Below are 56,767 nucleotides of genomic sequence, written 5' to 3' on the forward strand. Positions count from 1 at the left end.
ATCGAAACCAAAATATGACCGCTGCAGACTGCATAACCAGCTACAGTGTCATGTAGATTATGACGAAGATCGGGGGGAATTCTTGGCAGATCTTTCCAAGTGTCAGAACCGAGATGATAACACTGAAAGGGGCTTGACAACTCCCCATGGACCCTTGGCTGTGCAAGGTAATAACGGTTGTCATAGGCAGAAATGAGAGCTCCACATGGTTCCAGTGAATCGGGGGCCTTGAATTTACCTGTTAACTTGTGATGAGGGTCAAAAGTACGTCCCATAGACAACCACTTGGTGGAGGTGCCTGTTCCCAAATCGCTTTCCCATACAGGCAACAACATATATAACTTCCCCTTGAACCAATGACTTAACAAGACACGACCTGAGGGGAAAATCCAATTGTATCTACCCTTGTCTTGATCACCATGCTTGCCACAATCACCACCGCCGTTGGGTTGTGATACTTGATATAACTCAGCTTCCCCATTTTTATTCGTGAAACACTCCACTAATACAAAAACAGATTTAGTATCCATGAACACGAAGATGGAACAGGTTTTTACACGAAGATGGAACATATTTAGTATCCTAATTTAGTTGGATTACATAATATCCACTAAAATGGAAAATGTTTTTACAGAATAATTCTTGAAAATCGAAAAAAAAAAAAACAGAGAGGAAGAAGAATTACATAATATCAATCCTAATTTAGCAACGGTTTAAGAATTTTGAGTACCTTTTTGTTGATTGATGAGGCTTCGATCGGAATCGGACTTGGAATTGGGGATTTTAGAGAGGGAAGAAGGTGAGCGGAGAGGGAGAGAGGGGGTGGACGGGAATTAGGTTGTCGAGTGTGAAAATAGATAGCAATTGGATCAATTTGTACGGGAGTACTTGGAGAAATTTGAAACGGAGGATCAGATGTATATCTATTACATACTTCTTTTGAATGGGCATAGTATGGAAACCACCTCCATGGGCGCAGTCGCGCAGAGCTTAGCAACGACATTCGTCAAACCTAACGTTGGAGCAAGACTGATGTTAGGGGGTAAAACCGGTAGTTCGATAAATTATTTTGTTTGGGCCAATCTTAATGGGCTGGTTTGATATTTAGGTTTTGTCCTAACCATTAAATAAAACTATTACCTGGTTTTTGGTTAAAATTCAAAATATTGAAGCCCTTTTCATTAGTTTTCCTTATGTTTTTATATAGTTCAATGGTTAAATGGTCTCATGTTTTTATGATTTTTTTGCAAAGATGATATTTACAAAGTGATTTATTATATGAACAGTTTTGATCATGAGTACAAAATTTCGTGAATCAGACACTAAATATCTTGAGGAGAAACTCCTCCACCTCACTCTTAAGGAACCAAGTTAGTTCATACGGCGTTGATCATTTGTTTACAAGAAGCTTTTATAATTTAATCTCGTATGTGAACAGTATCCATTCAAAGATTAACTTTACAAAAATTCACCCAAGTTGATAAGTCATTTGATTATTAAGGGTTCCACTCCTAGGGTTTTTATGAAAAACAAATGTAGATTTTATGGTTCTGGATAAATAGTAACGTCCATGACCATGTTCCACGTGCACATAATTATTACTCGTAAGTTTGAATTTCCATGAACTCCAAAGAAAAGAAAAAAACTTCGAATTAACTTGCCTCATGTAATTTCTAAGTGATTGCTTGTAATCAAACATCTGAAACCAAAGAAAATACAACTATTAATTTGAAGACTTCAACTGAAGACAAAACTTCCAACTCTAACCACAGAAAGAAGGAAGAACTAGCCTTGAGCGATATTAAAACCCTTTATATATATTACCAGTAGGCTGCCGGCAATGAGTGCAGTTGGTACCCAAACACCATGGGATGCATCAGTTTGCCAGAATTGACTTTAATTTCCATTCCTAATCCGCGACAGAGAGATACTTGTAATTCAATCAGCGCTTGGCTGGATTCCATACATATGTTTTCATTATTTAATTACTTAATCCACATGGCAATATACAATCTGACTTGTGAGACCAAGTTATATGCCAGATCAGCATATAACAGAATTTTTAACAGAATTTTGACGGAAATAACACATTTTGCAACATCCATATTTAGAATTTATATTAATCGATTTTTAATTTCATAAATCATCTTGATAAGGTGGGTCAATTTCATAAGCAATTTGTGATAAAAACTCGTATTTTTATTCTTTATGGGACTTCCTACTTCCTATATATGGTTTGTTGACGAATTCATTCACTGATTAAATTAATCGAAAACTTAAAAATTGAAAAATGAAACCTTGGATACAAAAATATAAAGAAATTAGTTAACACAAGTCAATGTTAGGTCGTATCTCTGATGAGTGTAATGTGTTAGGTAGCTGTAGTTCTTAACAAAGATACAAGCACATGACGGTCGCAGTCTAATTTTTCCTTAATAATTTGAAGTTTTTGACTATTGGTTGAGGACAAAAAAATCGAACTAAGTGCCTCATCATCGTCTTCATCTTGTTAAGGAGGAGCTGAATAAGTACAATTTGGTGTTCGTTCATTCTGACTCTATATATACAAAATTAATTATGTATTACGATGTAGTGGTATTTTTTTTTATCTGTAATTAAGAAATTTTATGTTTGATTTTCGTTAAAAATGAATTTGAATCACATTATTACTAACTCATTGTGAAGATAAATAAATCCTCTCTTCATTAGTATAGATTTATTGTATGTTAAAAAAATATAAAATTAATTAAAAAGTAAAAGTGAACATGTGTCGGTCGATCGTAACCTAATTTTTTTTTTTTATTACAACAGCATTACTGCCTACCCAACTAGCTTAATCTTCTCGACACAAGGGTATTTAACTAGGACTTGGATTGTCTGCCCTCTTAGTTATGGTGCCCTTCCATGCCCTCCTATTTTGTGCGGTCACGGTTAAGCCACGTCAATATTTTATATTAATTTTTTAATAAGATAATAAGACAAAAAATAATAAAAATATAAAATATTGACGTGGCTTAACCGTGACCGCACAAAATAGGAGGACATGGAAGGGCACCACAACTAGGAGGGCAGACAATCCAAGTCCATTTAACTATTGGTCGTGGGTGAAGTACAATTTGCTTGAAAAAAGAAATCAAAGTACAATTAAGTGGTTCTTTTATATATCGTTTGGTATGTAGATGGGATGAGACGGAACGGGACGGAACGGAGAGGGAGTAAAGATGCATTTGGATGGAAACAAGGAGGAAGAAGGAGACGGAGATATTATAATTTTGTGTTCCATGGATGTGGAACGAGTTGTTCCATGGGGATGAGGCGGAACGAAAATTCACCCAAAATTCGTCCCGTGAAATAGCGCATTCCTCCCGTTTTAGGAGCACCAAACGTGGGATGGAACGTCTCGTCCCACTTCGTTCCGTCTCGTCCCACGTACCAAACAGTACTTTATTAAGATTCATCTAATTACTGCGGCCCATGCATGCAAGCAAAATATTAGCAAAAAAAGGCATAATATTGTTCGCATCTCTATTGAGATATTCCACATTGCCGTCTCTATAAGAAAATAAGATTTTAAATACCTAACTCAGCTACATAGAACTACAATCTAATGATATCCCTATTTACTTATAAATGAGAGAAGGGAAATAAACACATTATCTATCTACTTGTAAGCCTGACTATTTTGGTTACCTCGACTCAATACAAAATACATTAGTTTTTCCGTGTTTCTGAATATTGTGAAATGATTTTCTAATTATAATTTTATCAAAATCTTACGTGTGAAAATAAATAATTTTTCTTATATGAAGTTAGGACCAACCCTAGTCGATCGTAATCTAATTTTGTTGTTTCTCTCATTTCAACAATATTACTAATTTGAGCTAGGTTAAGGAGAAAAGATAATTTGAACTTAAGACGTAGTGAATCAATGAGAAATGTCTTATTTAACCAGAGTAACCCCACTGTTTTCGTTTTCTTCTAATAACTAGCTATCTAACTCATTAATATTACATTTCTATTAAAAAAACAATCCTAGCATGTAAAGTAGATGATTATGTTTCCGTTGAAGAGATAAAAGATAATTTTATGTGGGTTATCTTGATTTGTCGACATCGTACAATTGAAGCATATCTCTATGACTTTTTATTTGAATTTGCATTAGGTTAGGGTGCAATTGAAGCATAGCTCTGTGACTTGATTTGTCGTCATCTCGATTATGTTTCATGGTTTCCTATAAGAATTCCTGGAATTTGTTTTCAATAGGTTAGGGTAATAATTCTAGTCTTGGTTGTCACAAATCATCCAACTTGATATGTTGTCTTTGAAACCTACACACAAATCCCTTCTTAATTAGCACTATTTTCAACTTGATTTAATGCCCATTTATTTACGTATGGTGGAATTCGTTTGCAGCTGGTAGATGAATCTAGTAATAATTCAACATCATATGGTGGACTGTACTAGTGAATTTACCACAGATAAGGTAAAATTTGCTTGAAGCAATTGATTTACTTATACTCTTGTATGTTTATTCATAATGTGCAATTTTGGTATGTAGTTATTCAAGAGTCGAGAAGAATTAATACAATGGGCTTAAGAAGTTGGGAAGGTGAATGGTTTTGTTATTGTGACGTTACGATCCGATCAAGGTGGAAAAGATAACAGGAGCCCTAGACTTACATTGGGTTGTGAAATGAATGGACAATATGTAAGTCAAATTCACAAAAAAGACATAAAGGATGAGGATAGAAGGAATTTTGGAACGAAAAAAATGCGGATGCCCATTTCAATTAAAATATAAAAAGCTAGTAACTGATGATGATTGGATATTGACAGTAGTTATTGGAGTGCATAGTCACATAGCAGCATGCCATTTGGAGGGTCATTCATTTGCTGGTAGATTATCGTCTGAAGAGACTTCGTTATTGACTGATCTGTCTAAAAGTTTGGTGCAACCAAAGGAGATTTTGACTACACTAAACCAAAGAGACAAACGAAATGTATCTACACTGAGGAAATTTTATAATGCATGTCAACATTTGAGGCTTTTGGAGAAAGGTGGGAGGTCCCAAATGCAACAATTGATGAGTAAGCTATTTTTTAGCATAGGTACACTGAGTGGCATAGGAATTGCCCAAAGACTAATACTATTTTGGATTTATTTTGGACACACCCGACTTGTTTGGAATTGTTACATGCATTTCCACATATTTTGATTATGGATTGTACGTACAAGAACAAAAGGTATCGTATGCCATTGTTAGAAATTGTTGGACCATTGTTAGAAATTGTTGGAGTTACGTCAACTAATATGACATTTTCTATTGGTTTTGTTTATCTTTCTACAGAATGAGAAGATAATTACGTTTGGGCCTTGAGTATATTGCGATAACTCATGAATGGTATTGTTATGCCTGATGTTATTGTGACAGATAGATAAAATGGCTTTGATGTGGGCCATTGAACTTATATGTGGTACAAGTAAGCATTTATCATGTAGATGGCACATCAATAAGAATGTGCTAGCAAAGTTTAAAAAATTATATACGTCCAAGGAAGATTGCGATAGATTTTTGGAGAAATGGAATACAATGGTTGCATCTTCTATTGAAGCCGATTTCATAAGGCAGACAAGACAACTATGCAGAGAGTTTAGTATGTATCAAAATATGCTTCAATATGTGATTGATACTTGGTTGAATCCTTATAAAGAAAGGTTTGTTGCAGCATGAATCGATAAATTTATGCACATTGGGAATACAACCTCAAATAGGTAAGCATTTATCACTAGTTACTTTATTTTCATTTTCATTTTCTAGTGAGATTGCTAAACCCTTGTTACTTTAACAGGGCCGAGTCTTCACATGCCAAACTAAAAAGACATCTTGGAAGTAGCCAAGGAACATTTGAGATATCATGGGAAAGTATACATGCTCTGCTTGGGTTGCAGCACACTGAAATCTAGGCTTATTTTGAGAAAAGTTTGATAATGGTGCATCATGATTTTAGACATTCAGATTTCATGGAACTTCGTGACTTTGTCTCAATTAGTGCACTATATATGGTCCTAAATGAGTACGAGTTGTCCAAAATGAACGGTATTGACTCCGAGGCATGTGGTTATGTTTTACAAGACATTCATGGATTACCATGTGTTCATGAGATTGTTAAATACATGAGAGATGGTCGACCTGTACCACTAAAGAGCATTGATTCTCATTGGAGGAAACTTGACATGAAGTGTACACCCATAAGAAATGCAGCAGAGTACGATTATGATGCAGAGATGGAGTTGTTTCATAGGCGTTAGATAAAATCTCATGCAATTGCAAGAATGGTCCTTAAAATGAAACTTATGGAGTTAGTATTACCACAAACTACTTCACTTGTTAAACTATCTGTGACAACCAAGACTAGAGGTAGGCCAAGTAAAAAGATGGATAAATCTACTCGTCGTGATTTTTCATTGTTTAAGATTGTGGAATCTGAGCAAGGAAGTTATTCACGTGGTGATCTTTATCCTGAAATGAGTTCAAAACAAAAGAGGCGACCAAAGGAAAAGGTGAATCGCGCTCATTCGGTTAAGCCAATTGAGTTAACTAATGCATTTCCAGTAGCATTGAGGCTATACATTATTCTTGTAAAAGATGTGGCAGCTAATGGACATTGCGGTTTCAAAGTAATTGCATCATTATTGGGTTATAATGAGGATGGATGGAAACAAGTGCGAAAAGATTTATTACAAGAGTTAGAGACTTACTCAAGGTGCTACTCCAAGCTATATGGGTCTGAAAATAGGGTCCATGAGTTGAAGCATGCATTGAGATATTTTGAAACTCATGCAAACATTAATCTGTGGATGACTATGCCTGACATGGGCCATATTATTGCATCATGTTATGGTGTGGTATTTATCCATCTATCAGATGTACAATGTCTTACATTTTTACCTCTTAGAACAGCACTTATACCACTAGCAACACGTAAGGAGATCACCATCGGATTCACCAATCATCATTTTGTGCAGGTATGGATATAAAGATTTATTGTTGGAAGTTTTTGCAGGTGATCTTATAAGGATTGAATGCATTTACTTTAAGTTTAAGTTATAAATTTCTTGTAGTCTAGTTTAATTAAGTTGTACTTTTATGCAAGTGTTCTTGAAATCAGGTCATCCAATTCCTCCCATAGCAAAAAATTGGGAAAGATATTGTGAACCATGATGTTTAGAATGGGCTACTCCGTGCACTACTCGTATACAACAGTTCAAATTCATTGTAGGGTCTACTGTTATAACTAGAGAGATCATGGAGCTCAACGAAAATTAAAGCTGGTAAGCAACGCCACCATGCTTATGCGTCGGACAATTCCAGATTCTATTCATAGTATTTTTTTTCCCCATAAACTCCGCGTTTCGATGCTTTTATGTATTTTTCTGACTAAATTGCTCTTGGTTTGTTCCTCAGGGAATATGAATTGAGATTTTTTTTTGTCTTGTTTTGCTTTAGAATTTGTGCTTTTTTTTTTTAAATCCACGTCTACGGTTTAGTGTTTTGTTTTTTTTTTTTTTGGAATAATTACTAAAATGTTTTTATCCCTAGGATTTTGGTTACCCAAATCAGAACCCACCTCTCTACAACTCCTATCTGCCTTCCTTTAATGAAAATTCAGAAAGCATTCTCCATCATCATCTAGCATAAAAAAAAAAAAAATCCCTAGGGGTTCAGGCTTGAGAGATGGTTTACTTGAGTTAGCTTCTCCATTTTCAATCCCAATCAAATGTGTACATCAGTCTGAAAATTCGAAGACCTCGGTTTTTTTTTTGGGGCTTTTAGAAGAGAGCAGTATTATTTGTTTATATTCTTTTTTTTTTTAAGAAAAGATTATCTCTAATTATATATAGGGTTATTTTAGGAATAATAGTGGGTGGGAAAATAACATTTTAATTTTTTAACTTTTTATAATAGGTGTAAATATAACGTGGGTTAAGAAATAAGACAACGATGTGGGTCTAGCAGCTCTCTTTTATACTATCTAGTGATTGACGCATGAGAATATAATACATAGTATTGACTTTGAGGCAAAAGAAAAGAACACTCTGGTGGTTTGCTCATTTTGATGCACAAACAGTCTCATCTTTATGGATTTGAGAGATGTGCCGAGTGCCCAAATCACCTCTCCCAATCTAGGGAAGGGCATAACTCATATGGGTTGGCATATTAGAAGGCCAATATGCACCGATCGAGTATATATATAAAGATATTATTTTGAATCTCAAATTCCCACTCAATTAATTAATCGATGGAGTTGGGATAACCTCAATTCAAAAAAACAATTAAGAAGAAACGATGTTGTGTTAAGAATAGGAGGATTACAAAATAAGTGAAGGGTTGATTATAACTTTAGGCGAGACAGTCTACACATGAAAATAAACAATTGAATTAACCAAACAATTTATCTTCCCAGCTCATAGCGATGTGAAGCAATTTCAATTCAACTTTTAAGTTTTTTATGAGCATGCTTAACTCAGCATAGTAGGATATGCAGTTATCGAAGAAAGTTGGTGTTCTACCATCAATAGGGGAACTCAATTACTTATAAACACATGTAACGTCTATTTTTTTGCCAATATAGGATTCATTCTCAATACGTCATTTCACGTATGACAAATATTCAAACCTAGCACGTGGACAACACAAATTAAGTGACGTGAAACAAGTGTGATCATGAGACATCTTGCTTTGATACTATGATGAAAATTAGAGTTTCACCGTAAAATCAATTGGCAACATAAAAAATAGTACAATTATATATAAGCACATCGAAAGACACGAAAATTCTTGTTAATTATCTTGTCAAAAGTAGGATATGAGTTAAGACTATGCTTTGTATAGTGTTCAGAGTTCCATTTCCTCCAATATAACCGAACAAAAAGAATCATGTTATGTCATGTACATGGAATACTAATCGATACAGCGTCATGAGCTTCAATGGCATCACCGATTCACCGTACGTGATGATGACTACAAAAGAACAAACCATGCCGATCTAGGTTTAGCATGCTTTGAAACTAAGTCATATCAAGTCTAATTTAACATACTAATTGAGGGAGTTGTCATTTAATTCGACCACTAACCATTTTTTATTAGAACAGATAATTTTTTTTATTGGATTAAATACCCAAAACCCTTCAACTTTTTAGTGTCCTTCTAAATTGGTCTCAACTTTTTTGAACATTTCAAACAAGTACCCAACTTATTGAAAATGTCACATCCATTAATCCATAGTTAATCTTTCAAACATAAATTATATTCAAAACTCAGGAACTAGTCAACATTAATATTAATGGCCGCAAAATCTAAATTTCAAACATAAATTTTAAAATATGAAACCCAATAAACCCAATTTAAAATTACATCAGGAGGTCAATCTTTTAACTAAGAAGAGGGTTAAGAATTCAGATAGGGTTTCAAGGAGCTTGTTTGTGCTCATGTGTTTTCCTCATTCATCGGTTATTAGCTCGTGAAATTTCTAATTCTTCTTTATGGGCGGTGAAGATGGTGGTGGCCGCATCATGGCAGTTCATACCATTTCAGCAACCTCCATGATCTTCTTCTCAATGTTGTTGGCTTGAGTTGTAGGGTGGAGTTGGTGGTTTCACATTGGGTTTGGGGGTGATGGCTTGATGTGGGTGGTGGTGACCGTTAGTTGGTGGAGGCAATGCTTCAATGAACTTCTATTAATTTTGGAGACAAAATAAGCTTTAGTTAATTTAACAGATTTTTAACTCGGGCTTAACGAATGTGATGTTTTTAATAGGTTGGGTACTTGTCTGGAATGATTAAAAAGGTTGAGACCAATTTGCAATGTCACTAAAAGGTTTGAGGATTTTAGGTACTTAATCATTTTTTAATTTTTAAGGTTTTACTTGCTTTTATCTAACTATAAAATAATTTGTCCTAAATTCATCTAATTCAACAGAAGTAAAAATTAAACTTCAATAAAAAAAAATAGAAATATACTGCTATAATCAACTTAAATAGTTAAGCTCATGTTGTCATTTTTCTAATAATATATTTAACACCCAATACAGATTATGAGTAGAGTGATTTATTAAATAAAGGGTTTTTATCATAAATAGTCCTAGAAATTGACCATTCCTATCAAGATGGTCCCTGAAATTAAAAATCAATTAATGTAGCCCCTGAAAATGGGTGTCGCAAATCAATATGGTCCTTTTGTTAGAATTTCATTAAAAATTCGGTTAAGTGCTAATGTGGCACATAAATAGGTCCTTAAAAAATATTTTAATAAAAAAGCCTTTTATTTAAAAAAAAAAAAGCAAAGAAAAAAAAAAGAGTGTTCACCATCTTCTTTCCCCTCCCACCGAGCAACCACTACAACCCCACACCACCCTGTCGACTGCACCTCTGGATCGAGTGACACTGGAAATGTTTCAGGTCGATTATCAGCATCGTAAACTGCTAGAACAAGAGTGCGACCAATTGGACTGGCTGGAGTTGACAGTGCCGATATGGTTGCTGTAACGCCCCACCCCAAAATATCTATTTTTGGGAAATAATTACCATAGTAGGCCCAATTAAACTCTTGTTTAGTTTACTACCATTAAAGACTATTCTTAATTTAACATTCCTTAATAAGTCACGTAATCTCAACCAAAAACATCTTATTAAACGCATAAGATTTAGTATCATCTTATTCATCAAATTTCTTTCCTTAAATAACTACTCAACCAAAATGGAATTCTCTGTTATTCAAGGCTGCATCTAACCCTGTTAGACTGCCTACGTACCCTTGAGAGGGATCAAGCCTTTCGTAGTTCACATTTTCACTTTCTAACTCATTTTCGAAAAACATTTAAGTAACTCACAATCATTAACTAAGTTCAAACAAGTGAATCACATCAAATGCATGTTAAATATGGACTCAAAACATCGTAATTAGAATAAAAATATGACATTGGCTTACTGGCCATGCGTCGTCACACGTGCCGCAGTGGGTGGCGGTCGGAGGCCCCGACTAGCCGAAAAATTCCACTATTTCTAAAAATTCTCAAATTTTACATAAATGTAGAGCAAGTTAAGGGGAACAATTTCTATACCTAGGCCGAAGTCCAATTAGGCCAGGAAAAGCCCCAATGTCACTCAATTCCTCCAAAACCCTAGAATTTGGTTGTCCTCGATTCGTCACCTTCGGTGCCCCGCCTCCCCAACCAAGGCTTGAGACATGTTCTTGGGTTCACTAGAAGTCCATTGAGGGTGGTGAGGGTGGAAGTTTGCTTTAGATATGGAATGGAAGTTTGCTTCAAATCCGATGCACTACCGTTTTGATTTGACTTGAATCGAGGCCTATCTCCCGTCAATTTTGAAAGTGGGAATGGAAGAGGGGGAGCCACTGAGTCGAATAGTAGCAGTGGCAACACTCAACTCGCCGGGAAAACGTTGGAATTGGCATCGGATGTGGGGTTATCTGGGTCGGGTCACGCGGGACAAAGAGAGAACCCGTTTTCCCCTTTTTTTTTCTTCTCCCTCCTTTCCCCTCCTTTCCTCTCTCCTTGATTGGTCGGTCCCATTCCTCCCTTTCATTCTTATCCCAACCGTCCATCTCTCTCTTTCCTTTTCTTTTCTTTTCTTTTCCTTTCATCCCAGCCACACATGTGGCATATCACATGGCTCCAAATTTTCTGGAGCCTTCCAGATTGAAGTAAAATTACTAAAATGTCCCTGACTTTAAACGTTAATAACTTCTTCGTTATAACTCCGTTTCACGAACGGTTTGCACCTACACGTTTGTGAGATTAAGCTTTATTCAAAAATATAAATTGTGACCTCTAAAGGTCTACTGATTTTAAATAATTATTTTCCAAACTTCAACTTCGTAACTAGTTTAATTAAAATTCTAAATTCAAATAAATTAGTATAAATTCTCGAAAAATAATATAAAATCTCAATAATACAAATACATAAATTATAATAGTCTCCGGAAACAAAACTTTAAAAGTTCTCAATTCAACTTTTCACAACCATAAATCGATTTATTTTCGATTTTCTCCACATATTCATATATTTGAATTTTCAGGGTATCACAGTTGCGGGACGAGAGATGTAGGTTGGGGAGGGCATGTGGTTGGGCTTGGAGTGATCAGACAGGTCAGGGTGGAGGTGGTGGTGGTTTCATTGGATGGCAGGGAGAGGTTGGGAGCGGAGGAGGAGGCGGAGGAAGAGGAAGACATTGGTGGTGAGAGGGTGGTGGGTTTGGTGGTCAACGTTGGGTGGGTGTAGGGTATATGCATATGGCAATTGCATTGTGTATTTTTACAGAGCTTGGGTTGATGGCTATGTAACTGTAGGAGTTGGGGTTGGGTTTTTGGGGAGGGGAAGAAGATGACAATTTCTTTTTTTTTTTAATTTTTTAATTATTAAAAAAAAAACTTATTTAAACATTTTCTAATTTACATTTTTATATTTAATTAGATTTGTGGGATCTAGTTATGTGCCACATCAGCACATAACAAAATTTTTGACACAATTGTGACAGAAGAACAACATTGATTTGTAACACCTATTTTCAGGGTCTACATTGATCAATTTTCAATTTTAAGGACCATCTTGATGTGGTGATTCAATTTCAAAAACTATTTATGATAAAAAAACCTTAAATAAATGAAACATAGGTGGCACCAAAGAAACTCATACGTGTAAGAGAAAAAACAATAAGAATTAAATTGCACATGATTTGTAATGAATGTCCCCTGCATGTTATCTCCATTGATTATTACCATTCTTATTACTTGAGTACTACTCCCTGCATGTTCAACTTAATTAGGGCACCTGCTTATGTTATGTTAATTAGGAGACCTCTTAATTATGATTTGTTACGAGGCTACCTACCTATTGCTCCCTCCCAAATTAATTTTCTCAGTTAGAAGGGACATTAACCATGGGATTGGGCAGTTGAGCTTATATAATTCCAAGGGGCCAGGCATGTTGGCTTCTCTGGTTGTAAGCAACATGCATCCTTCATTTCATCAACTAAAATTATTTCGTGGCGTTTTAGTCAAAATGATATGTGAGATTAGCATAATTTTTCACTTTGGTCTTTGAGATTCGAAATCAATAAATGTGGCTCCTGAGTTTGTCTACCGTCAATCATTTTGGTTATTCTGTGAAATTTTTTGTTAAATAAAGCGAGTAATTATGCTAATCTCAAAGATCATTATAGCTAATTTTTTTTAAAAAAAAAACTATGTATGTTTTTAATATATAACAAGTTTGATGAGAAGATACAGGACACTTATCCGTTTGTATTTTAGTAAGAGTCGAGTGCGGGATTTTCAAGTGGTTACATTTTGTCGATTGCACACTCACGTACCATAATTATTTTGTAATATTTGTTCTACATTAAATAATTCATGTTTTAATAAGACAATTTATGTTTTAATAATACAGCTTAAGCTTGTGCCGAGTTTAGCTTTTGCTTGGCTCGTCGAAACTTGGTTCGTGAAAGAAACGAGCCAAACCTATATTTGGCTCAATAAGAAACAAGATAACTTAAAGATTAATATATTTGACTCGTAAAGTTTGTGCACATATTGTATTTTTCACAATATTGTTGAATGAAAATTCAATGATTTAATACAGAACAAATTTCATTGACTTATATGTGCCCTAAACTTTTAATTTTCTTCTTGTTGTTAAAGCTCTAAACTTATAATTTATTAATTGTTGAATTTTCATTCGATTAATTTAAAATAAATAGACATATTTCTAAATTTTTTTTTTGAGAAAAACATATTTCTAAAATATTGACTATGTCTTCCTCTTATTTCAACCTTAATTTTCCTAATAAGATTAATAATAGTAATAGAATAACCAAATCAAGATCAACCTAATTAGTAAGACTAATTTAAAGTTTTAAATTGTATCTTGATTTAGAATAAAACTTGTGGCACTTCAAGTCGGTGCCCAAAATTTTCTAATACAATACCGTACTTACTCCCCAAAAGTCGTTAGCCGGTGTGACCGAGTGAGTTCGTACCTTCCTTAACCCTGCGTTACGTATGCTTACGTAGTCGCTTTCTGTGATTCCCGCGTTATCAGCCTTTTGAGGGGCCAATGCTATTTAATTTGCAACCGACTTTCTTCTTATTTTTGTTTTTTTGAACATCGACTTTTTTCTTTTTCTCTATTGTTTTTCAGCTAATTGCAATGACTTTAAGAAGTATGTCTTGAAGCTCCTTCTTTACGACTGCCTTTGAATCTTTGGAAGAAAAGGACAATCGTAGGTGTAGACTAGTGTCATTTTGTTTTTCCTCAAAAAGAGGCAGTGGTGATTTTTCCACCACAGTCCACCATTTTGGAAGCCAAAAAAACTCACTAGAACGTTTCAGCTAGCCATCATCGTGTGATTCATCAGTATCAGGAATCAAACTCAATACATATCATGTGAAATACAGACTTAGAATTCGTTTCTAACCATTGGACAATCTCGTGGTGGTTTAGTGTCATCTTTTGACAGAGACAATTGTGTCATTTACCAGTGTGCTTAAACAAATTTGCTTCCCAAATTCCCTTAACGAGTATAAATGTCTTATAAAGTGATATTTTAAACTATTATTATTCATGTAAGGAGATTGAAATTTGAGTTTCAACTAGGCGAGCATATTGTATCAACCAAACTTTGCAAATTTTAAATTGGAATAGCAAATAGAAATACAAGTTAGTGCTCGCTGCTCACCTTTCAAATTAGGTTAATACATTAATTGAGAAATGTTATTAGTGGTACTTTCGAAAACCCCAAATCATATTTCTACCACCTCTTTAGTAGAGATGAGGCCCACATGTGTTGGAAAGATTTTTCAATGTGACCGGCACACAATGTGGTACACCACGTGTCACTATACAAATGGTAAGATTTGTGTGTTAAAAAGTTAATAACTTAAAAAATAAAATTTCCTACTACTTACATAAAAATATGTGGTGTACACTCGTGTTTCCGTCATAATGAAAAAATTTCGCCATGTGTTGGTAGACCCTATCTTTATTAGAGAGGTGATAAAAATGTGGTATGAAAAATATGGTAAGTGTAGTATTACCCAAACAAAAATGCATAAATTTCCAAAATTCGAAAGTTTTTAATATGTCTTTAACACTGTTATATGATAATGGCAATCCACTAGTCTTATAACACATTGTTTTTATTGTAACTATTTTCTTAAATATTAAAAAAAATAAGATTAAATGGAGGCAAAAAATGACTTTCATATAATAAGTGAGGTGCCCTTATTATAGCATCTGAGGTAATAACACAAGGTTACGATGTATAAGTGTAAATTTGTATAACTTATATTATAACATGTAGAATAATACCACAACATCACATTATTATCAATAAAAGAAAAACAAGAGGAAATAAAACAATCCATAAGATAAAGAAAAGGAAGGGGTCCAATGTGACAATTATGTCCATGCAATGACGAATGGAGAAGTGAGAAAAATATCCCAAGACTTTACGGTATGGCCTGTTATCCATGGAAGGGACAGAAAGAGGAGGCAACGGGATATTGTATTGGTGGTTTGCTGTGGCCTGTGGGTGGTGGCTCTCTGGCTGGTGAAGGGAGTTCTGGGTCAAATTTCAAATAAATAAAGTCTCCCGTAAAGCCTTCAATTTACATCAATCTCAATGTGACCCCCATCTCACGTGTACGGTTTTCCCCATGATTTGCGGATTCTAATTAAGTAATTAAGTAGTACCAATCAAAGCTGTCGAACCTTTTAACCGCTGAAAAATTCTTGTTTGCGTAATAAGAGATGTTAAGAATACTCTTCCAAAGTCAGACTCTTCCTAGATTTTTCATCGCATCATGTTTTTAGCACAATATTTTATGAAGTTATTTTTTGGGAATTGTACAAAAATGTGAGGTGGTAGGAGAAATTTTTAGTTGTAACGGGAACACGGATGATACACCACCTGTTTTTATCCAAGTGGTAGAAAATTTTAATTTGTAAGTTATTAACATTTTAACACACATAAACTACTATTTATATAAGAACATGTGGTGCATCACCTTATATGACGGTCACACTGAAAAATCTCTCAAGTGGTAGAGAGTTCATAAAGAGTCTGACTTTTGTAAAACTCTCCTTAGCATTTTTCTTGTGTAATAGGACAAGGCACTAATTAATTTTGCTTTGCCTCCTAATTGTTTTTATATCTCAACTAGCCAAATTTTAGGCATTGGTTTTGGCTTCAACGGTCCAAGGAAAGGAATTTAATTGGTGGAATCCGTCGTCAATTGAATTTGCACTTGCACCAAAGAGACAAATCCAATTAGGTTGCCGGAGTTTGAAGAAACAAGTTGCCGGATTCAATCACCAAAGAGTATATTTCCTAGGTATATATGTGAGGCCTCATAAATACAGAGTGTGGTGACTCTCGTGTATAAAACTCATAAATGATAAATGGAGCTCGTAACTAGGGTTAAAATTTTTAATGCGGACTTAACTATACACAGTGGTAACGGTTTTAGAGATGGTATTCATGTGCGCGTGAATTATGTAAGTATGTTTCACATTGCATCAATGGCTAACAGTTACTCGATAATGGTTTCCTTTTGTTAATTTTACAATACCTTCCATGCGAAATAGGAAGTTTACATGCGAAGAGATGTTTTGAATTTGAAGCTTTTTAAAAAGTATGTGTCTTGTATTTTTATTTTTTAGTAATTTGCGGTTCCTTTTACTATAAGGAATTGGTTTTGAATCCTAGGAAATCAATTAGTATTTCCTTTTGTGAATTAAGTTTTTAATTCCTCGTAGAAAAAGGGTTAGATGCTTATTCTATAAAGGAGAAATGTTAAGGAGAGTCTCTACGAACTATATGCCGTCTCACAGTTTAACTTTAATTTTCGTGTCAATATTATAAAATATTATACTAAAAACATAAAGTGACCAAGAGTCCATGAGGAGTTCCAAAATCCCTTTAGCATTTCTCTCTATGAAGTATGTAAACACAATTACAATGTTTGTTTTATCGAAAGATGGTGATCATGAGGAAGACTAAAATATCTCTACAAATCTTTCTAACCTCCGAACGGTAAATTGTCGTGACCAAGCTACCCGCAAGTCGCTTTTAAAGTTTAAAAGTTAAAATTACAATGTTGTTTTGTTTTGTAAGCACAAGATAGAAACATCACTAAAAGTGAAAGATCCTCAAGTAACCTGCTAAGCCGGTTTGCCGGCAACAAATGATCCTATATCTACTTTTTCCCACTTTCATAATCTCCCCAAAGTAATCAAACGCCTCCCCACTCTCTCTCTCTCTCTCTCTCTCTCTCTCTCTACATCCGTAATACAAGTTCACACCAGCACCCACTCAATTCTATAGAACCAGAGATAAGAATTTTCAGTGAAGCATTTTCTTCTCTCTTCCTTTTTTTTTCCCTTTCTTTTAAATTTTGAAAAATACAGACACAGAGCAGCAGAAGCCGACGAAAGCAAAAGCGCGTTACAACTTACACCCTCATCATCATCCTCCATTTATATTCCTCTTTGTTCTTTCTCCAACTTCCCCGATCTCACTCCCCCCGATTGCTTGCGACGAATGACGCCATCACCCACTGCCGATTATTTGTTCACCATCGCTACTGTTGGGATCGTCGCAAAATCTCTTTGCGCATCAGATCCTTTTGAGAAGGTCTTACAGCTCGCCACCATTGTTGGTTTCTAAGAAGAAGAAGAAGAAGCAGCAAAACTTTCGATACTTGACCCTACTCGGCTCCAGATCGAATAAGCTCTACTGGGTTTTTTTCCCCCTTTCTGTGATCTGCTACTTTCTCAGTAGCCAAACGCTGGGAAAGTTGCTGCTGCCATTTCTGTAGTGTTTGAAGTTCTCAGAGATTTGATGCCTTCTGGAAGCATGTTCAGAGAGAGGAAGATGGGGAAATCATCAGGTGCGGCGCCAGGCAGCAGAGACTGGACTCAGATCTACGCAATCTACGGTCTCGAGCAGTGGCAGACCATTATTTTCCTATTCTTCAACGCTGTCCTATTTACCATTATGTCTCTCCTCTACCTCACTTACTTCCACCCCATCACCCTCTTCTTCCACCGCCTCCTCCCCATCGACTCCGCCCGCTTCGCGGCCGGCTTCACCGGCTCCGTCACCGCCCTCTCCGCCCTATGCCTCTTCTTCGCATCCGGACACTTCCTATACTCCTCACTCCCCCTCCACTATGACGTCGTGCAGCGCATGGTCAGCTCCGTCAACGACTGGTCAACCGTCAAGCACGCCCTCGACCTCGGATGCGGCCGCGGCATACTTTTGAACGCGGTGGCGACCCAGATGAAGAAGGAGGGGAGTTCGGGTCGGGTCGTGGGACTGGACCGGTCCAAGATGACGAGCCTCTCGTCGACGCTGCGAACGGCGAAGATTGAAGGTGTGGGGGAGTACGTGACTTGCCGTGAGGGCGACCCCAGTAGATTGCCGTTCGGGGACGGGTACTTCGACGTCGTGGTCTCCGCCGTGTTCATCCACACCGTCGGCAAGGAGTACGGCCATAGGACAGTGGAGGCGTCGGCGGAGCGGATGAGGGTGATCGGCGAGATGGTGAGGGTTCTGAAGCCCGGTGGGGTCGCTGTCGTGTGGGACCTACTGCACGTGCCGGAGTACGTTCGGCGGCTGCAGGAGCTGAAGATGGACGACATTCGGGTGTCGGAGCGGGTGACGGCGTTTATGGCGAGCAGCCAGATCGTGTCTTTTCGCAAGCCCAGTCAGCACGTTATCGGGCCCGGTGAGGTCCGACTCGACTGGAGATGCTGAATAGCAGACCGACCCGACCGGGTTAAACCCGGCCCACATACACACGAAGAAAATAGTCAGCCAAAATAGTATAGTATAAATACATAACCACTCTGAAGACTTTCGAGTAACGATAAATAAATATTAAATGAAGAAATTAATGGGTTTGTTTATGTGTTTGTTGTATGAAGTCTTGTGTTCTGGAGAGGCGAAGCTGACCCAGATCAGATGGGGAGAGAGATGATTATACATGTAATAATCTTAGTTTAAATTATCTAATGATATTTTGATGATCTTATATATTTTAGTGGTGACTTTATGGGAATTGAAGTATTTTTCGTAATGAGTTTGGTGGATAATTTTATGTAATATTTAACGAAATTAGGATCATACTGGATCTGTATGAGCAATTCCCTCTGTGTTTGCATGTGTGTGCATTCTGTAATACCAATTTTTATATTCAATTTAATTTTAACTAGGCTATTTCTGTGAATGATTATAAATCCTTTAATCCAGAATATTTAATAGAGAGTTTTAACGAAAAGCTCACGGTATTGTTCATTTTAACGAAAAACCATATTTTTACATTAAAATGTCAAACATAGTACTATTTATTTTACCTTTCATTTTGTCATTATCATTAAAATTCAAAGTTTTCAAATCATTTTCATTAGTTTTTCATATTTAATATGATTTACAAATGGAAAGAAATTAGTAAGAGACTAGCCAAGGAGTAGATCTTTCGCAGTTTGCGATCATGAGGCTACGATGCTCTTTATGCTCTTTCTCGCTCGCTTATAATTCAGTGAGATTCGTGCAATTAGATCTCATCGATTGTGAGCGAGTTGCCACAAGAGGTGTGATATTCATTGTTTTTATTCTGTACACATCCTTTTATTTGCGATCGTCAGATCGACTGAATTAAAAAATTTCAAATGATAGAAATTAATAAAGAATGTAAAAAGTAAAAAATGATGTGAGGATAACACACATTTTACCATAACATAAGACAGCCTCATCGAAGGCTCTTGTTTGGTAGGAACTCACTTAAAATGGGAAGCCCATGTACTGTAATCCTAAGCCGGTTGTTCATTTTTATGTTGAGCAGTGTTATATGAGGCGCAATTTACTGTGTGCTTCAACTTTTTCATGGAACAATAAGTGACCAATTTGTGATACTATTAGTTACAATATTCACATCTTGTTTTTTACTCTCTCCCCTTTCTCATGGCAATGTGGCGTGGCATTGTTGCCATCCGTGTCATGTCCAATTAGCTTATGGTAGGGTTTCCCTTTATTTTGTGGCAAGTAAACATCTATTAGATTAGATGGGTAGTGGGGTTTTAGGGGGCTCCTATCGGTAGGGAAAAAACATCAAAAAATTATTCAACTTCATTAATCCAACTAATGAGTGGTGCTTGATTTTTGGATAACCATTTGATTGTGATACATATGATTTAATTGGCTTTTACGCCAAAATGGTCATTGAGATTAACACAAATCCTCACTTTAGTCTCTAAGATTTAAAATCAACTGAAGTGGCTCCTCAATCAAGGGATGAGGTTGATATGACAAAAATATTTTCCATTCAATGGAGATTTCTCACAAAAAGACCAAAATAATTGACGGTGAACAATTTCAAAGATCACTTTTATCGATTTTAAATTTCAAGCACCAAAATGAGAAGTTATGTCAATCTCATATACCATTTTGAATATATAAAAAAAAAAAGTCATTTAATCTTATGCCTTGAAATATTTCCTAAGTTTTTAAATCAGCTTTAAAAGAGATGGTGATATTTTTGTGGAGGGCTGTGTGAGGTCGATGGTAAGTGATGATGCATGGTAGGGTTTTGGTGCTGGTATGAAGTCGCAATCGTACATCCTCTGATCGTGAAAGCATGCAAATGTTGTTGAGCTGGGGAATTGAATTTGGTTTGAAAATTAAAAACCCTAATCAATTTCTGCATGTCCATGCATTTCTCTGAAATTATTTGTAATTCCGTACGAGTCTGTCATATTTTCTTCGTTCAATAAAATCTCGTGATGACTATGAAGATGATTAAAAATAACAACGACCTTCCTCCAACTTCAACTTTGGTGATAATGTTGCTTCACATTTAATTTATAAATCGATGTCTTACCACATTATGCTGAATAAGGCGAGACATGCAATATTACGTGCTTGAAATTTTCACTTCCAAAGAACTTAGAATTAGTGTTGTACTTTGATGTATTCGATTTTCCTTTGCTCTAATATTGCTTGTATCTAAACAAAATAAGAATTATCCATACCTCAAGGTTTGAAGTGATTTAAAAAAAAAGGAAAACTAATTAAAATGGTTTGAAAATTTTGAGTTTTAACGATAAGGACAAAATAAAAGGTAAAGTGAATAGTACCATGATTGACATTTTAATGTAAAAATGTAGTTTTTCGTTAAAATGAATCGTATCGGAAGTTTTTCGTTAAAATTTCTTTTAAAAAATGGATCAGGTAGTTTCAGGTTTCTAATATTGCACTATTATGTTTTGACCTCGTATCAACTTTTATGCTTTCGGGTTGTGTAATGTCTTCGTTTACGGGCCATCATGACATGAAAAACAATCATCTGAATCTTCGACTTCTCCTGGGACAATGCTTTGTGTCCCGAACTGACAACCAATCGCACTGTTTGGCTCAAACTATACAAGTGTTGCTTATACGTCAAAGTGGAAACAAGTCTTCTATATATATATATATATATATATATATATATATATATTTGAACTCGGGTGCATAGGTAAGAGTTACATTAGCATCCCTATTGTTGTACAATTTTTTTTCTAATTTAAGTGACCTTCTGATCTAATTCAAATAATGAGGCAAATTTGAACTTTTCTTTTGAGAAAGAGACTCATAACCTTAACCAACTTGATTATGTTCGTATATACCGCCGTAATATCGTACAATTCCAGTTGTACTTTATAGTTTATATCATACTTGTGGTTCGTTGTTTAAGTGTACCAAATCCTGAATATGATATGATTATTGTTGCCTGTCAAATTTCAGTTTGATTCTTCTTGGTTTTAAATTCCTTTTCTGTATTGAAATACTCAATGTTCCGATCATATCGCTGAATGCATATGTATTTTTATTATTTTCAATGTTTTATTCTTTAATTTCTGGTTATTACATATTTACAAGAGTTCAACATACACTGACTGACTCCATATATACTACCTTCTTCACTCATTGAAAAACTAGAAAATTGAACACAACTGCAAAAGTAAACGTTATTAACCAGCTGAGTTGCAAACTTTTTATTTTACACCTTACGAATAATGGCAAATTCTGAAACATGTTAATTGCGCCATGTGTCCGTCGTGGGGCTCGTGTCATCCCTACAATGCATATAATGCAGCATGTGGTCATGTTCAATTAGTTTTGGGCACCTATTTCGTTTTAATCCTTCATCTCCAATAGTATACATCATCCTTTTTTGTTCATTTGGGACCATGACTTTAATGCACCATCTATCCACCCTCAGTTTTCGGCAATTGCATGAGTCGAGCTCCTTTGGACTGGTGCATGGCCAATTATTAATTTGTTTCAAGGTAAAATAAATACTTGACAAGATGTGCATGCTTGGTGGGGAATCCTAGAATGTATGATTAACGGTCGTGATTCGATTCACGGTGAAAATTGTTATGGATTTTTTTATAGAAACTTTAACGAAAAACTCTCCGTACTTTTTACTTTAACGAAAAATCGTATTTTAACATTAAACAGTCAATTATGTTACTATTCACTTTACCATTTATTTTGTCTTTATCGTTAAACTCAAAATTTTCAAACCATTTTCATTAATTTTTTTTTTTATCAAATGGAGAAATATTGAGTCAAATATTTCATTGTCGAGTTAACATCTCAACGTCTTGTTCGATTACTTTCACCCTAATTTCTCTTTGTATTAAAAAAGTACAAAACGTCAATTAAATATCTCGTTAAATTGCCTTGGGACTTTTCTAGGATGATACCCTTTCTTCTTCACTCTTTTTGTAGGTTTGCAACAGAGTTCAAATCTTGTTCGTCTAAAACTCTTTGTGGCATCTTTATACTTTATCTACTTGAGTGATATGTGTTATTTGACTTACTTTATCTTTATCTTTTAGTTTTTTTACTGAGAAGATAAGTTGAAGAGTTAACACTGCTCAGTGAGATTTAAATGATTGGCCAAATGTCAAGAAATATACATTACAGAGAAGCCACATAAAGTTTTGGGTGCATAAAATTTGAACTCGTTTACAACGGGCTTAAGCTCAAGTGGGGTTAAGAACAATTATTTCTGCCCTTGAGACTCTTAAGTTCATTTATGTCTTCCACTGTCACTTGTATTAAAAAAAATACTCAACACTTAAAACTTATAAAGATTGGATAGTTGAGTTGATAGTATCTATTGAAGGTTAGGTGGGGAGTTGCTTAATATATATTCACAAGAAATAACAAATTTCAAAGGTTCCCTTTAGTTAAAAACCGAATAATTTATAGATTCCTTTCAGTTAAAAACCGAATGATAATTAAATAAGATGTAATTCTGTTAAGAATATTGGTGTTCGTCAACTTGATAAAGTAGATAACTACTTTTGTTGTTGTCCAGTCACAATCCTATAGCGAATGACAGACAAACTGGGAACTGAGAGTAAACTAATTGAGTTAATTGGGCACGGTTCTTGAATTAGATTACAACAACTTTTTCGAGTCCGTGAGTAGTCATCAATAAAAGATACAAACCATCTTTTTTCACCTAAAGAGGCATTCTTTGCAGGCCCTCAAACATCAGAGTGAACATGGTCCAAAATCTCTTTCGTTTGATTAATAGATGAGCCAAATTTCACCTTTGTTTGTTTGCCAAGAACACAGTGCTCACAGAACTCTATCTTTCCAGTTTTTGCTCATTTTAAACACCCTTGCTTGATCAATCCTAGCAATGCTTTTTCTCCAACATGTTCCAACCTCATGTGCCATAATACAGACAAGTCATTTTTATCACTTTGCACTTCATCAGCTACCATAGCCACTTCATTTTCCAAAGTCTTTCCTTGTAGCATATAAAGTAAGCCATTTCGAGACCCTTTCATTATGACAAGTGCTCCTTTAGCAACTTTGAGCACATTGTTATCAGAGTAAACTTGTAGCCTTGTGACTCGAGAGTGCCTAGTGAGATCAATTTTTTCTTCAAATTTGGGACGTACCTTACACAATGCAATTCTTAAATCACACAATCATGATGCTTCCAATTCCTTGAGTTGTACATGTGTTATCATCTCCCATATACACAATTCCATTCATATTTGAAGCTTGAAAACCAATGCCTTTGAGAAGTCATGTGATGAGTACTACATGTATCGAGCACCCACTCTTTCATATAATCCACAGTGCTCGATGCAGTTAGGGCATAAACAAATTCCTCATCCTCGAATTCAACCATATTTACTTATGAGTCATCCTTCTTCTTTCTAGTTTTTTCTTTGATTTTAGGGTAGTCCTTCTTCCAGTGTCCTTTTTCATGACAAAAAAATACACTCATCTTTGTCCAAGAACTTCCTATTCTTTGAGACTCCTCTAGTATGAGACCTATTATTTTGCTTGTACGAACCTTTCTTTTCTTTCAATCTCCCCCTCACCATCAAAGCTTCAGAGTTATTCCTTTCTTGCTTGTCAAGGTGTCTCACCTCATGATTCATAAGAGCACTTGAGATTTCATCATACTTAATTGTCTCCCTGTTATAAATCCAAGTAGTCACGAAAAACTCATAGGATTCAAGCAATGAGTTCTTCAGGATCAAGGTTTTGTCTTCATCTTTGATTATCTCTTCAAGATTTGCGTTTAGCTAGAAGCTTGTTAAACTTTTCTAGATGGTCAATCATCTTCATGCCCTTTTTGTACTGGAACTTGTACAACTTGCTCTTGAAATGCAATCAATTCTCTGCATTCTTCTTTATATATTTTGTCTCCAATGCAGCCCACAATTCTTTTGCAAAAGTTATGTTCATCACACCATACTTCTGTTGCTTTCCAAGCATAGCCGAATTGTAGAACATGCATGAGCATTCAATCTTTCCCATTCTTCTTTTTTCATCGAAAATGGCATGTCTCCTAACACAACAACCAAACCTTGTTGTATCAAGACATCTCGAACCTCACACTGCCACATAACAAAGTTGTTCGTTCCATCAAAATTCTCAATTTCAAACCTAGCACTCTTAACCGTCGTCTTGGTTTCGCTAGTGCCAGACTTTTCTTCAACATCATCACTACTGGTGGAATCACCAGTCTTCATCATTGCTTGATAGTCACAACCCACGTAAGAACCTAAGCTCTTGATACCACTTGGTGTAAACTAAACCAAAAACCAATTAAGCAATAAACAAAACACAACGATTTCAGAGTTCCTCCAATATAGGAGTACCTCTCTAATAACGGAAGCTTTATTGATTACCGGCTAGGGGTGGGTTCAAAAAACCGAAAACCGAACTGAACCAAGGTAAAAAAAAAAATCGAACTGAATCTGGCCAGTTCGGTTTCGGTTTTTAAGGTTCGGAAACCATACCGAACCGATATATATATAATTGGCTTTTTCTTATAAATAGTTTAGTCATACAATCACAACAAAACATAACGTGTTGCTAAGTTGGTTTCAGTGAAACTTTTCAAGCTGGAGTGTATGGTTTCGAACCCTTATGCCTTCAGGATGTTGGAGAATTTTTTTTTATTTGTATGAGAAATCAACAAATCCCTTTAAAGTTTAACCCTAGCCAGCTGTCACTCCCATTTCAGTTTTCACCTCTAGGTTTTCTCAATCACTCTCTCTTTCTCTCTCCTCTCCCCTGCTTTCTTCCTCAGTCTCTCTCTCTCTCTCCTTCCTCTCTTCCTCCAAATCACTCGCCCCTTTCGAATCGGAAGTCTCTCATCTTGCCACAACTTCTTCTTGTCACTTCAAGTCTCGACAGCAAAAGGTTAGTCTCACACTCTCACTTCTCTGTCATTATCATTTTTTATTGTCCTTTTATTTTTTTAATTATCCTTGCATGTGGAATTGTTTCAGTTTCTGGGATGGAGGAGGAGCCCTGCGGTACTAATTTGTATCGAGGAGGAATTGCGTTGTATGTGGTAAACACATTTAAAGCAGGACAACTAATTAATTTCTTCCACTAGATCAAGATAGGTTAAATTGTTGTAGTCTTGTTGTAAAAGATGGGAAAGTATTAGAAAATGAATGGAGATCTGAAATTCCTATTCCCCGGGGAGGACCTCATAGGTCTGTTCTGTCTTATTCTTGTTGCATTTTTGTATCATTGGCCTTGAAAAATGATCACATAAGATTAAATCATAATTTTTAACTTTTATACCAATGAGGATGATTGGCCTTCCAAATTTTGTATCGTTGGCCTTCTAGATTTTATATCATTGGCCTTCCAGAATGGCTGCAAGCTTTGTGTTCTTAGGAAATTTGTTTGCATTAAAAAAAAGAAAAAAAAACCGAACTGGAAAAAACCAAACCGAATACAAACCGATAAAAAATCGAACCAAACAGTAATTTCAGTTCCGTTTCTGGTTTTGGCAAAAAACCGAACCCACCCCTATTACCAACAAATACAAAAGAACTCACAAACACAAAGTGTTCTCAAGTAAACAAACTTATGCCTCTCAAAAACTCTCACACACAAAACTCTATCCCACATCCATCTATTTATACTAATAGATGTCATAGGTTTACACAAAGTCCCTAGAATATAGGAAACCAAATCCTATACTAAAACCAAATCTCAAACCAACTAGGAAACACAAATCCAAATATCTTGCATCCAAGATATCCTAATATTTTTTAGTTTAGGCATGTTGATTTAATGCCAAATCCAACAATTTTGGCCTCAAGGAACTAATCGCTTATATGCATTTTAATATAGGGAGAGGATCTACTACAGTTAAGCAATATAATGTCACTACTACTATGGAACATGGAGAGAGATACGAAATATGTGTTGGGACATAAAACATCACAACCTATTAGAGCAGTCCACATGCATTATCAGCTCAATATGATCGTCCTACCATTAACAGACCATGTAGACGTTAGCAATTCCTTAATGGGCTTACCAATCTTTGTTTCATTGACCTTGATATACTATCGGCCTACATGTCATTCATTGCGCTTGGCAAGAACCGCCAAAGCATACTTAAAACATATGCGAGGGAGCATCCTCTGCAATGACCTTGCAAAACACTTCCACACCGGTGTTGCAGACAAGCTACCACACACAAAAATTAATTTTGGAGGGCCTGAAAATATGATATATCACACAACTTAACTCATCCATTATTTAGTTTTGATTTGTGTTGTAGTTTGTAAATATTTTTTTATTTATTTACCAACGAGAGAGGAGTATTCAAACTTAAAACATCTCGCAGATCATGGATATATATGATGAAACGAAAGAACGAGGTTCTTGACATCTTCCTGGAGTGGAAGAACATGGTGGAGAACAAGATTGGAAAGAAGATCAAGATATTGAAAAGTGACAATAGAGGGTAATATACATCTAATCCTTTCTTCAAAGTGTGTAAAAATGAATGGATTACTCGGCACTTTAGTGTTAGACATACTCCACAGCAAAATGAGGTTACAGAGAGACTAAATAGGACCTTGCTCGAGAAAGTTCGTTGCATGCTATCTCAAGCTAAGCTGCCAAAAAAATTTTGGGCAGAAGCTTTGAGCTATGCATGTCATGTGCTTAATCAACTATCATCAACAACATTGGAGGGTAGAACACCCATTGAAGTGTGGTCTGGAGAACCAGCTCAGGACTACGATAAGCTACGAGTGTTTGGATGCAATGCCTACTTTCATGTTAAGGAAAACAAACTGGATCCACGAGCCAAGAAAGCTGTCTTTATGCGATTCAATAGTGATGTGAAAGGTTTCAGACTTTGGAGTCCTGAGTTGAACAAGATTATAGTAAGTAGAGATGTGACATTCAATGAAAGTCACATGAAATTGAAGGAAGATATTTAGATGGGGGAGAGATTTATATGAGACAAATCGAGGGGTATCAAGTGAAGGGCAAAGAAAGATTGGTTTGTAAGCTTAGAAAATCTCTTTATGTTTTGAAGCAGTCGCCTAGGCAGTGGTATTTAAGATTTGACAAGTTTATGAAAGGTCAAGACTATACAAGAAGTCATTATGATCACTGTGTTTATCACAAGAAGTTAAAAGATGGTTCATTCGTGTACTTGTTAATCTATGTGGACGACATGCTCATTGCCTCAAGCAATGTTTCAGAGATAGAAAAGTTGAAGGAGAAAAATGAGAAGGGAGTTCAAAATGAAAGATCTCGATGAAGCTAAGAAAATATTGGGAATGGAAATCACAAGGGATAGACAAAAAGGTTTAATGTGTTTGTCTTAGAAGCAATATCTTGAGAAGTTGTTACAAAAGTTTGGAGTAACAAAAGACACTAAGCTTGTAGGAACTCCATTAGGTGCTCACTTCAGGTTGAGCAGTCAATAATGTCCCAAAAGTGATGAAGAAAAGATGAAGATGGATGGCATTCCATATGCTAATTTGGTTGGAAGATTAATGTATGCTATGGTGTGTACTCATCCTCATATAGCATACACAGTTGGAATTGTTAGTAGGTTCATGCATAATCCTGGAACATAGCATTGGAATGTTGCTAAGTGGATACTAAGGTATTTACATGGAATGAGGGACAAAGGTATTTGTTTTGAAAGATGTCATGAAGGAATTGATAAGTTCTCAATTGGATATGTGGACTTAGACTTTGCTGGAGACTTAGACAAGAGAAGATCGACGACTGGGTATGTGCTTACTATGGCAAAGGGTCCTATATGCTGGAGATTAATACTACAACCAACGGTGGCACTATCAACCACAGAAGCATAATACATGGCTATCGCTGAAGCTATCAAAGAAGCAATGTGGACTCTGGGGTTGTTAGGAGACTTAGGTGATAGCCAAAGTGCCATTTATTTGGCTAGATATTAGGTACATCATGCTACAACTAAGTACATTGATGGACGATATCATTTTGTGAGAGAAGTGGTAGCTGGAGGTGAGATTTGTCTAAAAAACGTTGCTACAGAAGATAATCCAACTGATATGTTGACAAAGGTGGTTAATACAACTAAGTTCGAGCATTGCTTAGATTTGGTGCGGTTGATTCAAGTTTGATCTTGTGATATGGTGGAGCAACGAAAATTGTTTGATGTCTCGTTCTGGATTTCATGCCAAGGTGGAGATTGTTGGATTTGGCATTAAATCAACATGCCTAAACTAAAAAGGATTAGGATATCTTGGATGCTAAGATATTTGGATTTGTGTTTCCTAGTTGGTTTGGGATTTGGTTTTAATATAGGATTTGGATTCGTATGTTCTAGGGACTTTGTGTAAACCTATGACATCTATTAGTATAAATAGATGGATGTGGGATAGAGTTTTGTGTGTGAGAGTTTTTGAGAGGCATAAATTTGTATTATTGAGAACACTTTGTGTTTGTGAGTTCTCTTGTTTTTGTTGGTAATCAATAAAGCTTCCGTTGTTAGAGAGGTACTCCTATATTGGAGGAACTCTGAAATAGTTGTGTTTTATTTATTACTTGATTGATTTTTGGTTTAATTTACAACAAAAACGATGATCAATCTCTTGAGTTATGGCATGCCATTTGCCAAGCCAACGGTTCGTCTTTGCTGTAAAGAGAAATGCTCTTTTTTCTATTGGGACTTTTATTAAAAAAAAAAAGAAAAGAAAAAGAAACCTTAAATATTTCTCCAATTAATTATAGGCTAAATAGCCAAAATGGTCCGCAAGATTTGCATAACTCATCACTTTGGTCCCTAACATTTCAAATCGATAAAAGTGGTTCCTAAGATTGTCCACCAGCCATCATTTTGGTCATTCCGTTAAAAACTCAGTTAAGTGTCCCGGAGCTCTTGGCCAGAAGTTTGGGCAATTTTCAAAGCTTCGTAACTCAATCGTTTCTTAACCAAATTCGACCCATAATATATCAAAATGAAGATAGGAAAGTGTAAAATAAGATTATACCTATTTGGAAGCCCAATGGCTACCGGAGATGGCCGGAAAATAGCCTCAAAGTTGACTGGTCCGAGGGAAAACTGGAAAACTCGCTAGAAACTGGGTAAACTTTAAACGTTCATAACTTCTTCGATACTCAACGAAATCAAGTGATTAAAAAACAAAAATTATATTTATTGAGAGACGAAGAGAATGGTACCTTTTTGGATGGCTAAATCACTGTGGGTTGGCCGGAAAACAGCTCGAAAATGGCTAACTCGAGACCAAGACAGCCACTTTTGAGCCATTTTCCGGCCAAACCATGGCGATTTAGCCATCTAAAAGGTACCATTCTCTTCATCTTGTCAAGAAGTATAATTTTTGTTTTGAATCACTTGATTTCGTTGAGTATTGAAGAAGTTATGAACGTTTGAAGTTTACCCAGTTTCCTGCGAGTTTTCCAGTTTTCTCTCGGACCAGTCAACTTTGATGCTATTTTCCGGCCATCTCCGGCAGCCATTGAGCTTCCAAATGGATATAATCTTATTCTACACTTTCCTATCTTCATTTTGATATATTATGGGTCGAATTTGGTTAAGAAACGATTGAGTTACGAAGTTTTGAAAATTGCCCAAACTTCCGGCCAAGAGCTCCTGGACACTTAACAGAGTTTTTAATGAAATGACCAAAATGATGGATGGTGGACAATCTCAGGAACCACTTTATCAATTTGAAATGTTAGGGACCAAAGTGATGAGTTATGCAAATCTCAGGAACCATTTTTGGCTATTTAGCCTTAATTATATTGTTATATTTGGTTTAATTTCTTTTATATATCTTAAAAGGCCCTTCCTAATAGCAGTTTTTGGCTCCGCCACTACCAGACCTTGTAGTAAGCTCACATTGATCCGTTGTGCAAACTCATAATTCATTCATATATGTGCCTCGTATTCATATTAGTGGTAAACTCAATACAATCAAATACAACATAACATGAAACGAATGAAGTTATTAAAAAATATCAAACCAAACACGACTGAAGGGCCTGTAGACTTACCATTGGGTCAATCTTGTTAGGGGTTCTGAATCAAAGAAAATGAAGCATGCATCACCCAACACTACCCAAGCACTTGCAAATGCTCAAACTTGCATTGGCGCCTAAGTTTATCCCTTTTTGCGGTGGTTTAGCAAGCAAAGAGCACTGAACAATTATTAAATTTGTTCACCAACACAGTTGGGTTGAAGATGTTTCGGTAATCATGTGCTTTACTCCGATTGATGTGTGTGTGTGTGTGTGTGAGCGAGCTTTCAATTTCACTAATTTGGTACCACTACATTTTATATTTAGTACAATCTGGTGTAAAAGTTAGCGTTTTAGGAAAGAAAAAAAAATTCGTTAAGGGATGACGTGACACATGCAAAAATGTTATATTCAAGTAGATTGAAATGAGTGGAAAAGGTGGGAGAAGGTTTTTCTATAATTTAAGTTTTCCTTCTTCTTTTTTTTTGTTTCTAAATCTTACTTTAAAATAAATAGCAATAATTATATTTTTATTATAAAGTTATGAGCGCCGCGGGTGCCACATCATAAGGTACAAGACTTCTTGACAAAAATAATAATTTAAGGAAAATTTTATTTAAACTCATGCAACATTTTTCTACACCAAGCTCACTCTCTACATCTATATTATTTTTAGCTAAACTATCAATATCTTTTTAAATCCTAATTTACTACCTAAATTATCCTCACAAACCCAATTCAATATGTAAATTTATCTTTACACTTATTTTCAAAAGATAAAAATCAAGATCAAAGCATACATTTTCTTTGACGTTCTCTCCTTCCATCACGTTTGCTGTATTTCCTTTCAAATTCTTCATGCTTTAATAGAAATATAAATCGAAATCAAAAGAACTGGTGAGAATTAAGAAACTTCTTGTTCATTTGTACTAGGTGCCGTCAATTTGTGTAAGAGACCAAACATCTCTTCTTTGCTAGGTACTGAGAGTGTAGTACCATTTGGAGGGGGTGTGTACTCATTAATTTAAGTTCTCTCATTCTCTTTCATATTTGGCGTGTTTACTTATAATATATGGATGCAGAGCTATGTGGCCTTAAATAATTTTGAAGGAGTAAAAAGAGTCCTGGATGAAATGGAAACACAAGATGTGGAAAAATGCAGTTTGTCAACATATAGTAACCTAGCTGCCATCTATGTAAACGCATAGCTTTTTGACAAGGCAGTGCAAACCCTCAAAAAGTCAAAAGAAATGATGAAACCTTGAAGCAACGCAAGCCGTACCATATTTTTATTAGCATCCATGTCTACACTTCTAATCTAGGTGAGATCAAAGGGTGTGGAAAATGTTCAAGTAATCTTTCCCCGCTACAAACAATATAAGCTATCTTGTAATGCTTCAAACCCTTTGTAAGCTAAACCATATTTGAGGGATTGAAAGAATTGTTGAGGTATTCATCAATTCCCCCCCTGAACTTGTGACCATTGGCCAATTTCCCCCCTCAACTTTAATTTTGGCCAATTTCCCCCATCAACTCTCATAATTAGTCAATTTCCCCCCTCAACTATAATTTGGCCAATTCCCCCCCCCCCCCTCAACTCTCATAATTAGTCAATTTGCACCTTACTGTTAATTTTTTTTAATTTTCCATCTATTCTTTTTTTTTTCTTTCAATCTTTCTAATAACTTCCAACAAAGTACTAAAATTAACATAAACTCACCTGCATAATATAGGGTAAAATGTACAAAAACATAATACAATTAGGATGTGATATGGGTTGATTATAAGAAAAAGTTATGAACCGGGTTTAAAGCATGTAGAAGAAGAAATAATAATCCTAAACTCATGGATCAGACCTATTTCAATAAAATGGGTTATTCTTAATAAGGAGTCGAAAATTATGAATTGACTAGCCATTTTTGCACTAAAGCTCGATTCTCCGCAATTTACTTGAACTTAGCTTTCACTTTTATAAAGAAAATTGTATTCACATACAAAAATGTACACATCAATCCTTTTCGTTATCAATTTTGTATAGTAAAAAAATCAAATAAAATTACTCCATACTGATTTATTATGACTAATAATACTATCTATGATAAATTGTAAAATTCTAAATTTTAATCTATTTGTAATAGGATAAAGACATAGGAAAATGATTAACATACATCTTATTTAGTTTCTTACACACACTTGTTTAATTATGATCAAATTAAAAAATTAACAGTATGGTGCAAATTGACTAATTATGAGAGTTGCGGGGAGAAATTGGCCAAATTAAAGTTGAGGGGGGAAATTGACTAATTATGAGAGTTGAGGGGGGGAATTGGCCAAAATTAAAGTTGAGGGGGGAAATTGGCCAATAGTCACAAGTTCAGGGGGGAAATTGATGAATACCTCAAGAATTGTTTGAGGAATGGGAGCCCATCTGCTTAAGAATTACATACAACAACAACAAAGCCTTTTCCCACTAAGTGGGGTCGGCTATATGAATCCTAGAACGCCATTGCGCTCGTTTTTGCACATGTCCAAACCCATTTTGTGTACGTGTTGATGCTTCACCGCCCAACATTCTGTGCCATACATCATTGCCGGCTTTATTGCCGTCCTATAAAATTTTCCCTTGAGCTTCAGTGGCCTACGACGGTCACACAACACGCCGGATGCACTCTTCCACTTCATCCATCCAGCTTGTATTCTATGGTTGAGATCTCCATCTAATTCTCCGTTCTTTTGCAAGATAGATCCTAGGTAGCGAAAACGGTCGCTCTTTGGTATTACCTGATCTCCGATCCTCGCCCCTAACTCATTTTGGCCTCCATTTGAGCTGAGCTTGCACTCCATATATTCTGTCTTTAATCGGCTTAGGCGAAGACCTTTAGATTCCAACACTTCTCTCCAAAGGTTAAGCTTCGCCTTTACCCCTCCTGAGTTTCATCTATCAACACTATATCATTTGCGAGAATCATACACCAAGGAATATCATCTTGAATATGTCATGTTAACTCATCCATTACCAACGCAAAAGGGTAAGGACTTAAGGATTGTTGATGCACAAAATCAGTGAGGACTTTGGTACAACAGAAAGTATTAAGTTATTGATCTGGTCATTAGTGTGGATAAGTATGTAAAAGGATAAAGACAAGAAAGCAAACATAAGATGTACGTGGTTCACCCAGATTGGCTACGTCCATGGAGTAGATGAGTTCTCATTAATTGTGAAGGGTTTACACAAGTACATAGGTTCAAGCTCTCCTTTAGTGAGTACAAATGAATGATTTAGTACAAATGACATTAGGAAATATTATGGGAGAATGATCTCGTAATCACGAAACTTCTAAGTACCGAAGTGTGGTATCGTCTTCACTTGCCTTATCTGTCTCATAGGTAGATGTGGCATCTTCTCTGGAAGTACTCTTCCTCCATCCAGGGGTGGTATCTTTAACTAGTGGAGATGCACAAGGTAATGTATCATTTTCACTTGAAGCTTACTTGTAGTTTCAGGCTTGGTCAAGCGCGATACAAACCATGTAGTAGGAGTCCCCCAAGTCGCCGAGCTCGGGGATCTGCTGAAAGAGGTGACAGACAAGGTAAGCAATCAGAGCTCCAAGCAATCAGTCCCAGATCAGAAGTTTGATTTCGAGTTCCGGCTGATTGTTCTCATTCTCCCTATCTTGCAAGCAACATGAAGGATAAAGAGAAGAAAAGGAGAATAGATGATATGAGATACTTTTGCTTTTGAAGAAGTAACTTTCAACAGGCTTATTCTTGAACTGGACGGGAGGGTTTTCTGGTTTCCTCCAGAGTATAAGGCCGACTGAAGAATTTGAGGGTCAAAACAAGTCCATCAAATCTAGAGTACGTTCGACCCTGCTGATATGGGATACTTTTGATGTTAACAAAGTAGTGGATGTATCAGCACGCGTTCTGTTACGCTTGTCTCCACATGCTTCCTTGTATCCTTCTCACTTTCCCTATCGGTTCCTCAGGCAGATGTGGTATCTTCTCTGGAAGCATAAAATGTTGAAGATGAGTACTCGAGAGCAATGCCAGGTAAGTAATCAAGTAAGGGGTTCCAGGCAGTCAGTTCCTGACTGGAAGCTTGATTCCAAGTGCTGACTGATTGCTCTCTTTCTCCTTGTCTTGCAGGTAAGAACAAGGCCAAAGGAAAAGACAGGGAAAAAGCATGATATGGGATACTCTTGCTTTTAACCCTGATGATATGAGATATTCTTGCTCTGGTGTAGCTTGTTTGCAGAGGTATTATCGGGGGGAAAGAAAGCTGAGTATTTCGAGAGGCTTCGTTGGGAGTGCCCTCTCAAATATGAGGAAGGGTTGAGCATTTTTGCAGGTCTGCCTGTCCGTTGAGGATGGAGGTCGACATATATAGGAGTCTCCCTAACAACAAGTAGTAATGCTATTCCTTTACCCTGCTTGGTCATAGCACGGTAGTGGGAGCTGCCAGCTTCACGTGTGTCAGAGCACTTTGAAAAAGTGGTCTGTGATATCTGGAAAGCTGATGTTGCGTGTGAAGATTACAAACAAGCTTTATCCAAGAAGATCTGGCTCTCGAAGTTGAGAAAGCGGTGCCTCTTCGGTTTTCGAACAAGCAATCCCGTCGGGGATCTGGCTTTCGAGATGCGGAGAACGGTGCCTCTTCGATTTTTGAGAGAGCAATCCTGCTGGGAGTTTGGTTCTCGAGATTCTGAGAGCGGTGTCTCTTCGGTTTTTGAGAAATTAATCATGTTAGGAGTTTGGCTCTCGAGATTTGGAGAACGGTGCCTCTTCGATTTTAGAGCAAGCAATCTTGTTGTGAGTGTTTTCTCGAAAGTGAGTAAAGGTAGGGCATGTTTGCTAGTCTACCTTGCCACGGAGCACAGAGGTTGACACACAGAGACTTTCCAATTATCCAGCAGTGGTGCTGTTCCTTTACCCTTGTGGGTAATAATATGATAGTTAGACCTTCAAAATTGATGTGTCTAAACTTTGTTAGTGCTGTTTCTTTGCTATTCTTTTACCCTTCTTGGTCATAGCGATGTAGTGGGAGCTGCAAGCTTCACGTGTCTAAACTTTGTCAGAGATCTTTGGCAAAGTTATCTGTGGTACCCCTGAGCTGATGGTGCGTGTGAAAAGTGGATGATTGAACAGTAAGATTCACGTGTTTTCTACTTCACCAGAAATCTTCAACAGAATGCCCGTAATTTCAGCAAAGCTGAGTGTGCATGTGACAGGTGCTGACAAGGCTGAAAAGTGCCTCTTCGATTTCTGAGATCGGCCCTCGTGGTCTATGAGCAGCCCAGCTTTTGAGAAAGCAAGCCTCTTCGATTTCTGAGATCGATCTTCGTGGTATTTAAGCAGCTCAACTTTTGAGAAAGCAAACGCTCCTTCGATTTCTGAGATCGGCCCTTGTGGTCTCTGAGCAGCCCAGCTTTTGAGAAAGCAAACGCCTCTTCGATTTCTGAGCAGACGCCTCTTCGATTTCTAAAGCTCCGTCGAGTGCAGATTTTTATAGAGGCTGGCATTAAGTTTCAAAGCACACTTGAATCTTCACCAGTAGAAGCTCTCTTCTTGCACTTCTAAGATCTTGATTTGTCCGACCTCTTCTCTCTTTAACACCTTTGAAAATGTCTGGCCCATCCGACCGTCGTTTTGACTTGAACCTTGTTGAAGAGGCAGCCACGCCTTCTCCAGACAACATATGGCGCCCATCCTTTTTATCCCCTACTAGTCCTCTTACCGTTGGGGATTCCGTGATGAAGAATGATATGACCGCTGCGGTGGTGGCCAGGAACCTTCTCACTCCCAAAGATAACAGACTACTTTCCAAACGGTCTGATGAATTGGCTGTTAAGGATTTTCTGGCTCTAAGTATTCAGTGTGCAGGTTCTGTGTCTAATATGGCCCAACGCCTATTTGCTCGAACCCGCCAAGTTGAATCATTGGCGGCTGAAGTGATGAGTCTCAAACAGGAGATTAGAGGGCTCAAGCATGAGAATAAACAGTTGCACTGGCTTGCACATAACTATGCTACAAACATGAAGAGGAAGCTTGACCAGATGAAGGAATCTGATGGTCAGGTTTTACTTGATCATCAGCGGTTTGTGGGTTTGTTCCAAAGGCATTTATTACCTTCGTCTTCTGGGGCTGTACCGCATAATGAAGCTCCAAATGATCAACCTCCGATGCCTCTTCCTTCTAGGGTCCTATCCAGTATTGAGGCTCTGAATGATCCCCCTCTGATGCCTTCTCTTTCTGGGGCTCTACCGACTGCTGAGACTTCTCCTAAGCAACCTTTGTGAAGGCTCCCTCTTGTTTGTTTATTTTGACTCATGTATATGTACATATTTGTAACTTATCGGAGATATCAATAAATAAGCTTTGCTTCATTTCCAACGTATTGTGTTAAATACACCAAAGCTTTCTTCACTAAGTGGGGTCGGCTATATGAATCTTAGAATGCCATTGTGCTCAGTCCTGTGTCATGTCCTTCGTTAGATCCAAATACTCTAAGTCTTTTCTTAGAGTCTCTTCCAAAGTTTTCCTAGGTCTTCCTCTACCCATTCGGCCCTTAACCTCTGTCCCGTAGTCACATCTTCTAACCGGAGCATCAGTAGGCCTTCTTTGCACATGTCCAAACCACCGTAACCGATTTTCTCTCAACTTTCCTACAATTTCGGCTACTCCTACTTTACCTCGGATATCCTCATTCCTAATCTTATCCTTTCTCGTGTGCCCACACATCCAACGAAGCATCCTCATCTCCGCTACACCCATTTTATGTACGTGTTGATGCTTCACCGCCCAACATTCTGTGCCATACAGCATCACCAGCCTTATTGCCATCCTATAAAATTTTCCTTTGAGCTTCAGTGGCATACGGCGGTCACACAACATGTCGGATGCACTCTTCCACTTCATCCATCCAACTTGTATTCTATGGTTGAGATCTCCATCTAATTCTCTGTTCTTTTGCAAGATAGATCCTAAGTAGCGAAAACGATCGCTCTTTGGTATTTCCTGATCTCCGATCCTCACCCCTAACTCATTTTGGCCTCCATTTGCACTGAACTTGCACTCCATATATTCTGTCTTTGATCGGCTTAGGCGAAGACCTTTAGATTCCAACACTTCTCTCCAAAGGTTAAGCTTCGCATTTACCCCTTCCTGAGTTTCATCTATCAACACTATATCGTCTGCGAAAAGCATACACCAAGGAATATCATCTTGAATATGTCATGTTAACTCATCCATTACCAACGCAAAAAGGTAAGGACTTAAGGATGAGCCTTGATGTAATCCTACAGTTATGGGGAAGCTTTCGGTTTGTCCTTCATAAGTTCTTACGGCAGTCTTTGCTCCTTCATACATATCCTTTATAGCTTGGATATATGCTACTCGTACTCCTTTCTTCTCTAAAATCCTCCAAAGAATGTCTCTTGGGACCCTATCATACGCTTTTTCCAAATCTATAAAGACCATGTGTAAATCCTTTTTCCCATCTCTATATCTTTCCATCAATTTTCGTAAGAGATAGATTGCCTCCATGGTTGAGCGCCCTGGCATGAACCCGAATTGGTTGTCCGAAACCCGTGTCTCTTGCCTCAATCTATGCTCAATGACTCTCTCCCAGAGCTTCATTGTATGACTCATTAGCTTAATACCCCTATAGTTCATGCAATTTTGTACGTCACCCTTATTCTTGTAGATAGGCACCAAAGTGCTCTTTCGCCACTCATTTGGCATCTTCTTCGTTTTCAAAATCCTATTGAAAAGGTCAGTGAGCCATGCTATACCTGTCTCTCCCAAGACTTTCCACACTTCGATCGGTATATCGTATGGGCCCACTGCTTTTCTATGCTTCATCTTCTTCAAAGCTACAACCACTTCTTCCTTCCTGATTCGACGATAAAATGAGTAGTTTCTACACTCTTCTGAGTTACTCAACTCCCCTAAAGAAGTACTCCTTTCATGTCCTTCATTGAAAAGATTATGAAAATAACCTCTCCATCTGTCTTTGACCGCGTTCTCTGTAGCAAGAACCTTTCCATCCTCATCCTTAATGCACCTCACTTGGTTTAGGTCCCTTGTCTTCTTTTCCCTTGCTCTAGCTAGTTTATAGATATCCAACTCTCCTTCTTTGGTATCTAGTCGCTTATACATATCGTCATAAGCCGCTAACTTAGCTTCTCTCACAACTTTCTTCGCCTCTTGCTTCGCTCTTCTATACCTTTCCCCATTTTCATCGGTCTTGTCCTTGTATAAGGCTTTACAACATTCCTTCTTAGCCTTCACCTTTGTTTGTACCTCCTCATTCCACCACCAAGATTCCTTTTGGTGTGGAGCAAAGCCCTTGGACTCTCCTAATACCTCTTTTGCTACTTTTCGGATACAACTAGCTATGGAATCCCACCTTTGGCTAGCTTCCCCCTCTCTATCCCACCCACACTGGGTGATTACTTTCTCTTTGAAAATGGCTTGTTTTTCTCCTTTTAGATTCCACCATCTAGTCCTTGGGCACTTCCAAGTCTTGTTCTTTTTTTCTCACTCTTTTGATATGTACATCCATCACCAACAAGCGATGTTGATTAGCCAAGCTCTCTCCCGGTATAACTTTGCAATCCTTACAAGTTATACGATCCCCTTTCCTCATTAGAAGAAAATCTATTTGTGTTTTTGACGACCCACTCTTGTAGGTGATCACATGTTCTTCTCTCTTCTTAAAGAAAGTGTTGGCTAAGAAGAGATCATATGCCATTGCAAAATCCAAGATAGCTTCCCCATCCTCGTTTCTCTCCCCAAAACCATGGCCACCATGAAAACCTCCATAGTTGCCTGTCTCCCTGCCCACGTGTCCATTTAAATCTCCTCCTATAAATAACTTCTCCGTCTGGGCAATTCCTTGCACCAAGTCTCCAAGGTCTTCCCAAAATTTCTCCTTTGAACTCGTATCCAACCCTACTTGAGGTGCGTACGCACTAATCACATTGATAAGTTCTTGTCCTATTACAATCTTGATTGCCATGATTCTATCTCCTACCCTCTTGACATCTACAACATCTTGTGTCAAGGTCTTGTCCACGATGATGCCAACACCGTTTCTCGTTCTATTTGTGCCCGAATACCAAAGTTTAAACCCTGAGTTTTCTAGATCCTTTGCCTTAAGACCAACCCACTTAGTTTCTTGTAGGCACATAATATTTATCCTTCTCCTCACCATAACTTCCACTACTTCCATAGATTTTCCCGTTAAGGTTCCTATATTCCACGTTCCTAAACGCATTCTGCTCTCTTGAACTCTACCCTTCTGTCCTAGCTTCTTCACCCTTCCCCGTCCAATATAATCAAAGTACTTATTTTGTGTGTTTTGTGTAAAGTTGATAGGAGCATATGCTCCCAAACAACTTTGAGTGGAGTCGTTCGAAAAGAAGTTTCTATGGCCCCCTTGCTCATTTAACACTGCATCCGGGTGCCGATGGAGATACAGCGACCCTTGCTCACTTATCACTGTGCTCGGGTCACACAGCGCACCACTTACGGGTGACGCCCTAGCTTTAGCGCGATTTCGTTCTGGATTCATTTTCATAAGGATTCGACGTAACTGTGGAGTGCCGGCTGTCGACTACCTGACGCCATCCCCCTCCTCCTTTACCCGGGCTTGGGACCGGCAATATAAGATAAATTTACACAGGCGGAGTTTGCTTAAGAATTACATAGCTGTAGGAAAAATCATATTGAGATGCACCAATGATGGCACATCGAATTTTTTCCTGAGTTCATGAAATAAAACTCATCAATTCATATCTAAGTTGGAGGATTGAAAACTTCAAAATTGATAACCATTTGTCAAAAAGAGCTTATTCTCTATGAGAGCATCTTAGGATTTTAGCAAGAATAGAACGCAAGAGAAAGATTGCGTGATAGTAATGGTTTGATTATTGGGAGTGGGTTTATTGATACATTTTAATCTTATTGTTAATTTTATCTTGTACTTTACGGTAATTATATATGCAATAGGATAAAAAAGATACTTCACATTTAAAATTTAAGTTGGATGTAGCAAAAAGTTATATGGATTCAAATAAAATTTCTCAATCCTTATCATTTTTATCTGTTCAATTTGACCCGCTGTTGCAAGAAACTTATAATTCAAGTAAAGTGTTTATTCATATGCTCTTGGTCATATCTTAAATTATGTCTTCCCTGATCTTGTTGTTATTTATAGATGTACAGATGCATCATTGTATTACTCATTTTTATTTATGTTTCCTTCTTCATACGATTAAGTGATTGCGAATCACGACTCTAGTAGCAGTAGTAAAATAAAATAGTGAGTTACCATAACCCAACTTTCTATGGTCGAGAGGTGTTGAACTGTGGTGATTGTAGTGATTAAATAACAACGGATGCACATAGTACTCAAATTGGTCCCATGGTCTAGTGGTTAGGACATTGGACTCTGAATCCAGTAACCCGAGTTCAAATCTCGGTGGGACCTTTTTTCTTTTTTCTTTTTTTTTTTGTTCTTTCCCTTATTTTTCTCTTTGTGTTTTTTTCTTTTCTTTTGTTCTTTTTTTTGTTCTTTCCCTGGGAAACAGAAACGTTTTATATTTCAAGCACTAGAAAACTTGGAACCATTTATGGGGCTCGATCCCCCTCTGAAAAATTACCATTTCGTTACAAGAATTCTCGTCAAATTGGTTGAATCTTTGAGAAGTTTGATGGTTATGGGAAATTTCATTTGATAGTTTGAGTCCTTATATTCCAAACTAAAATAAAATAGGGGGCAAATTGAAGACTGGGATGTTTGCATGGATCCACACCTTGTAAAAAATATAGCACCCTAATATTATGCACTACCAAATTTGATGGTTATGGGATGTTTGAGTTATACTGGTCGTGGCCTGCGCAGTGCACAATACCAACATTTGTGGAAAAGCTGAAACTTAAAAAAAAAAAAATTAGTACTATTAATGTGACGACCCGTCCCAATTATAATTATATTTTCTCCCCGAGTAGGTAAAATGACGATTATGCTCTCGTTGGCTATGTGACGTAGACGTGCATATGTAGTTTTAAATTATTTTTCTCACTATCGTAATTACTCGACGTCACGAGTGCATTGACGCGAGTTGGACCCGAATTTGAGTCGTAACGAGAAAGTTGCGATTATTAAAGTGCGTAAACGGGTAACTACGAACCAATTATATGGGCTCCTATTTCCTTTAGCCCAATTAGATAATATGTTTTTTTCTTCTTTGGGCCAATTAAAAATAGCTCTCTCTCTCTCTCTTCTTCTCCAATAAGAAACTCTCCTTCTTTTTCTCTCCTTCTCAATTCTTCCTCTTTCTTCTTCCTTCTTGCACTGTGACACCCACACACACAACCACACCAAAAATGTCACGGATCGAACTTTTGGAAATCACCATCATACTCACCTCAACTTCACGATCACCACCATACCCTTAGTTTTCTGTTTTGGTGAACATTGACCCGTCAACTCACGAGCTCCGACATGGTGGAACTTCGGAGACATGATCGCGGACGATTTGCAAGGTTTTGAGGCTCAAGAAGGCCTCTACACAACTTCCATAGGACCTTAGACTAGGTTTGGGACGGAGTGGACGTCGGAATAAACGAGTTCACAAAGTTGCAGATTTGGCCAGAACTTTCGAGGGATTTTCCGACCATTTTTCGTTGGATTTTGAACTTCTAATAGGTACAAACGTGTTCTACTCCTCTAGAGCTTTAAATCCATATAAATTTCATGGATTTTGGTTAAGAAATGAAGTAGATATAAGCATTTGAAAATTTTCCAGAAACCGGTGAACCAAACAGCGGCCGGTGCCGGCGGACGACGGAGTGACCAGAGAAGAAGGAGAATATTCCGTTAAAGTTAACAGAATATTCTAACGGCGTCAGGTACCGTCAGTTATATTTAACGGAATATTCTGCCAAATTGATGGAATATTCCTAACTGCGTCAGTCACTTGGATGGCACGTGCCTGCTCATAGCCGGCGCGTCCGACGTCCAAAATTTTTTCTAAAAATATGGGTGTGTTCGTATCGTCAAGTAGATCACGTTGATATATTCAAACCTTACATTTGACCAAGATATGAGAAGTTATTCCTAGGTTTTGTATATGTGCTTTATAATTAACGTAAAATTAATTATTTCGCATATAGGTGAGACGTACCCCGAGGACGAGCGTGGACAAGCGAGATTAGGGGGCTACGATCCTGCTACTTATCAGTGAGTGGGCATTTGTTACCGTTAGTTATATTTAACAGAATATTCCGCCAAATTTATGGAATATTCCTAACTGCGTCAGTCACACGGATGGCACGTGCCTGCATATAACCGGTGTGTCCGAAGTCCAAAAAGTTTTCTAAAAATATGGGTGTGCTCGTATCGTCGAGTAGATCATGTTGATATATTCAAACCTTACATTTGAGCAAGATATGAGAAGTTATTCCTATGTTTTGTATATGTGCTTTATAATTAACGTAAAATCAATTATTTTGCATATAGGTGAGATGTACCCCGAGGACGAGCGTGGACAAGAGAGATTAGGAGGCTACGATCCTACTACTTATCAGTGAGTGGGCATTTGTTATATATATACACACACTTTAAAGTTTCCAGAAACGTTTTTATATAGTTTTATGCTTTGCTTGCCATGTCATAAATAAGTCATATTTTAAATATTGTATTGTGTGATGCTACGGAGGCTCAAGTAAGTTTCAGGTGAGCTTTGTGTGATTGAATTGGTTGTATTGTATGCATACATTTATTTAGAGCTCATCATAGATGCACCTCGGTGTTAGTGCTCCAGCCCCGGGCCAGGGCATAGTCCTTCATGTGATTGTTCACCTCCCGCACCGCACACTCACCTTGGATCTAAGTCTGGTGCCAGCCTGTCGTACAGGTCACATTAGGTAACTCCCACTCATAGGTGACCCGCAATTTATCGCACAACCTTTACACCTCAGCCTTGTTGTACATGTCACATTATGTGACTCTGACTCGCGTGCTAGCCTAGATTAATGAGCTATAGGTTCAGTCGTACAGGTCACGTTAGGTGACTCCAACTGGCATACTATTTTATATTGATTTCACACCTAGCTTACATCTCTTAGTATTGAAACGTTATGACATGGTTAAGTTTTCACTGGCCTTGTGCGTTGGTTTTTCATATCTACTTAGTAATATTTTCTAGAAACTACACGGGTTTTACGGAGAGGGGTTATTATGTTCACAAAAGATTAAAATGATTATAAACGCTTTGTTTTTGCCCACTCACCCTTTTGTTTTGCGCCCATCCAAGTCCTAAGCAGCTGTAATTCTATGTCTTTCATGAGGACGATCCGGCGGTTTTGACATTTCCATAAATAGTGTAGGGAACTTTCTCTCTATTTGTATAATTAGTATTGAGTTAGCTCGACTGCACTTGTGTTACCTATGCTCTGAGTATTTGTATATTTGGTTGTGATCACTTCCACACACTTATATTTTACCTCTAGTTAAATAAGGTTAGTTTTGGTTTTTATTTATTCACATTTTCTTATTATTATCACTTCTATTGCGCACTTGGCTACGTCACCCTCACGTGACGGTCAACATGCCTCGACTCCGGTCGGGGTGTGTCAACTAAAGTTATAATATTCTATCAGAATAGGAGACGATTTCTAATATTTCTAAAAAAATGTGACAAGAGTAGCATTTTTGCTCGGTTATTTTTAGATTGCCTAAGATTTGTGTATACCTATGCATATATATCTCGCGCCTTCAATCCCCTCATTAGGTAAGCAAGTGAAATAGGAAACGAAAGATATAAATCCCGTTATAGTTCTTCACTTTTATGAGTTATGTTTTCTCTTTTTTTTTAAGGAAACTAGAATAACATTAACCAGGGCAAAAGCCAAAGAGTACAGGAAAGTCATGAAGGACCAATAAACATTAACAATGAGAAAGCAAGAAGGACAAAGAAATACAAGACATCACCAGGCTTCGGCAGAACATCGAACCCACGTTTTCCCAGCCACCAACAACCACCTAAGGGGTGGAGGGTAACCCATCCTTGTTAAGAATCCCCACTAGCGAGGATGGGGGTCAAGTGACCTACATGGAATTGCATATCCTAACTGCCAAATGCGATGCCACAAAATCTGCCAATGTGTTTGCTGATCTTGGAACCCAAGACCAGGTGCACCCTTGAAAGGATCTCCCCAACTCCAGAGCACGGCTTAGAATAGGGAGAACTTCCTAAAGAATGAACTCCATCCCAGCCACCAACGAAGATATGACTAGTTTGGAATCCGATTCTACGTAAATCTGATTGAAATTCCTCAGACGAGCAATAGCACAGCCTTCCCTTATCGCCAAAGCCTCAGCCATAAGCACACTAGGGGCTGCCACTTCCAATTTGCACACCTCAACATACCAAGCCTGAGCATCACGAATAACTACTCCCACAAAGCCCCAAACCTCACCCTGCCTCCAACTAGCATCAACATTCACCTTAACCCCATCACAAGGAGGAGGGGACCAATGGGGGCGACGATTTTGCACATCAGTACGAGGGGGATAGGGCAAAGTGGTGCACAAAGTCACTGTTGAGAAACACTTAAATTCATTTCTGATAATAGCAATAGTGATAGTAAGTGACGACAAACAGTGATCAAAGACTGTATTGCACCTAGATTTCCAAATATGTCAGCAAGAAAACGCAACAAAGGAAAGAGCCCTTTAATAGGAGATGGGATAGCGTTGGGCCATTGACACTGATCCGGATTCCCTTTATAAATCCCAACTCAGTCGCCTGTTGGAATAGCTTGGACAAGACTTCACTGATTATTAGGAAAATATAAGGGGAGAGTGGATCTCCTCAACGAAGACCACGAATGGGCTTAAAATTGTCCCTCGGGCATCCGTTAATTAGAACCGAGAGCTCAACCGACGTAGTGCATCTCATAACTAGATCCACCCAGGAACGATTAAAACCCATTTTCAACATAGCAACCTCCAGGAAATCCCACTCAACTCTATCATAGGCCTTGTTCATAGCAAGTTTAATGCCCAGCTCGTGCTTCCTCTTCGTCTTTCTAAGCTTAAGAAAATGAAAGACCTCATGGGCAATGACGATATTATCCTGTATTTGACGACCTCCAACAAGCGCATTATGACTCTGGGATATCATCCTAGGAAGGAAAAGTTGTAGACGATTAGACAAATTTTTTTAGAGGACCTTGTACGAATAGTTGCAGAGACTAATCGGCCAAAACTGATTCACAGACTCAGGGTTAAGGGACTTTGGGATCAGAACAATATGAGTGGCATTAAGTGAGCAGGGGATCCGACCACCCTCCAAGCAATCAACCATTTGACTTCAGCACAGATAACATCCCATAACGATTTGAAAAACATACCTTGGAACCGTCCTGTCCTGGAGCCTTAGACCCACCCATCTGGATCGCCGCTTCATGGATCTCGTCATCCTCAATTGGCTTTATTAAAACATTATTCATCTCAGAGGTGATGGACGGGCTAATGCAATCAAGGAGATTCTCCCAGTCACGGCTTCCCGAAGACCGAAATAGATTTCTAAAGTAGTCCTTAAAAGACCTCCTGACACCCGTCGAGTCTTCCACCTAGTTGCCACTTCTGTCCTTAATCCTCGATATTCTATTTACTCACTTTCTCTGGATAGTAGAATGGTGAAAGAAAGTCGTGTTGGAATCCCCAACCTGTAACCAACGAACCCGGGACCGTTGCTCCTAGAACGCCTCTTCCTGTTTCTCAAGTTCAAAAATCATGGCCGTAGTTTCCTTGATCCTCTCGGCATTCGTACTCCAATTCAAATGCAATGAACCCAGGAGCTCAGTAAGATGATTAACTGAGGCTTTTCTATCCTGAAAGGTTTCATGGCTCCACATCTTTAAATTCTTCTTCAAATTTCTCTTCTTCTGGTGCCACTTTATAGCCAATCCCCACCAATCTGATTACACCAACTATTTTCAACCACTTCCTTACATCCCGGTTCCTTAACCCAAAAACCGTCAAATCAAAATGGTCTATTACCCTTCGCAACCAAATAATTCGTATTAATTACCAAGGGGCAGTGATCTGAAGCTTTTACAACTTCATGGGTGACCGTCGTATTAGGCCATTGGACCTACCAGGGCCCATTAACCAAACCCTGATCCAATCTCTCTTGAACTAAACTATTGTTACGAGTTCCCCTCCAAGTGAAACGAGGCCCATTGAAACCCAAAACTATCAACTCCATATGAGTCATAAATGCATGCAAAAAACGTGGAGATCGTCAAGATCTGGTGGTGCATCCTTCCTTTTCATGATCTCACAGAAACTCGTTGAAGTCCCCCCCTCCGGAAAAACCACGGGCGCAAAGAAGGAATAAAAGTCTCTATTGCCCAATTCCAGAATGTGTCCTTCTCAGCACGATACGGATTCCTGTACATCCAAGACACTAGGAACCAATCATCCCGCCTTTTGAGCTGCATCTCCAAGTGGATAATATTTTTGGTGGAAATAATGATATTTACCTCCCAACAATCTTCCCACCATAGACTTAGACCCCCCCCCCGCCGTCACTATTGGAGAGACGTTGAAGCCGCACCCGTATCCCATCCTTCTTCTAACTCCATCAATTCTGGAATCTTTCATTTTCGTTTAGATACTCTCACTTTTGCACATAAAAATTCCCTAAATCAAGAAAGACTTTTCAACCTTGTCCACATAGCGTTTTGACATTTTGGAGGTCTTGTGCAAATTTAATAAATAGACTCTCCTTATTTAAAAATTAATAATTTTTAAACAATATATTCATACAGAATTCAACAATCAATAATATTCAAACTTAATTAAAATCAGCATCTCACTTTTGCTAATTGAATGATCACAAGAGTTTTAAATGACTGAAATCACTATTGGAGAAAATGTTTTTAATACCAATTCTTAGTAAAAATGAGTTAATCATGAAAAAACACTTTAAGTACTTCTTGTAGGAAGAACTTTTAGAATCTAAAAATATTTTCTCTAAAAACAATTTTATATTTAAAAGCACATCTTAAACGAGCCATAAGTGTTGTGGAAGTGTTATTTCATTGAAGACATTAGTCCATTTTGTTATAAATTGTATTACGTCTACGTACCAAAAGTATTAATTTGCCTTTTCGTATTTTATGGTGGATTTTTTCAACATACTAATGACAAACAAACACTTTGTTGAACTTTTACCAAAAAAAAAAAAAAAAACTCTTTGTTGTTGTAAACATTCCTAGAATAAGTATGATTGTGTAAATCCTAGATTAGATTTGATTCTAGTTATCCTTTCCTATTACAACTTGTATTACTTGGAGGAGAAGGAATATCTTCTCTCCCTTTACTACTATAAATAAAGGCACAATGTAGGAGGGATAACAACACACACATTCCCCTACAATTCTACAAACACACATCTCTCTTCTCTCTTTCTTTGCCGCCGACCCTAGTCTCTCTGTCAGATAAAATAGACCACAACACTTTATCAGCACGCTCCTACCGCTGTGCTTAGGAATCTGACGTTGAAGAATTTTTGTGCATCAAACCAGTTCATCCATATCATCACGCAATCAGGTTCTTTCCAAACAACGGTTTTTAACTCGATATTTTGCAAGCCCTAATAGCATGAACATTCACCATGATGCATGACCCAACTTTACGTTTTACGTATTTTAGATTCTACATAAATTGTGTATGCTTCATAATCAAAATTGCTACAATTATGTGAATTTGATATTTGCCATGAATTGAATCTTACATATGTACATGCATTGAAACTATTATTTGCATATGCATCAACGTAAATATGTGATTCATTAGAATTATACATGCATATAATATAATTGAATTGAAAAAATATTTTTTTTTGCGATTTGGGAATTACGGTTCTTCGAACCCGTGCACTTGCACCATGCAAGCCGCAAGCCACCAAGCCCGCAGCCTGCGATGGCCCAGCTCGGTTTCCTCACCAGGCCTGCAACCTGCATCGATCCTCCGAGCCCAAGATCACGGCTGGAGCTTCTGCTCCTCGTCCAAACCCCAAACCCGACACCCAGCAGGTGTCGCCACCCATCCATCACCGTGCTGCATGGCCTGTCGCCGTGCCTAGCCTACTCAGACGACCTGCAGATCATCCACGGTGTCTTATGGTCTGAGATTTGCTGAGATCTCATCGGAATTTTTCATAAATCCGATTGAAATTTTCTAGGGTTTGGTTGATATAACGTCGATATTTCTCCAATCTCCGTTCATATTTGGTTCCCCAATTGGACCCCCGTGTTTCCCACGATCGATAGCCACCCAGAACACGGCCACCTGCAGTGGCGGCGCTCCGGCAACCGTTCCCAGCAAACGCTGGGGTGTTCCTAGTTCTGACCCTAGCCCATTAAGGCTTAGCTGCACACGGCCTTAACATCAGCCATTTGGGCTTTGATGTTCTGTTCACAGCACTGGATCACTGCCCTTGCACGGGCCACTTTGGATCCAGCCCATCATTTAAGGCCTGCCACTCGAACCAATTCCTCTGCCCACTGTCCTGGGCTGACGAAAAAAAAAAAACAAATTTTTTTTTTGTTTTCTGGGCTCGCTTGCAGCGGCCCAGCTCGCAAAGAAAAGAAATTTTTTTTTATTTCCTGGGCACGCCTACAGCGGCCCAGACCGAAAAAAAATATTTTTTTTAGTTTTTTTTTCTGGGCCTGCTTATTGCAGCCCGTATCTGTGAAACAAAAGATTTTTTTTTGGAGCTGTACACAGCAGCCCATTCCCTCTTCTCCCCCGTGGGCCTGCAGCCTACACCCGAGGGTTCTTGGCCTATAGTTTTAGGCCCCGAGATTTTATTATTTAATACTTTTAAATAATATGGGTTTTTATATTTTCACCCACACTTTAATTTGGCCCCGAAGACCAAAAATAAATTAATTCAATTATCATTATACAATATTTTTGCATATATTCTTTGCATATTTGTTTGCATATATATATGTATTTGCCTGCAGGAATATATGAACCTGAAGTTCATAATTACTTTGAAACCCGAAGTTTCTTATAAATATGCCTTGTTTTCAAACCTGAAGTTTTCTCTTAAACATATCACCCATGAAAACCCGAAGTTTTTCATGCAAAATTAAACCAATACATGTATATTAGAACCTGTATGTTCTACTCCTATGTGATTGGATTGATTTTTCTCCATTACACTAACCACATCTTGTCCATCTATTTGTGATAGGAACATGTCAAATTTGAACAAACTCGACTTCACCGCTTTGGAGGTCTCTGGAAGGAACTACCTCAAGTGGGTTCAAGATGTGAAGCTCCACCTCACTACAAAAAACTTGCGTCCTGCTATTGAAGAAGCAACGGATGCACCTGTTGGCGAAGCTGAAAAAGCCACTGCTATGATCTTCATCCGAAGACATATTCATGACGCTCTGCAAACTGAGTACCTTGCTGAGGAGGATCCACGTGCATTATGGGTGGCTTTGGCTGATCGTTTCAATCACCAAAAGGACATATTCTTGCCTGAAGCAAGACACGACTGGCAGCACTTGCGCTTCCAAGACTTTAAGTCTGTGAATGAATATAATTCTGAAGTTTGTCGAATCCGATCACTTCTCAAGTTTTGCAATGAAACTTTGACTGAAGAGGATCTCCTGGAGAAGACCTACTCGACCTTCTCTTCTTCTAATATTTTCCTGCAGCAATAATATAGAGCTCAGAAGTTCACTAAGTTCTCGGATTTGATCTCTGTTTTACTTCTTGCTAAAAAGCAGAACCAGCTGTTGATGAAGAATCATCAAGCTCGACCTACTGGGGCTACTGCTGTGCCTGAAGCACATTATAGCACTAATCAGCACCCAAAACGCCAAAAGAGGCGTGGTAAGGGCGGCCAGAAGCCATCCCACCAAGGTCAACAGAGCCAAGGCCCATCCAAGGGAGGAAACAAAGCCCAGAAGAGCCCAAACCTCGCTCCCAAGGCCCCGAACTTCAAGAATAAAGGCAAAGCACCTGCCACAATGAATGACGATATGTGCTATCGTTGTGGTTCCAATGACCATTGGTCCCGTATTTGCCGTGTTCCCAAGAAGGTTGTAGATGAATATCATTCTCGTCGTACGAAGTTTGAATCAAACTTCATGCAAGTGGACGAACCGGAGACTACAAAGATGGAGGTTTCTGACTTTCAGGAGGATACCACTCCTATAGAAGATTAGAATCTTAGACATAGACTTATTTTTTAGTTAAAATAAGACAATTGGGGTCGAATTCCACCAAGTGGCTGAACCCCACCTTGTTTTTTTGGTTGATTTTGAACAATTGTCCTTTATGTTTTGGATTATTAGTTGGCGATTTATTTTGGATATTAAGTTTTTAATCCTTGAATAAATGAAATTATTTTGAATTGATACTTGTTTTTTATAAACTTTTATGCATGTGACCGATTCAAATTAATTTTTCATTCTAGGTATGACTAGTGGGAAAGTTAGTTGTCTGGCAGATAGTGCAACCACGCATACTATTTTGCGTGAACGCATCTATTTCACTAACTTCGTACCTAAGAATGCACCTCTGACAACCCTCTCAGGCCTATCCAACCTGATAGAAGGATACGGTAAGGCACGTATAATGTTGTCCAATGGTACAATCTTGACCATTGCTGAGGCACTCTATTCTCCACGTTCCGGAAGAACGTTACTAAGTTTCAAGGACATTAGAGATAACAATTACCACGCTGAAACCCACGTAGAAAATGGAGTTGAATTTATGTGCGTAACTTCCTACGAATATGGCCAGAAGCGTATTCTAGAGAAGATGGAGCGTAACCCGAGTGGTCTGTATACTACGACCATACACCCCATCGAATGCCACTATGTGGCCGGCCCTACCACAGGGACCGCGCACGAAATTACACTTTGGCATGATCGTTTGGGACATCCTGGACGAATAGCGATGCGCCGTATCCTCAAAACTTCACACGGGCATCCACTAACCCACAGGTTAGGTTCGATCCATGAAATCGCATGTCAAACATGTTCTATGGGAAAACTTATTACTAAGCCTTCTTATGACAAGATTCGTTCGAATCCTCCCATTTTTCTACAACAGATTCAGGGGGACATTTGTGGACCGATTCAACCTCCCTGCGGACCATTTAGATATTTTATGGTTTTGGTTGACGCTTCTACACGTTGGTCACACGTGTGCTTGTTGTCCACAAGGAACGCTGCATTTTCCAAACTGTCGGCTCAAGTTATCAAGCTCAGGGCTCACCACCCTGATTATCCGATCAAATCTATTCGATTGGATAATGCTGGAGAATTCACATCTAAAACTTTTGATGACTATTGCATGTCGGTTGGGGTTGAAGTTGAACATCATGTACCCCATGTTCACACCCAGAACGGCCTGGCAGAGGCTTTCATTAAGCGTTTACAAATGATTGCTCGATCGTTGGTCATACGTACCAAGCTCCCGATCGCTGCTTAGGGCCATGCAATATTGCACGCAGCAAAGTTAGTCAGCCTGAGGCCTGTTGCGACACAACCATTTAGTGCCCTTCAGTTGGTCACCGGATGTGAACCCAACATATCGCATCTGCGCGTTTTTTGTTGTGCGGTCTATATGTCGATTTCGCCGCCCTTACGTACAAAAATTGGGCCTCAGCGAAGGATGGGAATCTATGTCAGATATGATTCTCCTTCGATTATTCATTACTTAGAACCTTTGACAGGCGATCTGTTTACCGCTCGTTTCGCGGATTGTCACTTCTATGAGACAATCTTCCCGTCGTTAGTGGGAGATAAAAACGTCAACGTTCCTAATGAACGACGCGAATTATCGTGGACGACTCCCACTTTGTCTCATTTAGATCCCCGCACCGCTTAGTCTGAAGCTGAAGTGCAGCGTATATTAGATCTCCAGAGCATAGCTCAGAGCATGCCAAATGCTTTCACCGATCTAACGCGCATGACAAGATCACATATTCCAGCTGCGAATACGCCTGCAAAGATAGATGTACCAAATGTACGACAGACTACCCTCCTGGAAGCCCGGGACACCAATTCTGGTGATCCACGTACATTAGCGGCTAACCAATCATCTGCCCCTACACAAAAGCGTGGCAGACCCTTGGTTCAAAGGATTCACACCCCCGGAAGAGGAAAACCACGGCACAAGGTCCTGAAGAGCCTACCGTGAATCCGACTATCGCTTACTCATTTTACCCAACTCATGAGGAAATTCTAGATTATGGAAGCGTCCTTGAAGAGACGAATCCTCCTCCCGAGAATCGTGAGATTTCGGTCTATTATGCTAGCTTAGATGATGTGTGGCGTAGAAATGAGATGATTGTCGACGATGCATTAGCATTTGCAGTAGCTACTGAGATCATGTTGAGCAATGACATTGAACCGCATTCCGTTGATGAATGTCGACGTAGAGCTGATTGGTCAAACTGGAAACAAGCAATCTAAGTCAAACTTGATTCACTTGCGAAACGTAAGGTGTTTGGACCTGTAGTTCCTACTCCTCCACATGTGAAGCCCGTTGGCTACAAGTGGGTTTTCGTTTGGAAGTGTAATGAGTAGAACGAAATTGTGCGTTGCAAAGCTCGTCTTGTAGCACAAGGTTTCTCACAACGCCCCGGGATTGACTATGACGAAACTTACTCACCCGTTATGGATGTGATTACTTTTCGATACCTTATCAGTTTGGTAGTTTCCGAAAAACTGGATATGCAGCTGATGGACGTAGTAACCGCGTAACTCTATGGGGATCTTGATACGGAAATTTATATGAAAGTTCCCGAAGGACTTACATTGACTGGTTCAAATATTTCCAAACCCCGGAACACGCTCTCAATTCGGCTGAGGCGTTCACTATACGGTTTGAAACAATCCGGAAGAATGTGGTATAACTGTCTAAGTGAGTATTTGACTAGTCGGGGATATGTGAACAACGAACTATGCCCTTGTGTGTTCATTAAGAAGTCACATTCCGGATTTGCGATTGTTGCAGTATATGTCGATGACATGAATCTCATCGGAACTCCTGAAGAGCTAGCGAGAACTGCTTCGCACCTGAAGTCGAAATTTGAGATGAAAGATCTAGGAAAGACTCGATACTGTCTCGGTCTCGAGATAGAGAATTGTTCAGATGGAATCTTAGTACATCAATCGAACTACACCCAGAAGGTGTTGCGCCGTTTTAATGAGGATAAAGCGAAGTCTTCGAGTACTCCTATGGTCGTTCGTACGCTAGATGCAAAACGAGATCCCTTCCGTCTGAAGGAGGATGATGAAGAGATTTTGGAGCCTGAAGTTCCTTATCTAAGTGCGATAGGCGCTTTATTGTACTTAGCTCAATGCACTAGACCCGACATCTCCTTCGCTGTTAATCTTTTGGCAAGATACAGCAATGCACCAACACGCAGACATTGGACTGGCATGAAAGACATCTTCCGTTACCTTAAGGGTACTACGGATTTGGGCTTGTTCTATCCCTATGAATCCTCGAGTGATGCCGCACCCTATGCTCATCGGGTTGATTCTCGCCTTGTTGGTTATGCCGACGCTGGATACTTATCTGATCCGCACAAGGCGCGTTCTCAAACGGGTTATGTCTTTACCGTTGGAGGCACCGCAATATCTTGGAGGCCAACTAAACAGACCTTAGTTGCCACTTCGTCTAACCATGCTGAAATTCTCGCCTTACATGAAGCAACTCGGGAATGCTTTTGGTTGAGAGCAGTAGTGGGCCATATTCGAAGCTCCTGTGATCTTCATCCCGCCGTTAATGCTCCGACGACGATTTTTGAAGACAACGCAGCTTGCATCGAATAGCTCAAGAAGGGTTACATCAAAGGAGACAGCACCAAGCATATTGCGCCAAAGTTCTTCTTTACACATCAACAACAAGAGCATCAGAAGATTGAAGTCACGCAAATCCGATCACAAGACAATTTGGCCGACCTCTTCACCAAATCACTACCGAATGCGACGTTTCAGAAGCTTGTTCATGGAATTGGTATGCGTAAACTTTCTGAGTTGTAACTTTGCTATTTCTCTTTGGAATTATGTCAAACTCAGGGGGAGTATCTTCTGGATACTTGCTTGATCTTAATGTACTCTTTTTCCCTACGATTAGGAGCATTTTTCCCACTGGGTTTTTGCTACCTAACTAGGTTTTAACGAGGCACCCACCTTGGGCTGGTCATATCCCTGATGACGTCCTGTAGACGTTTCTTTTGACTTTGCATTTCTCACACATTTTTCCTTAGACTATGGATTTTGTCCCTACTTGGGTTTTTGCCATAGCCTTAGGGTTTTTTAGTGAGACTTACTACTTATGCAAGTTCCTACCTTATTGAGAATAAGCGTTGTTCCTTGGAATCAATGCCGACGAGTCAACTTCCCCAACTTCTGCATGATGCTGAATCTATCTTGAGTATTTACACACTCAAGGGGGAGTGTTGTAAACATTCTTATAATAAGTATGATTGTGTAAATCCTATATTAGATTTGATTCTAGTTATCCTTTCCTATTACAACTTGTATTACTTGGAGGAGAATGAATATATTCTCTCCCTTTACTACTATAAATAAAGGCACAATGTAAGAGGGATAACAACACACACATTCCCCTACAATTCTACAAACACACGTCTCTCTTCTCTCTTTCTCTACCGCCTGCCCTAGTCTCTCTGTCAGATAAAATAGACCACAACATTTGTTGAATTATACATGTAAATTTTTTTTTTCCTATACAATTACAATATTGTCAGGTTTCACTAATCAAATCTTTATCCCGCCTAATCACTTCAAAACCCTCTAGATATTTTCCTATACAATTACAATAACTTGTATTACCTCCACCGATTTTTAGATTTTTACGGAGCATTGTTGAAGTTTCAATACTTTTAAAAATATATTGAAGGTGTCTTGGCAAAAACCCAATGGGGTTTGGTCTAGTGGATAAAAGCTGGCTAGGCCACAAGTTGGGCGGTTCCTCTGAGTACCATCCTTAGGGAGGTCAGGGGTTCGATCATCCGCTTGTAAACAAACCTCTTGAGGAGAGCTTTCCGTATAAACAGCGACCCGGCTCGAAATGGTAGGCCCACTACTACCATTTTTATTTTTTTACCAAAAAAAAAGGTGTCTTGGCAAACAAATGAATCTAAGATTCTCACTCGGGTCTTGACGTGCTCATGGAAGAGATGAGAGACCCCGTGTGTGTCTCTCCTTACTGGAATTGGAGCAATGAAGGGAAGTAAAAAAGAAAAAGAAATTAATTAAGAATCTCTTTTGGCACTAGTAGGAAAAAATTATTTGGGCGACAGATATTGTTTGGGCGACAAACCAAAATTCGTCGCATAAGTGCGTTTTGCGCAACGAAACAAAAGCTTCATCACGCAAGAATGGTGCTACTTTGCGCGATGCACATCTTTGTCTCGCAATACTTTTTGGACGACGAAAAAAAGATACTTGTCGCGCAAACTCAGTAAGAAAGTTGTGGGTAATTTTTTTTTTTTTTTTTTTGGCGCGAAAAAATTGCGCGACGAAGTTTTTCCCACGGAAACCTTGCGCAACACAAGCTTCATCGTGCAAAGTCCATTCAGTTTTTGAGTCAGAGTATGTGAATCAGAGGAATCAATATTGTATTTAGTGTAGATGTTTGCACAACAAAGGTTTCGTTGCGCAAAGTCCCTAACCTTTCTATAAATATGCGCTTCTACTCTCCTTATTCTTCACAATTCGTTTCGGAAAATGCGAAGAAGCCAGAATTCCTTTCAGCAAA

The 56,767-nt window shown here is 38.2% G+C and overlaps 2 protein-coding genes, 1 non-coding gene and 1 pseudogene across 3 annotated transcripts; 2 read left to right on the forward strand and 2 right to left on the reverse strand.

Moving 5' to 3' along the window:
- The window catches only part of LOC126590922 (uncharacterized), a 1,442-nt pseudogene extending 254 nt beyond the window's left edge, over positions 1-1,188 (reverse strand).
- Positions 1,189-17,299: 16,111 nt separating this feature from the next.
- On the forward strand, positions 17,300-19,162 carry LOC126591406 (uncharacterized). The gene has a single exon (XM_050257083.1). It carries the CDS (start codon positions 17,923-17,925, stop codon positions 18,838-18,840), a length of 918 nt encoding a protein of 305 aa, XP_050113040.1. The 5' UTR covers positions 17,300-17,922; the 3' UTR covers positions 18,841-19,162.
- A 20,244-nt stretch (positions 19,163-39,406) lies between these two features.
- Positions 39,407-40,551, reverse strand: LOC126591405 (uncharacterized). The gene has a single exon (XM_050257082.1). The coding sequence runs from the start codon at positions 40,493-40,495 to the stop codon at positions 39,416-39,418; it is 1,080 nt and encodes a 359-aa protein (XP_050113039.1). The 5' UTR covers positions 40,496-40,551; the 3' UTR covers positions 39,407-39,415.
- A 784-nt stretch (positions 40,552-41,335) lies between these two features.
- On the forward strand, positions 41,336-41,407 carry TRNAQ-CUG (transfer RNA glutamine (anticodon CUG)). The gene has a single exon. It is a non-coding gene; the product is annotated as a tRNA-Gln (tRNA).
- The last annotated feature ends 15,360 nt before the right edge of the window (positions 41,408-56,767 follow it).

The sequence above is a fragment of the Malus sylvestris genome, chromosome 11 (genome assembly GCF_916048215.2).
Source record: "Malus sylvestris chromosome 11, drMalSylv7.2, whole genome shotgun sequence".
NCBI lineage: Eukaryota > Viridiplantae > Streptophyta > Magnoliopsida > Rosales > Rosaceae > Malus > Malus sylvestris.

What these genes read in the sequence shown, in the direction of transcription:
- LOC126591406 (XM_050257083.1), top strand. Translation starts at nt 17,923, where the DNA reads ATGCCTTCTGGAAGCATGTTCAGAGAGAGGAAGATGGGGAAATCATCA.
- LOC126591405 (XM_050257082.1), bottom strand. Translation starts at nt 40,495, where the DNA reads ATGAAAATGAATCCAGAACGAAATCGCGCTAAAGCTAGGGCGTCACCC.